The sequence below is a fragment of the Lytechinus variegatus genome, chromosome 6 (assembly GCF_018143015.1).
Source record: "Lytechinus variegatus isolate NC3 chromosome 6, Lvar_3.0, whole genome shotgun sequence".
Lineage (NCBI taxonomy): Eukaryota > Metazoa > Echinodermata > Echinoidea > Temnopleuroida > Toxopneustidae > Lytechinus > Lytechinus variegatus.
This window is the reverse complement of record NC_054745.1, coordinates 28,680,894-28,752,982: the sequence shown is the minus strand read 5'-3', so window position 1 is coordinate 28,752,982 and position 72,089 is coordinate 28,680,894. Positions and strand designations below refer to the sequence as shown.

At 36.7% G+C, this 72,089-nt stretch overlaps 2 protein-coding genes across 2 annotated transcripts; one reads left to right on the top strand and one right to left on the bottom strand.

The window, feature by feature from the left end:
- Positions 1-25,706: 25,706 nt before the first annotated feature.
- Positions 25,707-27,011, top strand: LOC121416587 (galactosylceramide sulfotransferase-like). Its single transcript, XM_041610080.1, has 2 exons — positions 25,707-25,860; positions 26,238-27,011. Exons 1-2 carry the CDS (start codon positions 25,774-25,776, stop codon positions 26,985-26,987), a joined length of 837 nt encoding a protein of 278 aa, XP_041466014.1. The 5' UTR covers positions 25,707-25,773; the 3' UTR covers positions 26,988-27,011.
- A 13,261-nt stretch (positions 27,012-40,272) lies between these two features.
- Positions 40,273-60,258, bottom strand: LOC121417687 (neurocan core protein-like). The gene is made up of 7 exons (XM_041611420.1): positions 60,220-60,258; positions 59,893-59,944; positions 50,382-50,564; positions 49,901-50,008; positions 48,754-48,861; positions 42,496-42,795; positions 40,273-41,280 (listed from the first exon to the last, which is right to left on the bottom strand). The coding sequence occupies exons 1-7, from the start codon at positions 60,256-60,258 to the stop codon at positions 41,147-41,149; spliced, it is 924 nt and encodes a 307-aa protein (XP_041467354.1). The 3' UTR covers positions 40,273-41,146.
- Between the last annotated feature and the right edge of the window lie 11,831 nt (positions 60,259-72,089).

Sequence of the window (72,089 nt, the reverse complement as noted above, 5' to 3'; positions counted from 1 at the left end):
ATGGTAGCTATACAAATTTATCAAAAAGAAAAAGGTTAGTTTGACACCACGTCTGAGGAAAACATCCGGGAAAAGATGTTAGATGAAAGGGGCGGTAATTTAATTCACATTGCCACGCCTTTGCGTTCGAGTTTTGCCTTTTCTGTGAGTCGTGTTCGTACCAGCGTGACAATGCTTATGTTCAAACCGCTAGCTATTGCTTTCTGAAAGCAAGAAAACGATTCAAGCATTAGCAAAGGAGTATATGCATATGAAATAAAGCAATTGCTGAAGTATGATCTTGTGCTTGGATACGTATTTATTTTGTTTGAAGCAATTGCTATTTTTATGCATCCGACCCAAAGGGTAAATTAAAGGATGCATATAAAATATTTGTCACAGGCTTACTAATTATAGGCAAATGTGCGTATAATGCGAGGTACAGGCGCTCCTTCAAGTCTGTTTTGTTGCTTTTATATTTTTCCATGGAACTAGGACATCGTTTTATTCAAATTGTCCTTTGATGGCATCAACTAATTTTACATCTAGGGTAACTTCGTCCAATACCTACTACTCTTAAACAGGGAAGTTAGTACCAAACATCTGGGTGTGTAATTCTGAGACGTGATATACGATTGTAATAATGATATTACTTTTCTGTATAAACACTATTCTCGCTGATGTGGTTTTCCGGTACACCATGTGAAGTGTTACAGAAACTACTCATCATCTCTATTCGCCGACTCAAGCCAGCATCTCCTCATCGGCTCTACTACTCAAGCTGTTCTTAACTCATCAATCTCTTCTGGTTTACAGTCCTATTCAGGACTACTTTTAAGAAAGACCACTTTACTCTAATCTCCACTTTCTCGCCTATACATTTCTTTTTCTTCTTCTATCCACTGTTTCTATAACACTCCACATGGTGTACCGTAAACCACATCAGCGATTGTACATGCCACCATGAAAAACTTCAAACAACATCAAACACCATTCTGTTCATTTTATTTCGATTTTACACGGCCAATAGTTTTTCATTTTGTTACTGCAAGGTCTTTTCCCTTTGAATAATCATCTATTTCATTTGTGGAGTCATCCATTTCTTATCATTATCATTTTATCCTTTGCTATAGGTAAGTACTCAATTGGCCCGTATTCTTTAGTCGGGTTTAACTTAAACTCAGGTTTAAAGTTGTGGTTTAAGTATGGACAGCCAATTGTTTCATAATCACTAACAGTAGATATCATACTTCAGCTCATTCGGCTCTCAAATCATTCATAATTCTGAAAGAACTATAAATAGATGATTGTCTTCACAATCTAGGAATCAGGAAAGAGGACAGTAAACATAAGAAATACAACTTAATAAAAATTTTGATACACTTGGCTTCCCATACTTAAACCACAACTTGAAACCTGAGTTTAAGTTAAACCCAATTTCAGAATATGGGCCATTCATTTTAGATTTAAAACAGAATAAGAAAACAATGATCACTTATCAGAAGAATCTAATGTCTGTAAACACGTCACTCCGGGAATTGTGTGAGACCGACTGACCGAATAATCGTATTCTGCTTTCAATGCAAATGGGACGAACAAATTCTATTTGCGAGGCCCCGCTTTTGTAGTATGAGATGGAAAGTGTTCTTTTTCATTCTGTCGTTAATTTGTAATGATTCACAGTTCACGCACCATCGGTTGACATTAAGCTGTAGTTCATTTGCACCCTCTCCCACACATCCCACCCCCCTCTCTCTCTCTCTATATATATATACAGATATATATATATATATATGTGTATCTACAGACAATCCTACTTAAGGCCCTTTAGGGTTAATAATCAACGGAAGGGCGAACTCGATCCAAAGGGGAATATTTGGATTCGCCCTTACGTTTTAAAGCTAAAATTCTCAATGACGGGGGTTCAACACAATGCTTAAAATCTATTCCAGCAGAGGGCAGTATTCCTTTTTACTTCCTACGAACTTTGGGCCAAATCTACCCAGCAGTACTCTGACATTACAATCATGCACAAAACTGTGTGTATATACCGTTTGGAGGAAAACTGGTTGTTAAGGCGAATTGATGTATATGCTGACAATCTTTGTAAAATGGGGTATATATCAACATTATCTATCAATGAAAATGTAACTCAATCCACCACCTACGTTATCCCAAAACTACACCACAATATATAAACTGTACAAAACATGAATGCTTTTAATCCTAATAGTGCCCCTCCTTTTTCGAAAATCTCTATATATTTTACTTTTATATCTTCTACGAAGATTTCGCTGTTACAATGATAAGCGTTTGCAACGTGAACATGTAGTGTGCACGAGAACAGCGAAAAGCACAAATTACCGCGCGCGCAGGCCTCGGCAGCGCCTAGCACGGCCTAGCACGGCCTAGCATATGGGCGCTGCACTAGGCGGCCGGCCTGGCCCGGCTGCCCCGGTGCGGCGCGGCCGGTGCAGGTGATGAGGTCCAGGAGCTGCGTCGCGCCTAAAACCAGTGCAGCCGACCGAACACGACGCCCGTGAGTGGAAACTTTCCTGAAAGTTTCCTGAAACTGTAAATAGTACGACAGATGGTGGACTGTACTCACTAAGAAGAAGAAGAAGAACTTTAAGTTTTTGATATATTTCTAGCAACTTAACGGTAAGTCAGTGACCACTGTGCATACCGGTAGGCCTAGGCTAACACAAAACTATTGTCGATCTGGACTCACGTTATCAGTCATGATTTGTAATATGAAGGGAGTGCCTAAGTCTGCGCACCTAAAATTTGATCTCGATTTTATTACAAAGTAAAATATTATTTTGAGAGTCATCAATGTCATTCCATTCTCTATATTCTAATGATCAAGGAAACAAAAAAATTCAAGAAATTATTTACAAGAACAATGTTTTTCTACGATTTTCAGACGGGCTTGTCACTTTGTGTAGCAAAATGATTGGTGCCCATGTCTGCGCACTATGCAGTGAAGTTTCGGACATTTCTTTTTTGACAATTATTGAAATTTTCAGGGTAGCAAATTGAAACTTGCTGATACTCATTTTTAATCAAATATTTTTGTAGTTTTTGGTATCAAAATGGATTGCTGCGGTCAAGATTGAAAATTGCTATCAGTTTGATGTTTTGTTCTATGAAAATTGCGCATTTACGTGAGTGCGCAGACATGGGCACTGCGCAGACTTGGGCACTCTTACCATACGATTTGTATTTCTGATTTTGTCTGCCTTATTTTTCCTCTTTTCTTTTAAAAGTTGAGCACACATTGAAATTTTCTTTGGCTAGCTAGCCTAAGCCTTCATTGCCGTGTTGAGTGCATGCTTTTCACAACTCCTCAGTCCTCTTTTCACAACTCCTCTCTCAGTTTTGTATTTGACTTAGATCTAGATCTACATGTTAAACGTACGAATGTCACTGTCTAAACGTAAACCCTGTTCTGTGTACTAGGCCTACCCCCATCTGATCCTGTCATCATGTAGAACAACTCCTCTGCACCATTTGCAGTTCTCCAGACTGGAGGAAACCAACCGAAGAAGAAGAAGCTGCCGAGACTTCTCTTCATTAGATCTAGTCCTAACAGTGAGGACTAACTGTTAGATCTGAAAATGAAATGTAGCTCCGCGGCCGTTATTGGTGCAAAAAATTCCTCCAAGCGGCAGGCCCTCCAAGCTATAAACTAGTTAGTTTTATAAGGCTTATTTCGAAAGGGTGGGTGCTGTCGCGTTAAGGTGCGTCAACGCGAACGCGAAGATTCGTCCAAAGCCCCCCCCCCGGCTTGGCCGAAAGGGTGCGTTGGGAGCGCCACGTCGCATCGCGTTTAGTCCACCTCCTGGACTGTTGTTATTTTGTACGACACGACTACCGAACACCCAGCACACTACAACCCCATAACAGTACACGCATACACACACCCTGAATAGTCATATGAAACAACAGTCCAGTGAATCTTGGCAAGTTCCCCGTCAGATTCAAGGGAACTGATATTCCGCCCACTGAGCCCAGTCTCCCTCGCTCTCGATTCCGATTGGTCGACAAACCCTGTCAATCAGAACGGCGTTCTCCTCGGTGCCATTACGTAACTACAAGTGACAGTTTTGGGGGACGGTGTTCCCAGTCTTATTTCAAGGATATTTTTTATTAATTAACTCACATTAATAAAATTTATAAATCTTTTTTACGAATATTCGTCACACAATCTCTGTAAAATATTCTTTAAAAATATTTATAAATATGAAAATTATTTTTGGTTGAGTATTTTTTGAACGATTTTATATGATAAAGAAATAAAATTATTGATACATCATGGAAAAAAATTACACCATGTGCACTCTATGTCCTATGTACACATGTACAACGCATGCTTGCATCGTTTGTTTTCGGATCGTTTACTTGTACTACTCAAGGTTATTCTTTAATATTTTGGCGTTATCTTCTGTTTATCAAGTCGATCTACTCATTGACCGTTTAGATACATGTAGTTGAATTTCTTAGCCATTTTCTGTTACAAGAATGATGGCTGACTACCGTGCTCGTGGAGATCGCCCCCCTAAACCTAAACACGTAATTTCCATATTCTGAAAATGCACCCCTTAAAGGGGAAGTTCACCCTGAAGAAAACTCTGTTGCAAAAATAGCAGAAAAAATAGTAAAAAATATTAGTGAAGGTTTGAGGAAAACCCGTTGAAGAGTAAGAAAGTTATTAGAGTTCAAAGTTTTGGATTTGTGACGTCATAAACGAGCAGCTGCCCCATGTGTTATGTAATATAAAATGCATGAATTTCAAATTTTGCATGGTTCCTGATGACTTAATTTTGTTTTCTATTCATGATCGGGTGTGAAATAATTTGTCCATTGATATACAAAAGGTAGAGTGAAAACCATTTTCAATTTTCTGAGAAAATGACATTTTATTGATTTTTTACCATTCGCTATGTAGGAATGCTGCTCGCATATGACGTCACAAATCAAATAATTGAAATTCTAATAACTTTTTAATTATTTGATGAATTTTTCTCAAACCTTCGGCAATATTTTTTATTATTTTTTCTGCTATTTTTACAATGAAGTTTTTGTCAGGGTGAACTTCCCCTTTAACAAGTATTGGCGTGTGAAACCCTACCCTTAATAAGTATTGGAAACAAAACGATACTCTTTATGGCAAATATTCCCTGAAATGAACCCCTAAACAAGTAAAGGAATTTTTTTATTGTTACGTTTCCTTCGGTCGTCGGCTTTACCTTATTTGGTTTAGTACGACCCCACCTTCTACACCTCGCGCAAATCGGACTCTAAACACGTAGTGTTGGGGCAAAAAGGACATCCTTTATATATCAGATTAATTTTGTTTTTTCATTTCCGCAAAATCGACCCTAAACACGTAATTTTCCTATCGAAATAGATACCCCTTTTTCATTATTTTTGTGTTTTTGACACCCTTATCACGTTACGTACGTAACGTGCCCTATTGTGAAAAAGACATCCTTTTTACGTGTTTTTTGGTCGCGCATGGTATTCATTCGTCAATGTAAGTGGCCACCCCCCCCCCAGGAGATCGCCATAACGAGTCAGAGAAAGTCGTGGGGAGAGCTATCGAAGAGACATCACGTCGTCTTGGTCTCCAATCCAAGAGTGAACAGGTCACAGCATTGTCGTCATTTTTGCGAGGACATGATTCCTTTATTAGTTTGCCAACTGGCTTTGGAAAAAGTGTGATTTTCCAAGCAGCACCGATCTGTAAATAAATACATACATAATATAAATACATAATGTATAGTCAATACATACACACTCCCATACATACGGTGGGGGGGGGGGGTGGAAATCATGTTAAATTAAAAGCACTGCACGAAAGATTTCTGTCTCATAATTAAATCAACAAATCAAACATCCAGACTCTGTTCATCATCCCGAGATCACTGTAGTATTAATTGACTTATTGTTAGGTTTAAAGGACAAGTCCACCTCAACAAAAACTTGATTTGAATAAAAAGAGAAAAATTCAACAAGAGATGATGACATCACTCACTCACTATTTCTTTTGTATTTTATTATATGAAATATTAAATATTTTGATTTTCTCATCATTGTCATGTAAAATGAAGTTTCATTCATCCCTAAACACGTGGAATTCCATTATTTTAACATTTTATGCTTCAGGCAAGGAGGTCCTAATTGTCAAATTCGTATAAATTGAAATATTGTATAATTCAAACAATAAAAACAAAAGAAATAGTGAGTGAATGACGTCATCGACTCTCTCATTTGGAGGTAACTGGCTCGTTCATATAACTATTTTGTTGAAAATAAGCAAAACTTTGAAATGTCATAACTTTCTTATTTTACATCCGATTTTGGTGAAATTTTCAGCATTGTGCTTGTCTGATTTTTCTCTATTGATTCAAATCAACATTTTTCTGAGGTGGACTTGACCTTTAATGCTACTCCCCGGGAAAATTGATGTAGATCTACATGTACTATTACACGTCAGAGAACTCTTATCAACCATCAACCATTTGGAAGAACAAAAACTGTTTTGAACTCATTTTGGAATTCCAAAATTGCCAATATGTCAAAAATCTTATTTCAGAGCTTGCAAAATGTCTTTAATTAATCTTTGTTTACTTTCTAGTTTATCATTGTAAATATATTTGTATTATTCTCGTTTTTTATGTTTGTTTTTATCATCAATATTTTTGCTATAATGTTTTTATCATTTTATACTTCATCTTATATTATTTTTGTTTTGTATATATGTTTGTTTATCATCATTACATCATTACGTTGCTATAAGATATCTTCCTTTAATTTATATTACTTTCATCAAATGGCCCTTTCACAAGCTCTTCTATTTGGGTCCCAAACCTTTTATGTTATATTCTCTTTGCCAAACTTTGTAGGCCTACTATATTTGTATCACTTGATTGGTTTGAATCACTCATCACTTATAACTTAATAAGATCAACATAACCCATAATTCATTACACTAGAGAAAATCTTTATTTTTGGTATATTTTACTGTCGTAATATTATTTGATTATTTTCAAAGGAAAGTGGAAGACAACTTTTCTAGACGTCTGTTTTTAAATTAAGGGCTTAAAGTCAGATTGGTCTAGAATCTAGTCCTAAACTTTGGGATTTTTAACTTCACTCAGACTCAGGCTATATCGACATGATCGATATAAAAACATATTTTTATTTTGACGAGTTACTAAGTACGAGACAGCATGGGCACATGAACTTGACTAACGTAGTTAGATCTACTCGTTGTACTTACTCGAGAAGTTGGAGTTCCTGGAGAAAAAGCAATTTTACGTTTGCTTCTTTCATTAGCTTCCCTTCCTACATTCAGCCTGTTGGGGATAGTCTTTAATGGTGTAGAAATGGAAGATGACAGGTTGTGACTATGATTACGTTTTGTTGACTCGTATCGATCCCTAAGTTCCTGGCAAAGTTCAATGGACTTCTGCACATTCCGTACTTTTGTCACGCATCTCAGTGTCGCAAATACAGTCGGAAGAATTGGACGAAATATCTCCGAAAATTTCTTGCAATTGTTCTTGAAATCCAGCTCTAGCAACTTTCACAGACTTTATCCTTACATAACTTTTACAAGTTACCAGTTGCGAGTCACAAACAATACACCATCTCAGGGGCGGATCCAGCCTTCGCCAATAGGGGGGGGGGCCGGAATTTTTTTCAGCCACATTTTCCCGATCGGCCACTCAAAGTTAATTTTTGTTTGTTTCTTTGAAGGGGTAGTCCTAATAGTCACTTAGTCACAAATATAATATCATAAGCATTATTTCAAGTGCGAGCGCGAAGCGCGAGCAGAAAATTTTGATATGTTTTGATTTGATAAAAAAAGGATCTGTTAACGGCAGCTTGTTAGCCATGAAGATGTTACATATTTCAACTATCAAATAATGCGAGCGCAAAGAGCGAGCTGAAATTTTGACATTTTTACCTGAAGAATGAAAAAGGATAAGTATATATCTAATTAATTGATGCGAGCACGAAGTGCGAGCAGAAGAATTCGAGATTTAAACCTAAAATTGAGACTCTCTTTTTATATTATTTTAATCATGAAAAGGATGAGTAATTGGAAATCATCCTATATTAATAATGCGAGCGCAAAGAGCGAGCACAAATTTGGACATTTCTATCTGAAGAATGAAAAAGGATAAGTATATATCTAATTAATTGATGCGAGCACGAAGTTCGAGCAGAAAAATATCGAGATTTAAACCTAAAAAATGAGACTCTCTATTCGTATTTTTTTAATCATGAAAAGGATGAGTAATTGAAAATCATCCTACATTAATAATGCGAGCGCAAAGAGCGAGCAGAATTTTTTTTTTTTTTTACTTATTTTTGATATACGTATTGATCTGATAAAAAGGATCTGTTAACGGCTGCTTGTAGGCCATGAAGACGTTACATATGTTAAGTGATGCGAGCGCGAAGCGCGAGCTGAAAACTTCGAGATTTAAACCCAAAAGTGGAATACTCTATTCATATTTTTTAAATCATGAAAAGGATGAGTAATTGGAAATCAACGTACATTAATAATGCGAGCGCGAAAATTTTTGACATTTCTAACTGAAGAATGGAAATTCTAAGCTTTTTTTGTAATCATGAAAAGGATAAGTATATAACTAAACAATTGATGCGAGCGTGAAGCGAGAGCAAATCGCCAGCAAACAATTATTGATATTGTGATCTGAAACTGGATAATGATTTACATGTAGATACAGAACCAGCTGCGCATCTGAAGAATGTGCACTCGCATGTTGTAGATTTCGATCGTGACCTAGAATTTGGTATTCTAAATATCTTTCTTATCATGAAAATCAGCAAAGCGAGCGCAAAGCGCGAGCTAAGAAACATGATATTCTGATCTGAAAAAGGGTCAATTTAAGCTCTGTATTTCAAGCACTTTGTGGGAAAATTGTGAGGTGGATATGGATCACAGTTAAAAAAAAGAGCTGATATGTTTCATTATTATTACTTTGAGTTTTGACATAGGACCGGGACATTCTATAAAGACATTATGTCATAATATGAAAATGATGACTATCTTCCTATTTCGCTTCCAAAGCATGAGAGCGCGAAACTATACCTGAAAAACTGGACATTTAAAGCAATTTGTAATTATGAATATGATGTATGAGTTAATATCTTTCAAAAATCAATGCGAGCAGAAATTTTTGATAAACTGTCATCAAATGGGGATTTTAAGTAGTTTGTTTTAGAATTGATATTGAGATATACATAACTCACCAATGAAACATGAAAATGCGAACGTGCAGCGCTAGCTGATACGTTTTGGCAATCAGACCTGAAAAGGGATATTTTGATAACTTTATGGAATACACGAAAATAAAAGGTACCTGACAAACAAATATTGCGAGCGTGCAGCGCAAGCAGAAATTGTTAATATTCAGACCACAGTAAAACATAAATTTTTACAGAGCACTTTCTGAAATTCAATTTGTAAATCAAACAAAATAAGGGAAAGGGAAAAGGGATATTTTGATAACTTTATGGAATACACGAAAATAAAAGCTACCTGACAAACAAATATTGCGAGCGTGCAGCGCAAGCAGAAATTGTTAATATTCAGACCACAGTAAAACATAAATTTTTACAGAGCACTTTCTTAAATTCAATTTGTAAATCAAACAAAATAATGAAAGTTCAATTTCCGACCTGAAATATGTTTGTGTATATTGACTTCAAAATTTGATATTCTAAGCTCAATATTTAGCTAAAAGGCAATGCGAGCGCGAAGCGAGAGCGAAAATTTTACATCCCCAACATGAAGGATTTTTAAAAATTATTTTCCAAGTCTTCCCCCATCTTATTTTATTCACTCGTCTTCCTCCTCTTACGTTTCCCCTTCTTTTTTTCCTCACTTTTCCCCTTTTTTTTCTTTTTTTTTCTTTCTTTCCCCTTTTTTCTTTCTTTTTGCTCCCCTCTGGCCCCCCCCCCCTGGATCCGCCTATGCCATCTTTTGGTAGCCATTATGCTTTTCTCCAATCCAAACTCACCATTGTTTATGTTCATTGTACCAATTGTACTGTATACTGTGCACACAGGACATGCCCTCGCCCTGCGAGGTCATTGATGCGCTAGTTTGCGTTCAAACATACTTGAATATTCATGTGCTCCTTGCGCAATATCTGCGAGGGGCGGTCGTAACCTCAGGGTCAGACAAAGGTCACAACTTCATTATCTTCCCTCTCTCTGCCGAGATGGCCTGGACGATTTTTTTTTCGGGGAAAGTGAATCAGTGGGTAAGGTGAATCACTGGGGGTAAGTGAGTCAGTGGAGGGCGCGGGCCCGGGCGTGTGTGTGTTGGTTATGGTTTGCCCAATCAGTAAAATTCGTCCAGGACGTGGACTACGTCGCGTTCACTGGAACGCACCCTTTCGTCCAAAGCCCCCCCCCCCCCCGGTTTGGACGAAAGGGTGTGTTTAATAATAATGAATAAATAAATACAAATATTTATAAGAAAGCTGAACAAACAAAAAAGACGAGTGATATGTGAAATTTGCATAGGAACATAAATCATCATATGGCACAAACATTCTTTTTAAGGTAAAAAAAAAACAATGAAGGCATGCTGCATGAGGATTTTTCGGTGGAAATGTTTTATGGTGTAATATTGATACATGTAAAAATTATGACTGATTTCAAGGTTCTTTCAAATAAAAAAAGTAACTTACCTTCAATTTTATACTTTGCAGGTGTGTATTTATTACAAAGGAAAACATTCGTATACCTGGAGATATTTGGTGTCCCCCAAATTATAAAACTTACGGCAGATGTGTGCTGGAAGGGCAAGGCCAAAATTGATGTTGGGTCAGCATTCACAACGTTTAACTCTTCAGACCCTACCTTACTATATTTTACACTTGAGACCCTGCCTCAGTATATTTTGTGAGATGCATCTGTTGTGTATGTGTGCGTGTTGTGTGTATAATAATAATAATAATAATACTTATAATAATAAAAATAATAACAATTATAATAATTATAATAATGATAATAATAATAATTTTCACCCCAAAGAGTGAATTTATGGAAATGAATTTGGAGTGAAAATTGGCGCCAAGTGGCTTATTGCAAGGGTGGGTATCTGATTTTATTATCATTATTATTATTATTATTATTATTATCATTATTATTATTGTTATTATTATCATTATTATTATTATTATTATCATTATTATTCTTAGTTGAACTTTTCTTTTTCTTTTCCTCAAATCGTCAATGCTTTAAATGATTGAAAATCCACTATTTTACGTGCAAATTGGCAATGTTTGACAAAACACCTTATATTCAGCTTTCTTATAAATATTTGTATTTATTTATTCATTATTATTAAACACACCCTTTCGTCCAAACCGGGGGGGCTTTGGACGAAAGGGCGCGTTTCAGTGAACGCGACGCGACGTGGCGCTCCCAACTCACCCTTTCGGCCAAACCGGGGGGCTTTGGACGAATCTTCGCGTTCGCGTTGACGCACCCTAACGCGACAGCACCCACCCTTTCGACATAAGCCGTTTTATAATATAGATTCTAGGTCTAAGTTAGATAGGCTAACTATAGGCCTAGATCTAGACTTTGTCTAGGGGCCTAGACTAGTCTTAGGATGGGGGGTTGGGTGTCCGGACACTTGTCTTAACAAAATTGAAGCCCTGTTTTTTGTCTTTGGATTAAGCCAAAATATATAGATCTAGGCCTACGTTGAATTGTGCTTTTCATCATCAATATTTGATCTCCACAATATTGTTTCCCATTTTGTGCTAAGAAACAACGAAGAATTTGATTGTAAACCTTTTCAAATGGCTGTTAAATGGAGTGTCCGGACACCCAACCCGTCCGGACACCCAATAACTGGACAAAAAGTTACTAGAGTCTAGATTTACTAGTATTAATCCGAGTGAATTACAATAGACCACACTGATAAACCTAAACTAAATAGTAAATTTTCTAAACAACAATTTTTAGAATAATAGAAGTCTAACGTAATACTAATAGGACAAAGAGGAATAAAAGATCTAACCAGTTGTTTATCAGTGTGATCTACTTTTAAACTGTTAGGCCCCTAGATCTAGTCTAGATGTTAGATCTATACCGGTAGTCAAATAACTTAATGTAGATCAATAATCTTAATGCTATTAAGTAATATCAATAGATTTACTTCTCATTTTTGCAGATGAAAAGAAGAAAGCCAGAGGAGGTAGCGAAGCACTACATTAGTTGTGGCCAGGACCCAGACTGGATCCAACAAAAATGGGTGAACAAGGAAAAAGGTTAGATTTTCTTTAGCTCTGTCATCAGCATTTTCCACAATAATATTTGTATGTTCCTTGCAGAGAAAAGTGCAAGAGCAATAATATTCAGGGGGCTTAAGTTAGGGAATTGTATGCCTTGGGTGCTACGTAACATAGATCTAGTCTAGCTACGGATAGCTCAATGTATGATGGGGTCACAATAATTTGTGCAGTTTTCACAATTGTGTTTAGATTCTGATGTTTGGAACAATAAATCTCTTGAAATACACAATTATTTGTTGAATCTATTTATATAAAACAAATAAATAGATTGTTGACTTCAAATCATCGAAAACAGAGCATTGATTTACGAATGGATTGCGGTACAGAGATCGCTATATCAAAATTCGAATGACGAAATGATCGCATCACTCCACAGAGCAAAATTGCAACAATTGTCGACAACGAGGGTCATATATTGTATAGCATAAGAAGATGGATGGTTTTCAATGTTCATATTTGTAGATCAATACAACCCTGGAAAAGATTATTAGACAAGGAAGTGTTGAGTTCATTGATAGAACTTTCAGACGATTTCTAATAGCTAACTCATGGTTAGAGGATGACTACTCTAAGGGAACAATTACCGTCTGCATTGCTCAGACAATTACACCAAGGGTAATTACCCCTAGGACAAATATCCCCAGGAAACCCCCCCCCCCCGAACGACAATTACACCCCAGAAGATAGATAATTTAGAATAAGTGACAAAACATAAATGTTCTAAAGGGTAATTGACCCAGGGATATTTTCACATTAAATTTGCATAGTTATCCAATTGAAACAAGTTACTTTTAAGCATAAAAGTAAAAAAACTTTAAAATGCCAAGACCTACGCTTGAGTAGACCTTGGACTTGGTCCTTGCTCATTTCTACAGAGTGAGCCATTCTCAGCCTCAAGCTAAACAACTGGAATACTGGAATTGGAAAAAAAGCAGAAGTAAAGTAAAATCAAAACCTTTTTGAATTGTGGTTGTTGGAACTCATGTTTATGTAAATTAGATCTAAGTCTATGCAATACACTTGAGGGATTCCAATTTCCAGCAAAAATATTTTGATAAATTTTCTGGAGCAATCTACATTGAAATTGGAAAAGCAATGAGTGGTAGGTAACTTCATATCTACTCAAGATACATTTGGGTCATTCCATCTGGATTCACCCAATGGGTTTTCCTTACCGTCTCAGAATTTGCTCAAATTTGGCTATTACATAAAATTGACATTTACTTAATCCCAAGAACCCCCCAAAAAATAATGTAAACGGTCCATTGGTTTTTGCACTATGGCCTGCCCTTTTTGTTTTGTTTTGGTAAAAATGGGTGTGACCTTCAACATTCAACGGCACATTGCGCCTGAACCGGTCGACCAATTTTTATGAAACTAGTACCATTCAATAGGAAATTCAAATTTCAAAGAGGAATTCAAAAATGGTATCAAAACTATTATTTGAGTAATTTAAAGTGGTATGGCCTGAATCTGAATCTGTGAAGTTCCTGGTCCTGATCCTCAAGTGGATATTGATGACCAATAAGAACGTTAGCGATCGAGAGAGCGCAATATTTTCAGTACATTTTGGAGTTGAGTTCCACCACTTTACAATTGGCTGGAGGGACTATAGTAATTATTCCTTTCATGACAGTATCCCACAGTTTATTTACGTGAGGTGAATGTGTACCTGATATGACCCCTCATTCTTCTCAAAAATCTAATGCACTAGACTTTCAAAGATATATTATACGTGAGGAAAAATGCCCGAGCGAGAACGTCCAATATAACCGAAGAACAACGGCAACAAATAAGAGAGTGGAACAGTGCCGATGTTTCTCTTTACAGTCATTTCAATAGGACGTTATGGAGAAAGATAGAGGAGGGAGGAGCAACTTTTAATAAAGATTTACGGACGTTCAGGAGAATGATGCGGGACTACGCTACGGGGTGCGGTATAGAGAACAGGGAAGCCGCGCGGAAGGGACAGAAAATGTTGCGCGTCGCCCACGTGACCAAGAACAACTCGCTTTTCTGCAAACGACTTGTGAGCGAAAACTACGAGATTTCGACATTGATCATGAAAAGACAAAGATTGGGAGCCCAATGCGATGTAAAGAGGAACAAGGTTTTATAAACATGCGTTGAGGATATACTGTTTTTTGAAGGATGAGGACATTGGCGGCGGAAGCCAAAAATTTTAGGAGGGGACAACCAAAAAAAATTGACAAGCAAAAAAAAAAAGAGGTTTTCAACCCAAAAATTTTAGGGGGGACGTATAAAAATAAATTGACAAGGGAAAAAAAAGAAAAAAAGTCATCAACAACAAATTTAGGGGGGACCATCCCCCTCCTCAAATTTAGGGGGGCACGTCTCCCCTGTCCCCCCCCCCGCTTCCGGCGCCTATGGGTGAGGGTTTTTTTAACAAAAACAAAAGAAATTGTTGGAAAAAAGCAGGCATTTTGAGAAAAAAAAATGTCAAAATTAAATGACCTTCAAAATATAAAGGATATTTTTTATGTGGACTCTTTTAAAAAGCGCTTGAACATTCCGCTTCATGATTTTGTACATTCAGTGCAATGATTGCGTCCCCTTCGGCCATGTTAAAATAATTTTAAAAACCGAAGAATCTAAATGACTTGTTAATGGTTCAGCTGAATGCAATTGTTATTTTAGCAATTTGAATATTTTCTAATCAAATAATATAGTTTATGTCAAATTTGACTAAGACAAAGTCTGACTATGAATAAAATATTCTTATCAAATGACTTTACGTGTCAGTTCCAGTCAGTCGACAAATATTCTTTAGTCATTTTAATTAGCCTGTTTTCGGAGAAAAGATATAAACAGAAGGGATTGGGGGTAAGTTAACACCCTGGATTCCCGGTTCCCATATCCCTTCAGAGTATATTCCAATGTGTTGCTCTCTGCATTCAATAATGAGTTTGCTACAATTTTCATTGTGGATTGTAATTGAAATAGATGGATCAAACAATTTGGGAATAGGGCTATATGCTAAGTAGTCTCAACCCGATGTTGTTTGAAGGTTTGCATGGTGGCATGTACAATTGCTGATGTGGTTTACGGTACACCATGTGGAGTGTTATAGAAGCAGTGGATAGAAGAAGAGAAGGAAGTGGATTGGCGAGAAAGTGGAGATTTGAGAATCATGAGAATAGAGTATTCTTTCTTGAGAATAGTCCTGAAGACGGACAGTCAACCTGTCCGAAACGTCGAGTCTCTCTACTACTCATAATCTCTACTCGCCGACGCAAGCCAGCATCTCCTCATCAGCTCTACTACTCAAGCTGTTCTCATTCAACATTCCTTCTGGTTTACAGTCCTTTTAAGGACTATTCTCAAGAAAGAATACTCTATTCTCAAATCTCCACTTTCTCGCATATCCACTTCCTTCTCTTCTTCTATCCACTGCTTCTATAACACTCCACATGGTGTTACGTAAACCACATCATCAATAGTCTCAACCCGTCTTTATTTTCTCTTTAATAAAACATAACATTAAGTTAAGTATAATAAGACCATGAAAAAGGAGCTGCATGGCTTGGATGTTATGAACTATTTAGGGTATTTTTTGGAGGGGGAAGCGTAGTCTCCTATGCAGACTCTGAATGGCTCGTGAGGTGGGATCTGCTACTGGTTTGAAAGGGCGAGCGACCTAGTCTGCTATACAGACTCGTTGAATCAGCTAAGGTACACACACTGCAGATATGGGTCTACATTTGTAGACTAGGGGAAGCGAGTGCGGTGAATGTTTTGAAACTGTTGATTTCGTAATGAATTCGTCTTGTATCAAGATGTCAAACATGGCTAATTTAAAGTGTGATGAAGAAAAATATTCAATATACAATAGTTTAACGAAAATGCCAATGATGGGAAAAATGGGACAACGGTCGACCACCGCTATACCTGCCAGGCTTGTGACATCACAGTGAATGTTCCATAAAGCCGTTTGCTATAATTTACGTACGTATGACTGGTGACCCTGTCTTTTGGGTAGTGATGTATCTCGTTGGGGCTGTCTTAGGACCGAAGAACATATCCCAGTCGTGTTTAAAGTCATGCGTAGCTTAAAGGGATGCTCCGGGCTGGAAATAATATGATTTTAACCGATAAAAAAATCAGACAAACAAAACAGTGAAAATTTGAAAATCTGACAACGAATAGCATTTTAAAGATTTTCATTATTCCGCTGAAATAGTTTCAGGCATGTCTTCATGAATATTAAATGAGCAGAGCAAATTGATGATGTCATATCCCAACTTGTTCTTTTGATTTTTATTATTTGAAATAGGTTTATTCATTTTTTTTTACCAAGATCAGAAAAATTTTGGAGTGACAACTGATTTAGTGCATTGCATATTCATTGCTGCAACTAATTTCGTTATAGAGGAGATACATTATTCACACATGTATGAAAAAATTAAACAATTATGATTTCATGTAAAAACATAAAGGAAAGTGGGGATGTGACTGTTGTGACATCATCAGCCCATCTAATGAGTATTATTCAAATGCAATAACTTCGCTATTTGTTATCAGATTTTGATGAAATTTTCAGGATTTTGCTTCGTGAATTTTACTCTATATATTTATTTAGATATAAATATTTTCAGCCTAGACCATCCCTTTAAGAGTGACTTTCACTTGTTGAGTGAATTACACATTTTTATGTAGTAAAATTTGTAACCCTACCATTCGAGAAAAGCGCCCTCTAAACTCTCGAAAGGGCGGTCCAGTTTAACCGACCCTCTGCGAGTTTGGCTCATAAAATCAGAAAACATCGGGTATGTTGGTCCCGACCCGAACATTTTCATATTTGACAAAGCGTTGGGTATGGACCGGACCCGACCTTAAGTTAATTAGCCGGCCTTTTTTCTCGAACTGTGTTACACGATCAGTGCCCGACTGAACGCGGGAACAAGATGTGACGGCACAAGTCCTCTCACCGTATACACCACCATAAGTCAATGACCTTATAGTAAACTATATCTAGTCGAAAATGTGTCTATAGGCCTGTGCATTTTAATGATTATTGTGGCACGCACTTAAAATATTGGGCAACATTGTGTTGGGTAATGTATGTTGGTAAAAAAATATACATATATATTCTGGGCAATCATGATCAAATTTAGCAAATCTATTACTCAATTATTAGTTTTTATTAACCAACTTGGGCAGATTTTAACCAATAGTTGTGAGGACAGTATGTTTTCCATGGTTGGTTAGAAGTTGGGCATTTTTGGCCCAACTATTTCAAGAGTGTATATATATTATCTATCTCATATTGAGATTTTTCATAAAAGCTTAAATAAACAAAACACCAGTCTCGAAATGTTTTTTTTTTCTGATTGTTATTAGTTACTAATACAGTCCATTAAGCTGAAGGGATTAAGTAACTGATGAAGTTTGCAATAATCTGAGCTGTTATAGGGCCCTATGTATGTGGTGAGGATGATGTTGTTGCTGTTGTTGTTGTTGGTGGTTGTGGTAGTAGAGGGGACTTTGGAAAATGAATCTAATATTTATACTGATGATAGTAATTTTGTTAATGATGATGATTATGATTCTGGCGTTAGGATGGTCATGATGGTGATTTTCATGACGAAGAAGGGGGGGGGGGGTGGTGATGCTGCTGATGATGACGATGATGATGACGATGATGGGGATGGTGATGAGGATGATGGTGGTGGTGATGGTGATGATGATGATGATGATGATGATGATGGTGGTGATGGTGATGATGATGATGATGATGATGATGATGATGATGGTGGTGATGATGATGGTGGTGATGATGATGATGATGGTGGTGATGGTGATGGTGAGGATGATGATGATGATGAGGATGATGATGATGGTGGTGATGGTGATGATGATGATGATGATGGTGGTGGTGATGGTGAGGATGATGAGGATGATGGGGCTGATGATGGTAGTGGTGGTAGTAGAGGGGACTTTTGGAAATTAATCTGGTATTTAGCCAATTTACTGATGATAGTGATTTTGATGATGATGATGATATAATGATGAATATGATCCTGGCCTTAATGATCGATGGTCATAATAGTGATTTTTATGACGAAGAGGAGGGTGGTAATGATGATAATGATGATGATAAGGATGAGGATGAGGAGAATAATGATGAGGAGGAGGAAAATGATGATGGTAGTGATGATTATGGTGATGAGGATGATGATGGTGGTGGTGGTGATGGTGATATTGATGGTGATGATGATGAGGATGATGATGGTGATGATAATGAGAATGATGATGATGCCTGATCTATATGATGATAATGATGATAATCATAAGTTTTCTAAAATAACCGTCTTGTCCGGCAAACAACATGTATGGATATATCCAGTGTGGATTATTTAAATTGTTTTCTCCCTCATTTTTTGGGGGGGGAGGTTGTACTGGCGTTTGCTCACTCCCTCATTTTCTACGCCAATATTCCAGGCTACCATCTCCCCTGCCCCCCCCCCCCCTCGGTGTTCCATTTATAAATCTCCAATGCTTAACGCGTACTTTGCAAAGAAAAGAGCACATGCCACACCCATCAACTGGCCACGCCCACACAGACAATTCTGGAGTACGAGTTCATTATAGCCTGCCTACCTACACATGCAAATGTGATGTATGCATGGACGTGGATATGCTGCACTGGGTGATCGGGTTGTTTTACGAAATTACGGGACGGTGCCCGACCTGTACCTGTGCTGTGGCTGTGCCTGGTGAATTCGAAAATGAAGAGGACCAAACTACATAGGGTGAGAAAGTAACCGTCCGTTACAGTCTGCTTTTTGTTAGTTTGCTCATTTAGAATTAAAGGGGCTAGAGAATTATTTTTATTTATTAGTTAGGGACCTAGTGACTAGTCCTAGATCACGTTTGATACCTTTTTGGTAACGCAGAGATGCCAAGTTCAAAGACCAGCTATGCGCGAGATTTTTCTGTGAATCTGAGTGAGATCACAGACATTGTGTACAATGTATATGGGGATAGGCTGTGATAGTTGCGTGAGACAGAGATTTGAGGGCATGAATATTTTATAAGAGTCCAAAATGCTTGAGTCTCACGCATAATGCGTGAGACTTGGTAGCTCTGGAGTCTGGTAACGTTGGTTAGAACGTCTAACGTCACTCAGAGTCAGAGTGATAATATTACTAGTACTAGGCCTATACTATAGGCTGATCTAGGCATGTAGGGCCCCTGTTAAAAGTTAGATCTAGATTCTAGGACGTAGTAGTAGTAACAGTAGGCCCTAAACGCCGTCAGTGACAATGGAAATGCACATGAATAGAGGGAACGTTATTCTAACCTTAAGCCTAGATTCTAGATATAGGCCTAGGGCCTACTAGTACTAGTTATAAATCTAACCGTTACTTAGGTCTAGTCTAGTTCTACTTCTAAGTTCTAACTTAGATCTCATTGTAACTTAGATCGACTAGAGTTAGATCTGGATGAAGATCTAGATCTAGACTCTGCTAGATCTAGACTAAGTTTATATCTAGATTGGACTAGTTCCCACCTCCATGACGCAATTTAAGCTAGATATAATGTTAGAATCTAGGCCTACCTTTTAAGAGATCAAACGTTAGATCTAGCCTAGGCCTAGTCCTATCGTTAGACGACTTCTACTAAGTCCTCGCCTGCCCCGGTGACGATGTAGACCTATAGTATACTAACACTACTGTTAGGCCTAGATTTCTAACGTTAGATCTTAATATTAGAAGACTAACTTTAACCTCTCTAGGCCTAGGCCCTAGCCTAGATCTAAATAAATTATAGGCCCCCTAAGATTTAAGTTTTAACAGGTCTATACTAGACTGTAGGGTCTAGATGTAGATCTACCGTTAGTAGACTAGATCTGGATCTAATGTTAGTGTAGGCCTACTGTAGATAGTACTAGGCCTAGATTTAGTAGTACTAGAGTGGGAAAAAAGCGGGTCTAGATCTAGGCCTAAGACAGAGTAGATCTAGCCTACATCTAACTTAACCTAGATCTAGTAATAGATCTAGGCTTAACTAGTTTTTCTATCCTGCTGCTACTAGCTGGCGGCTGCCCGAACACGATATATCGTCCCAATGCAAGTCCTAGGCATAGCATAGACCTAGAACTAGTCTAGAAGCAGCTAGGGCCTAGGCAGCCGAACTAGTACATAGAGAGGCCTGGATCATCGCTAGGCCACAGCCCCAACGTTTCTTAGACCCAAATCGAAATCCTAACCAGAGATAGATCTAGGCCTAAGCTGGATAATTAACATTCTTGGTACTCAATATGGTAGCGTCTAGATAAAGGCCTAGAATCTAAATGCAATGTCCACATTTTTACATCTTACTGTGGTGTCAAATGATACAAACCATACTGAGCATATTCTAGTGTAGTAAGTTAGGTTCTAACGTTAAATGTACATTATGAAGTTTAGACCTAGATTTTCTCGATATAGGCCTAACTGTTAGGCTAGAAATTCTAGTCCAAAATCACCCATTTTATATCAAAGATTTTTAGCCTTACATTCTAGGAAACTGAGGTCTTGGAGACTTGTTAAAACTGGATGAATAATTATTGACCACCCCCCTTTTGACATTCGACTTCGTAGTTTTCTTCTAATTTACACCCATTCATATTTATTAATAAAGGCGCCACTGGGCTAACTCTCGCCAGACTTTAAATATGGATTGACATGTCCAGTTTCGCGAATACAGTGTACTATAAGATCTAGATCTACAAAGAAGTAGATTATCATCAGTGTCTAGTTAATATTGTCAATGAAAATTCCCATACATGTATATTGTAGCAAAGATGCTACAAGGGAAAGATAAGTTTGGACAGACCGCGTAATGAAACGCTCGGGAAGAGCGCCCTACAGCGTTGAGTAAGTAACGACCTTTTTTTACTTTTGCATATCGCGAGAAGATGGTTGTGTACAAAACATATGAGAGAAATGGTGAAGGTTTGAAGGAATAAACGATTTCTACATTTAAAAAAAAAATCATTTTCCCCCTTTAATTTAAGATGAATGTATTTCGGAGGTCGCAGTGGCGTAGCTACGGGGGGGGGCACGTGCCCCCCCCCCCAGGTGCCCCCCCCCCCCCAGAAAAAATTGGCAGAGCAAAAAGAAAAAAGGGAGAAAGAAGAAAGAAAAAGAAGAAAGACAGAAGAAAAAAGAAGAGGAAAAAAAAGAGGAGGAAGACGAGTGAATGAAATAATGTGAGGGGAAGACTTGCAATTAAAAAAAAATATTTTCATGTTACTATATTAAATTTTTGCTGGCGCTTCGCGCCATAATTGCCTGTTCAATGGGATTCATATCTTGCTCAATAGGCTGATGTGGAGCAAGTTTTGAAGTCAATATGCAAAACATATTTTAGCTCGGACATCGAGCTTTCATTATTTTTTTTCATTTACAAATTTAAGTGCTCTGTAAAATGTCCGTTTTATGGTCTACATATCAGCATTTTAAGCTCACGCTGCGTGGTCACATTGTTTGATTTGCCAAGTTCATATTGTCTCCGTGTATTCCATAATGTTCCATTAAACAAATGTATTCAGAATGCCCAGATTTTAGGTCTAAATATGGAACATGCGCGATAGCCTGCATGTTCTTTATTTCAAATGTGCTTAAATTATCCAGTTTTACATCAGAAAATCAATAATTGTCTGCTCACGCTTCACGATAGCATTATTAAAGGTCAAGTCCACCTCAGAAAAATGTTGATTTGAATCAATAGAGAAAAATCAGACAAGCACAATGCTGAAAATTTCATCAAAATCGAATGTAAAATAAGAAAGTTATGACATTTCAAAGTTTCGCTTATTTTCAACAAAATAGTTATGAACGAGTCAGTTACATCCAAATGAGAGAGTCGATGATGTCACTCACTCACTATTTCTTTTGTTTTTTATTGTTGGAATTATACAATATTTCAATTTTTACAAATTTGACGATTAGGACCTCCTTGCCTGAAGCACAAAATGTTAAAATAATGGAATTCCACGTGTTCAGGGAGGAATGAAACTTCATTTCACATGACAATGACGAGAAAATAAAAATATTTCATATAATAAAATACAAAAGAAATAGTGAGTGAGTGATGTCATCAACTCTCTCATTTGGATGTAACTGGCTCGTTCATATAACTATTTTGTTGAAAATAAGCGAAACTTTAAAATGCCATAACTTTCTTATTTTACATCCGATTTTGATGAAATTTTCAGTGTTATGCTTGTTGAATTTTTCTCTTTTTATTCAAATCAAGTTTTTGTTGGGGTGGACTTGTCCTTTAATGATACCCAATTGACTATATCCTATTTATGACTTACAAAATATGAATAGAGTGTCCCGCTTTTAGGTCTAAAATCTCAATTTTCTTCCTCTTGCGCTTCGCGCTCGCATCAATTGTTTAGTTACATACCTATCCCATTAATTAATACAAAAAGTGCTTAGAATTAACTTTTTTTTTAGGTCGGAATGTCAAAAAATTTGCTCGCGCTTCGCGCCCGCATTATTGAAATATATACCGTCTTAGTGGGTAACTGTAAGCAGTCCTTAACAGGTCCCTTTTCCATAATGCTATCTAACAGTTGATAAAAATTTCTGTTCGCGCTTGGGGTACATACGAATCTTGTTCAGGATCACACATAACATTGCCCAGAAAATTAAATTTTCAGGAAAAATACATTAAAGTAAAAAAAAAATCGCTCGCGCTTCGCGCTCGCACTTTTTGTAAGGCTCATGAGATTATTTTATGTTTATGTTTTATAAGAATAAAACTAAGAAGTGACTGATATAGGTGAAGATAATTTCGGGCCCCGTCCCCTATTGGCGAAAGTATTCGACCTTGTGGACACATACACACACACCGGAAAAATGGCCGGTGCCCCCCCTGATAAAGCAAGGACCCCCCAGTGCCCCCCGGGAAAAAAATCCTAGCTACGCCACTGGGAGGTCGCCTGCATAGCAGAGCGAGACTATAGGCGCCGCTTTTCCGACGGCTACGGCGGCGGCGTCAACATCAAATCTTAACCTAAGGTTAAGTTTTTTAAATGACATAACTTAAAAAGTATATAGACCTAGTTCGTGAAACTGAGACATAAGATTATTCAGGTATTACTAAACATTCTGCCTGAGTTTCTAGCACATAACAAATGTCAAAGGTCACTTAGGGTCAATGAACTGAGACCATGTTGGGAGAATTATTTTCAAAATCTCAACCGAAGGTTAAGTTTTTGAAATGACATCATAACTTAGAAAGTATATAAACCTAGTTCATGAAACTTGGCCATAAGGTGAACCAAGTATTACTAAAGATCCTGCCTGAGTTTCATGTCACATGACCAAGGTCAAAGGTCATTTAGGGTCAATGAACTTAGACCATGTTGGGGGAATCAACATCAAAATCTTAACCTAAGGTTAAGTTTTTGAAATGTCATCATAAATTAGAAAATATATGGACCTAGTTCATGAAACTTGGACATAAGAGTAATAAAGTATCGTTAAACATCCTGTTCGTATTTCAGGTCACATGAACAAGGTCAAAGGTCAATGAGCTTTGGCCATAATGGGGGTATCTGTTGATTTACCATCATAACTTTGAAAGTTTATGGATCTGACTCATGAAACTTGGACATAAGAGTAATCAAGTATCACTGAACATCCTGTGCGAGTTTTAGGTCACATGTTCAAGGTCAAAGGTCATGTAAGGTAATTGAACTTTGGCCATGTTGGGGTATTTGTTGGGTTACCATCATATCTCTGTAAGTGTATTGGTCTAGTTCATAAAAACGTGTACATAAGTGTAACCAAGTATCACTGAACATCTTGTGCGAGTTGTAGTAGTTTTAAAAGTCAGCACTGCTGCTATATTGAATCGTGTGATGCAGGTGAGACGCCAGAGGCATTCCACTTGTTGATGAATAAATCTCATTGTTTTCATCAATTATTTATTGACTATCCATCATCCTTATAATTTCTTAACGCTAATTTTTAAATGTGTGTAGTGGTTGACCTGTTTTTATTCAATCTCTAATCATGCAGTTTTGTCAACCGTCATAAATAATAAAAAATTTCCCTTAAAAAAAAACAGTTGCATTTACAGCACATAAATGTCAGGTAAACACATACAATCTGTAGATCTACATTGTAATTAATTTTGTCTCGCCTGCAATGCAGAAGCGGGATATTAATATAGTCGCCGCTTTTCCGGCGTTGTCATCGACATCAATTTTCACCTTGGACATACTGGTAATCAAGTATCTCACTGATCATCTTTCAAGAATTTCAGGTCACGTGACAAAGGTTAAATGTCATTTAGCGTCAATTGACTTTGACCATGTTGTGGTAGAACATCAAAACTTATCATAGGTTATGATTGTCAAAAAAAAATGATAACCTTTCTTTAAATATTCCTGTTCGTTTGCATGTGACGCATATCAAGTATCAAGTTTTTTATCCCTCTGCTATTACATTCTTGCATTTACTTTACTTTAGGGAATGGGGAATACTTCGAAGAGACAAAGTGACTGTTGATAAGCTGTACTTTTTCTAATGTAAACTAATAATGTGTATGCTGCTTTTTTCTTTTCTTATTTTTTTTATTCTGTTATATTTTAAATTACTTGAATTAATTATATGTGATTTGTTATCCAAAATTATGAAAACACAATAAAAACTTTTTTTAAGTATCAAGTTTACTAGGCCAAGGTCAAAGATCCTTGGGGTCAATAAACTGGTAATAACCTACAAGGGTTTTGCGAATGGTTTGATTTTGAATTAGCAAGATATCTTAGAAATTATGAAACCTTATTCTACTGAACTTGAAGATCACGGTTATCAGGTGTTACATCAGTTACATGAATAGGTCTATAGCTCCGGGCTTTGGGGTAAAGTGCAAAGGTCATTTTGGTTCAATTAATTTTGACTGATTAATTTTCTTTATTTTTCAAGCTTTTTCTCCATTATCTGTATTATTGGGATTACAATCTAAAAATGTCTCCCTTTCTGTATTCCCCATCTCATTTCAGAATTATCTGATATTAGCCAGTGCGTCATGTGCGTGTATCCTTGTGCTCTTGGTCTTAACACTACAATGGATGCACCAGTCTCCTTCGTTCAGTGTCACACTGATGACATCATACAGATCAAGGGAAAGTCCCGCTCTGCCAATGACGTCACCATGGAAGCAGTCAAACGGCGGAAGTCTTCTCGAAGATGGCAAACGTTCAAGGTTGAACGAATCATGGACGCAAGCCTGTAAACCTCTGACAAATCTCGCCTTCGTGAAAACTCACAAGACCGGTAGCACCACACTAGCTACGATAATAAATCGTTTCGGATTCACCCGGAAGTTATCGTTTATGTATAACCGGAAGCACTCGCATGGTCATTTCACGGTGCAGAAGTTAGAAGTGGAAAGATTGTTGCCTCCAATGTGTGTCAGGGAGGGTGATTACGGGAACTACCGAAATTATAATTTGATGACGGCACACTTCAGGATGTTGCCAAATTTAGTTCAGGTGAGGTTTATTTTAAGTTCAAAGTAAATCCCTCCATGTTTGCAAGCATTGTCGCGGTCAAGGTTATTATTGCGAATTGCGTGAACAAATATGGTTAAGCAGGCGATTAAATTTAGGGATAACCAATAGTCTTTGTGAAACTATAGTAGCCTCTGATTAATTTATGGTCTCTTATTTTGATAAACTTTAGCTTTATGATAATAAGACCTAGGTCCCTTTCCATAAGGACCTGTCGTAATAACAAGTGATCAATTTCTTTAACAAGTTTACAGTTAGCCAATCAAATTGACCGATTTCAGTCGCTTTGAACTATCATTGTGACGTTTTTATAAAACGGGCCCCTGAATATATGTTCTATTTTGATTTGTTTTATATAGTTGATGAAGTTGATGGCTCCGAATTTCAAGATGATCACCATCATCCGAAAACCACGGTCTCAGTTTGAATCCGCCTTCTCTCACTTCAACGCTGGGGGCAGCATGGGACTCCGTCCTCTCGATAGAAACACCACGCTTACTGAAGATTTGACGCGCTTCCTAACAAATCCCGCATTCTATTGGAGTCGCGCATCGTGGTTTGCGCGCTGGTATACGCGAAACGGACAACTTTATGATCTGGCGGATACAGACAACTTCGGGAGTACCGAGGAAGTGAGTCGGATGATAAGACATCTCGATAGAATCATCGATTTAGTGCTGATCGCCGAATACTTTGACGAATCGCTGGTTATTTTCCGGAGATTAATGTGTTGGGACTTCAAAGACATCGTATACATAACGCAGAACGCGCGTGAGGAAAAATTCCGATCCGAGTTGACGGTAGAGCAGGAAGCGCGTCTGCGCAGTTGGAACTTGGCGGACTCGATCCTGTATGATTACTTCAACCAATCGCTCTGGGCGAAGATTGCTCGCTATGGTCCGGGGTTCCAGCGGGATCTTGCCCATTTTCGCAGGCTTCTTAAAGAATATCAACGAACTTGCACTAACGGAACTATAGTTCGTTCAAGAGGGAATCGCGTAAAGTTGGTAGCAGCGAATAATTCAACATTTTGTGAACAGGTTGTAGATGATAACTATCAAACAGAAAAACTGATAATTGAGAGACAAAATGGAGTAGGTTCGTGTTGACGAAAATCTGGCAAAAAAAATGTCAAAGTACTCATGTTTAAGTGAATAAATGTGAATGATAATAAATGGAGGAGGCAACTCGTAAATTTTCCTATCGGAAACTAGCACTGGCAAAGAAAAGCAGATGGTTTATTTCATGAATCATCATCTCAACAACTTCAGTTCTCCGGAGTCCGACAACCACGTTATGATACTAAATACATTTTTTTTTTTACTTATTTATTTATCTCTCCGGAAAGGGATATTCCAGGCTGAAAATAATATTAGAATGAAAAAGAGTAAAAAAAATTGATTAATATAATCAATATCTAATAAAAAATTAACGGAGATATATAATTGTTCTAAAATCTTTTGTGAAAAACAGCTACCTGCATTATGTCGATTTGCAAAATTTCCGATGATGTTCTCATGTCCCCACTAATTCTTGATATAATTACATTAATGATAATACATTTTATATTTTCATACATTTTTGTTATGTTTGTTTGTAGTAAGCTAGGTAAGAAGAGGCAATTATTGTTATCTCACACACTAAATCCGTATTCAATATATTTTTCGTTTATGGTAGACAACAAATAAATAAATATGATTAAAAAAAAAAAAAAATAAGTGGAGACATGACGTCATCAGCTTGCTTGTTATAACTTCATTGAGACATGACTATATGGAGCTGTTTCAACGAACCAACGGAAAACTTTGAATTGTCATCAATTTCTTATTCTCTTTAGTTTCGTGATGAACGCTTTTAGCGTAAACAAAGTTGTATAAAACAGCCAAGTTTGTCATCTTTAGCAAAGATACTACGAGGAAAAAATCAGACGCTTCGGCGATTTTTTTTAAACGCTCCCAAACGCCCTATGAATGCTCATGGGGGAAGGACACCCACTAGCGTTGGGTAAGTAAACCATCGCACATCGGCACGCAGCTGTGTATAAAACATATAGGGGGGGGACTGAGAGAAGGGACTTTGGAGAGGGCTCAAGAATGGTGCATGGGAATAATTCCACCTTTTGCATGTTTTGTTACCCAGCAACCTCTGGAATATATTCATCTTTAATCTAAGATAAAATAAATAAAATGTAAAAATCGTCTATTCAACCCTTTACCATTTCACGCATATGTTTTGTACACAACAATCTCTCGATACGCAAAGGTAAAAAAGGTCGTTACTTACTCAACGCTGTGGGGCGCTCTTCACGAGCGTTTCATTACGCGGTGTATGTACTGTCCGATCTTCCCCTTGTTTTTTCAAATATACAATATTTTTTTATGGTTTCTTGTCAATTCGAGGGTGCTGATTACGAATCTGAATGATGCCACTTGTGTAACCTTGAGCATTTTCCGCAAATTGGCAAAATCCAATATGGCCGCCAAAATATGCAAATTACCCATGAAAATCATAAAACTGCCAGCAGATTGGCTATAAAATGTATGTAAATGTGTTGCAGGAGTGAAATGCTCTCTGAAAAAAAAGCAAATTTTGAAAAACATTTATTTTTCTTGATATTCAAAATGGCCACCATAGACCGCTGTATTCGACATTATGTACAATATGAATGGGGAAAAATAATTTTCACAAAGGTGAGCACTAAATGCAAGTAATTGTGATTTTCTGTGAACTAATGGATGACAACTTGATTGCTAACAAAATGTTTCATTTGTTATGTCATGTATGTAATAAAAGTAACATTTTTATTCAAAAAGCCACCAAACGTCCTGACAGTGTTATGGATAATATTAATGGGGACAAAAGAAAATCACAAGAGTGAGTACTAAAATGCAATTATTAAGTTAAGCGAGTGGACTACTGTTTAAAAAACATGTTTAATGAAACATGATATTGAAGATGCAGTTTATGTGATAAATGCTGTATTTTGAATTCAAAATGGCTGCCATTGGCCCCATTTACATTATGTACAATGCGAATGGAGAAACGAATTTTTACAAGAATAAGAACATGAAATGCATGTAATTGTGATATACGAGTAAAATATTGTCTGAAAACATGGTTTCTAGCTTAACATATCATTTCTTTTGTCATGCATGAGATAAATGGCCCCTATAGACCCTAACTGTATTATCTACAATGTGAATGGGGACATGTAATTTTTGTAAGAATTTTGATTTACTTGACTATGAAATCCATATAATCCTTCTGTATGAGTAAAATATTATTTGAAAGCATGATTTTTATGAAATATAGCATTTCTTCTACCATGTAAGTGATAAATACTGTATTTTGACATTCAAAATAGCCGCTACAAGCCCTAATTAAATTATTTTACATGCGTTTAGGAAAACTTATTTTCAGTGGGAATCATAAAATATGCATATAACTGTGATGTACGAGTAAAAATATTGTCTTAAATATGATTTCTAAATATCATTATTATTATTTGAGGATACGAAAATTTCGCTCAATTGCGGATTAAGTTATCTCTAATGCAAAAAATCAATATTAAGAAGCAATGTGGGCTTTTACAGGAATTTCATTGCATTTTATTCATGAAAGTGTCGCATAAATGTTCTCGGCTCAATGTATTATCCTTTAAACTGTGATTCACACATCCCCAACACAATTTACAAATTATTTGGTATCATTTTAACAAGCAAGCATACATGTGCCATTTTACACAATGTTGGGTAAACTGTTTTAGAGTGTAGAAAATGTCAGCATACATTTGTAATTCCGAAGCTTCGTTATTCCGAAGGTTCGTATTTCCGAAGGTTCGTAATTCCGAAGGCTCGTAAGTCCGAAAACGAAATGAGGTTCGTTAATCCGAAAACGTAATGATTAACGAACCTTATTTCGTTTTCGGATTATCGAACCTTCGGAATAACGCCACAAATGTTCGGATTAACGAACATCGAGGTAGAGGCAATTTACGTGTTTCGTAATTACAAACCTTCGGAAATACGAAGTGTAACCGGAAATTTCGCTCCATTGCGGATTAAGTTAACTCTAATGCAAAAAATCAATATTAAGAAGCAATGTGGACTTTTACAGGAATTTCATTGCATTTTATTCATGAAAGTGTCGCATAAATGTTCTCAATGTATTATCCTTTAAACTGTGATTCACACAACCCAAACACAATTTACAAATTAATTTGGTATCATTTTAACAAGCAAGCATATACATGTGCCATTTTACACAATGTTGGGTTAACTGTTTTTAGAGTGTAGAAAATGTCCGCATACATTTGTAATTCCGAAGCTTCGTTATTCCGAAGGTTCGTATTTCCGAAGGTTCGTAATTCCGAAGGCTCGTAAGTCCGAAAACGAAATGAGGTTCGTTAATCCGAAAACGTAATGATTAACGAACCTTATTTCGTTTTCGGACTAACGAACCTCCGGAACATCGAACCTTATTTCGTTTTCGGATTATCGAACCATCGGAATAACGCCACAAATGTTCGGATTAACGAACCCTTTTACATTTTTGGATTAACGAACATCGGAACATGTCGACCGGAAAGAAGGGGGCCCTGTTCAAGCTTAAAAAAAAAGAATAGCGTGCGAAAACATTGAACATAACTCGCATGCCAACATCAGAAGAGAATTTAGGTTATATTTTCCATATCAATTGAGTATGCTCTCATATTTTCCTCTCTATTTCATATCTGACTGTCTGCCTACAATTCGTTTAGGATATTCCTCATTGGAATGGTCGCAACCGTGGTTGCCGTAGCAATCCTGATGGACGTGGTCAAGCTAATCCGTCGTCCAACCGACATCAAATACAAGCGAGTCCCAACTGCCTCCATGGAAGGGACTTAGAAGCAATCAATGGCCAGAGTGGAATTCATATTCGGAGTGACGTCACGTGGATTAGCGCGCTTCTTGACACCCTTGTGCGCAAGGTCAAAGGTCAAGCATTAACATTTCAAAAGTTCCTTCAATGAAATAGGAAATTATCAAGACTGTCTACCGCTCCTTAACAAAAATATAGAAAATAGCGATTGAAAAAAAATCCGCTGATGTCATTCTCCGTGTATACTTTATTAATAATATGATCTTTAAAAAGTCATATAGTAGCAAATATAATTCAACTATAAAGTGGATTTTGATTTATTTAAGTACTTCTTGTTAATTTACTGCTGGTGGAGGACTTAAAATTGTGTTTTTCATTCTTCTGTAATGCATACAAAAGTTTTGAAGACTAAAACTATTGTAAGAATTATTTGTAACACAGTCGTCCCATTTTATAGTCAGAAGTTTGCGTTCATGATTATCAAAACTATTTGATGCTCCTGAACAAAACAACAACGGGATATTATTATTTAAAAAAAATATATAAAAAACAAATAATACGCTCAAATCATTACTTTATATACCAGTCCAATCTGGGATCAACCGAAAGTTTGACTATCCTTATTTACAATTTGCTCTTAAAATAGCCGTAGAAGAGGAAATATAAAAAAAACTCAAATGATAATTGTGATTTATTTAAGTATGTCTTATTATTTTGATTGCTGGTGGAGGGCTCTTTTTTGGGGGGTGCATTATTTTCTAATGTAAGTTTGCGGAAGACGACATGAGTATAGTAAAATCATTTTAAGAATTAAAATGTAATCCTAACATTCTACATAGTGTCTCAGAAAAAAAATGTCTCATCTATTAATACATCGATATGTCCTACTGCGCTATAAAAAGTGTGGTGTTAAAACTTACACCAATTGGTGTTAATAAAGGACCACACCCTGAGGTGTTAAAATTACACCCTAGAGATTGAACATAACACCAAAGAGTGAACTAAAGGTGGTGTAATATAGGTGTAAAACTAACACCATCAATTTAACACCGGTGTAAAAGAACTGGTGTGGCCCTTTATGTACACCGGTTAACAATACAGTTTTTGTCTCACCTGCGAAGCAGAGTGAGACTATAGGCGCCGCTTTTCCGACGGCGGCGGCGGCGGCGTCAACATCAAATCTTAACCTGAGGTTAAGTTTTTGAAATGACATCATAACTTAGAAAGTATATGGTTCTAGTTCACGAAACTTGGCCATAAGGTTAATCAAGTATTACTGAACATCCTATTAAAGTTTCATGTCACATGACCAAGGTCAAAGGTCATTTAGGGTCAATGAACTTAGACCATGTTGGAGGAATCAACATCGAAATCTTAACCTGAGGTTAAGTTTTTGAAATGTCATCATAACTTAGAAAATATATGGACCTAGTTCATGAAACTTGGACATAAGGTTAATCAAGTATCACTGAACATCCTGCATGAGTTTCACGTCACATGACCAAGGTCAAAGGTCATTTAGGGTCAATGAACTTTGGCCGAATTGGGGATATCTGTTGAATTCCCATCATAACTTTGAACGTTTATGGTTCTGATTCATGAAACTTGGACATAATAGTAATCAAGCATCACTGAATATTTTGTGCAAGTTTCAGGTCTCATGATTAAGGTCAAAGGTCATTTAGGGTCAATGAACTTTGGCTGAATCGGGGATATCTGTTGAATTACCATCATAACTTTGAAAGTTTATTAGTCTAGTTCATTAAACTTGGACATATGAGTAATCAAATATCACTGAACATCCTGTGCGCGTTTCAGGTCACATGACCGAGGTCAAAGGTCAATGAACTTTGGCCGAATTGGGTGTATCTGTTGAATTACCATCAAAACTTTGAAAGTTTATGGATCTGATTCATGAAACTTGTACATAAGAGTAATCAAGTATCACTGAACATCCTGTGCGAGTTTCAGGTCACATGATCAAGGTCAAAGGTCATGTAAGGTCAATGAACTTTGGCCATGTTGGGGTTTTTTGTTGAATAACCATCATATCTCTGTAAGTTTATTGGTCTCGTTCATAAAAAGTGGACATAAGAGTAACCATGTATCACTGAACATCTTGTGCGAGTTAGAGTAGTATTCAAAGTCAGCACTGCTGCTATATTGAACCGCGTGATGCAGGTGAGACGGCCAGAGGCATTCCACTTGTTGCTGTGTAGAATCGTCTCCCTGTATATTCCGGTACCAATTTCATACGGATCTTTGCGCGTATGACTGAGTCAATCTCAAAAGGATGGTAAAATCTGAGTTGCGCCGGGTTGACGGCTGAAGAATTAAACAAAGTGTGAACAAATATTGTGTGCAGGCAGGAAGACACCTACCACACGCACATACACCCTTCCGCACATTCACAAACACACACGCACACACCCTCGTCTCCACATCCACACACATAACACATCACCTTCCCCCAACACGCATCGCCATCCACACACACACACACACAAACCCCCTTACACTTGTAAAGGGCTAAACATAACCTTTTTCAACTCAGGCAACCCATTTTGAAGGAGGTAGTACAATAATATGACAGTTGTCCATTATGATCAGCGACAAACTATACCAATGAGAAAAGGGAGATATGGGAATATGTAAACAGTGCTATATAAAGGGTCTATGAACTTGTGTGCGGAGTGGCTGGGTGTATCGGAGGATGTGTGATGTGTGCGTGATGCATTGTTCACACAGAGCCGAGTTGGGTTCACGAGTTTGTGCGAGTTGTGGCGAGTTGATTTTTTGGGCTACTCGCGGCAAGTTTTCATTCAACTCTTGATAACTCTCCGTTACTCGCAGCTACTCGGCACAGCTCTACAACTCTTGGCAAATCGACTGATGTCGCAGTAATATTGCCGGTGGTCCTCCAAACCGTCGTATCCACAAACGACGGTTGAAAACCCATTTCAGAGAAAATCGACTTCATAGTTTACTTTAATTTTTGCAATTAGTTCCATTGGCGGCGGAAGCCAATAAATTTAGGGGGTGTCCACCTGAAATTTTGGGATGGACACATGTAAAAAATAGGACAAGCGCCCCAAATTTTTGAGAAGCAAAAAAAAAAAAAAAAAAAAAAAAAGGTCATCAACCTAATTTTTAGGGGGGGACAACACACGTGTCAAGGGGGTCCACGTGGATTTAGGGGGGGACGCAGGAAAAAAAATTGACAAGCAAAAAAAAAAAAAAAAAAAAAAAAAAAAAAGGTTATCAAAACATAATTTAGGGGGGGAACGTCCCCCCCACCTAAAATTTAGGGGGGGATACGTCCCCCCGTCCCCCCCGCTTCCGCCGCCTATGATTAGTTCTACGGCCTTGCAACATATTCATTGCTAGAAAAATACATGGTTGGAAAGACCAAGAAAATTGCTTGACAATGGTATCCTTATTTTTACACAAAACCAAGGATTGTGGAAAATATTGCAAAAGAGCTCCGTGCTTGCAATTTCGGTTTGAGCGGTTTAGATTCACCCTGTACAAAAATGCCACGGGGAATACAACAACCCAGACCGCGATTTCAATGCGGCGTTCAGTCAAAACGTCGTATCGCTTTTGACGTGCAAAGTCATTTTGCAGTTGGCCGATACGACAGTTTGGTTGACCGCGCGCACTGAAATCGCGGTCAGTCAAAAAGTCGTATTGCTCTGCTTCAGTACATGTTCCCAATGGGATTTGCGCATTTTATCAAAAAAATGTATGTCATCGCCGTAAAAATCCCCTCATATCTCTGAAACTAAAATAAAATTGATGCCTTCATTTGTGAATAGAATAGGACTTGTATATTCATTTTCTGCAAAAATCTCAAAATCGATTTTTATTTATTTATTTTTTTATTTTTTTTTTGGGGGGGGAACAAAATTGACTGATACGACGGTTCGGATGAACGCCGATGATATGTTACGTGTATGGGGTATGTGCATAATGGTGATGGATGGGACCAAACCCTAACAATATCTGTGATAAAAATGTATCCTCATGATGCTTTTTTTTAAATAGGAGGACATTCTCAAAGTGTAAACTCTTGAGAGCTATGGTTGTTTCTGGTGGCTCAACGGGTCTGCAACGTGACAAACTGTGAGGGCGCTATGCTCGGGAGTAAGGTCACACTGGTGCGGTACTATATTGACGAGCCAAAGTAAACAACAATAGGGAGTATTCACAAAGAACGCTTTCAAGAACCTAGAATATGTATTGCCAAATGCCCTTCACAACAACAATAAAAAACATCAACAACCAAGAAGCCTTTGTCGAATTTGGTGAATCAATTAATTAAAGCATCACTTTCTGGAAAAATAACAAATTTCCACCACGAAACAGCTCTTCCGGTTTAACCAATGTTCGACAAAGACCTCCTAGCTGTTCATTGCCATTGACTCTATTCTTATATTCATTCTGCGTCGCAGTTGCGAAAAAAAATCACTAGTTTCTCCAACATAAGCGAGGCCAGACACAAAATGAATTTGGTATCTCCAAAATACTCTAGCAAAGGTGGCATGAATAACGCATGGAACCGAGATAGCATTAGGTGTAAAGTCTAACGTTAATTCCTGGCTGTCGCAATAGTGGGAGTTGATCTTGAACCTCGATCTAACCCTCGTTATCTTTTGTAAGTCTTCGTGATTGGCAGAGGATGTCATGGAAAGGTAATACCATGGTCACATTTGCTCTACGGTGGCCGTACGGCGAGTCGAAACAGCCGTTTTATTCATTTATTTTCAAACCACCTATAGTTAGCTGGCACAAAAATGTTAAAACGGCTGTTTTTGACTCGCCGTACGGCCGACGTAGAACAAATGTGAGCATGGTATAACGCGCATTATCTGATTATGGGCACACATGAGTATTACAGCCCCATTCACTCACGTGTTATATCATAGCTCATCAAAAAATCATTAAAAATCAATCCCTCGATAGATTTTCCTTTATTTCACTGACATTAGTCACATTTAACAGTACATTAAGACTTGATATGTTAATCAGGTACTTGCCCAGCTCAATCAAAATTAAATGGCCTGAAATAAGAACAAACATAATTTCGGCCAGTTCATTGCCAGAAAAACCAGAACTGCATTGTGGGTAATAATAATTAAAATGAAATACAAAAATGCAGTCTAGCCTCCCCAAACGCCTTAATTATGAAAAGTATGAACATAGAATTATCTTTATCGTTTTTCCTTTGATATACAAACATTTGATCTATTTTTAATGAATTATTTTAATCAATAAAGTCACGTGATCTTTACTTAAGCCTGTCCGGCATGCTTTGCGCGCAGATGAATTACTCTCCTGTGCACTGATCTCTCCCTTATCTGGATGGGAACAATAACGCTGATTGGCCTATTCCGTGTTGAAGCACCGGAAGTTGGTACCTCCGCACGCCGAGTTCCCCCAAGAGCCAAAATCGAAGTATAGTCTGGTTCACGACATTAGTATCAATCTTAATTATACTTACCAGATCAACTCTTATAACAGCACTTTTCAATGTGAATTTATACCTAATACATAGTTTAAGATGTCGTCCTGTGCCACGTATAATTGCACTTATCGTGACGACCGTGGAAACAGAGAAAAGGGGATTACTTTTCACAGATAAGACAAGCTGGTGAACTGCATAGTTGTAGACTTTATGTAGTCCCATGTGCTGAAATACATGTGTGGTAATTCTAAATTACCAGAGCATGTTTCCAAAACTTTAAAACTCCAGGGGGGGGGGGGTAATCGATTGTTGTGATTTCTCTGGAAGCGTGATGAATTTAAACTATGATTCAAATAAATATTCAGTTTATTGATATTCACAAATGTCACCAAGTTTTATGAGTTTATCAGTCATGGTTGGACAGAAGAATATCACGAGACACGAAAATACTGACCGTGTAGCCTGTATTCTGAAATTTGACTTAAGTAAAAACTGAAAATCTGCCGTTTCGGAGGAGTTAAAAAAAAATTCCGAAGCATAGATCCTGACCGAAATAGACTGATTTTTTGGACAAGGACGGGATCTACAGGTATTCTGAAAATTATTTTGTCTTTTATTTGTGAAAGGACAATAAAATTTACAAGCTAGAGGTACATGTACGGTAGGACTAGGACTTTAGGGGGTTATGTAACTTGTGGCATGTGAATTTGTGATATTTCTCTGTCAACAATAGATCGAATTATTTTTTCCAAGAACTCATTTTTTAAACAAAAGTATGTAAAAAAAAGTTATGAGATGCTGAATGTCTTCAAAGAAAAAAATGTCTCGGTGGAACAAAAAAAGGGGGGTTATCAACCAGAAATTTAGGGGGTGACGCAAGAAAAATAACCTGACAAGCAAAAAAAAGGTTATCAACCCAAAATTTAGGGAGCGGGATGCAAAACAAAAGAAATAATCTGACAAGCATCGAAAAAAGAATATTAACCAGAATTTTAGGACGGACCACAGTGATTTTAGGGGGGTCCACCTTAGGGGGGATGCAGGGAAAAAATGACAAGCAAAAAGAACAAAAAAAGTAAATTTTGGGGGTCTATCCCCCACCTAAAATATAGGGGACAGGACCCCCCCTCCCCCGCTTCCGCTGCCTATATGAACAAACTGGGTAGAGGATAATTGAAGAGGGTCGATCGATGTGACAGAAGGAGAGAGAGAAGGTCAAGTGCAACTCAGAAAAATATTGATTTGAATCAATAGAGAAAAATCAGACAAGCACAATGCTGAAAATTTCATTAAAATCGGATGTAAAATAAGAAAGTTATGACATTTCAAAGTTTCGCTTATTCAAAAAAAAATTGTGATATGAACAAGCCAGTTACATTCAAATTGAGAGAGTCGATGATATTACTCACTCACTATTTCTTTTGTTTTTAATAGTTTGAACTATACAATATTTCAATTTTACGAATTTGACGATTATAGGACCTCCTTGCCTGAAGCACAAAATGTTAATAATGGAATACCAACCGAGATGTGCATATAACTGAAATGAAGCGAAACTTTAAAATGCCATAACTTTCATATTACATCCGATTTTGATGAAATTTTCAGTGTTATGCTTGTATGCTTGTTGAATTTTTCTCTTTTATTCAAATCAAGTTTTTGTTGGGGTGGACTTGTCCTTTAAAGGGCGAGTCCACCTCACGGAAACGATTATTTGAATAGAGAGAAAAACCACACAATAATGCTCAAAATTTAATCAAAATCAGAAGTAAAATATGAAAGTTATATTTTTAAAGTTTTATTTAAGCGATGAGATTTTCGGTGTTACACTTGTTTGATTTTTTTTGGGGGGTGGACTTAAATTAAAGGGGGTTTCAAGCCCAGTGTTATAAGCCTGCATAACCTAGAAAATCGCCAAAATCGTCGCCCTATCGATCCTAAGAGGTTATTTGGCAAACCTCCAAAATACCCCTAGACAAGTCAAAGATTTCATCCATTCTTCCTTAGGTGAGAAAAACACCAACCCCTTCAAAATTATGTTTCCGAAATGTACTGGGAAAGTACCATGGTTTCAAGAAAATTGCGAATTCTGGCACCTTAAATATATATGAAGTTTTGTTTAAAAAGCAAGAGCTTCAGTGTGCAGACAGCTAGCGTATCGCTCACAATGCATATGCTAATGGAGCGATCGCGTTCTTTTTGGGGGAACTGGTATGGCGGACAATAGAACTCGCTGGCTTCAAACAAAGGACCCTCCCCGCATATCCAGTTAGGGGAGAGATCAGTGCTCCTGTGCCCTATAAAGCAGCTTGCCTGTTTCCCTCAAGAGGGCGACAAACACTTTACCTATACATTTTTGTATGATTGTCACCATCTGTTGGTAAGAGTGGTCATTTTTTTTTCATTCGGTTTTAGAAAAAGTGTGATATTGAATATCGCTTAGGGATAGCGACTGGTTGTTGATTTGAACGGGAATTAGTTGCACATAATAAAGAAAGCCATTTTTACAAAGGTTTTCAGTTCAACTTCAAGACCACAATCCATTTTTTATTTAGAAATTTTACATCTCTCATCTAGCAAAGTTTACATCACATATATACGTACTACTTACATTGGCGGCGGAGCAGAGGATTATCTCTTGAGTTTTTTTGGGGAACGCAACAATAGCTGCCCCCCCCCCCCAAACACAAAAGATAATCCTCTGCTCCGCCGCCAATGACTACTTACATGACATACTTATGAATAAAAAATACATTGATCAGTCATTCTTTACTTTACACTACAATTCCAGTGCAACGAACTGGGTCACATAGTTTGTGTTTTGATAGGTCACTATGGTCAATAATTTACATTGGTGTTGGGACAACACCAACACCAGCTACAACACCGTACTTGAAATCACGCTGGTGTTGGGATTGACCTCGGAAAATATGACGTTTTTCCTGCAGTTTGTGTTGAATGTCGTCTGCTCAACCGAGCATTACAGCTGGTGTTGACGATCTACGTGCAATTTCCCCATTCACCAACACCAACCCCCGGGATTGGGGAAATCGTGATTTCAAGTTCGGTGTTGGTGTTGGTGTTTATGAACTGTAGTTTACGAACAGGAGGCGAACACGATGAAACACCCCCGTAAAATTATCTATTACAGTTAATATGAGCGCAAATCATTAGAGTTTTACACATTTTAATAAATAATATTTGTTTTCTGATTATTGCAGTGATTTTAACCTGTGCATTCTGTACAACAACATTTTACTGCAATTTCTTCCCGATTTCACTTTCGTCGTCGAGAATTTCTCGCGTAAAGTTGAGATGATCAGCAGCGCAGAGGCGTGACGTCATAGGATATCGATAACGCGATCGGTATCGCTCCTCTGAACTCCAGTGGCGTAGCTAGGATTTTTTCCCGGGGGGCAATGGGGGGTCCTTGCTTTTTCAGGGGGGGGGGGCCACCGGCCATTTTTCCGGTGTGTGTGTATGTGTCACAAGAGCGGATCCGATTTTCGCCAATAGGGGACGGGGCCCGAAATTATCTTCACCTATATTTTCCCCGATCAGTCACTTCTTAGTTTTATTCTTATAAAACCACATAAACATGTAATAATCTCATAAGCCTTATAAAAAGTGCGAGCGCGAAGTATTTTTTCCTGAAAATTTAATTTTCTGGGCAATGTTGTGTGTGATCCTGAACAAGATTCGTATGTAACTAGATGGTTACTGCAGACGCCAATATATTTAGATAATGCGAGCGCGAAGCGCGAGAATTTTTTTTTGACATTCCGACCTAAAAATTGGTCATTCTAATTTTTGTATTAATAAATGGGATAGGTATGTAACTTAACAATTGATGCGAGCGCGAAGCGCGAGAAGAAGAAAATTGAGATTTTAGACCTAAAAGCGGGACACTCTATTAATATTTTGTAAATCATAAATAGGATTTAGTCAATTGGGTATAATTAATAATGCGATCGTGAATAGTGAGCAGACAATTATTGATATTCTGATGTGAAACTGGATAATTTAGGTACATTTTAAATAAAGAACATGCAGGCTATCGCACATGTTTTAGATTTAGACCTTAGAATCTGGGCATTCTGAATACATTTGTTTAATTGAAAAAACATTATGGAATACACGGAGACAATATGAACTTAGCTAATGTGATCAATGTGACCACGCAGCGCGAGCTTAAAATGCTGATATGTAGACCATAAAACGGACATTTTACAGATCACTTAAATTTGTAAATGAAAAAAAATGATAAAAGCTCGATGTCCGAGCTAAAATATGAGTTTGAGTTTTTAATTGCGCAAGGAGTGTGAAAACATCTTCCAGTTTATCACAGTATGATCGTGAACCATACTGCAGTGACTGACTCAGATTGTGTGTGCTTTAAGGTAGACAGATCTATGATATATAGTAATGAAAATATGATAACATACTCAATTGATATTGATAATATAACATAATTGACATAAGGGCAACCTGGCCATGCAAGGTGCCACATTAAAGCATTACAAGAAAATTTGAATTTCCTTAATCGCAACAATGTCACTATTTTAATCAAATTGGTAAAATATTGTTCTGATTTAAACAGTTATGATATGGGAATATAAAATACCTTGAGAACTCAGAAGTAATTCTTTAGTTTGAAAAAGAAACATTCCAAGCTTAAAAAATGATCGTGTCAAAATTGATCAAGAATACCCACAAATTAATGATTTAATTGAATGCAGAAGAAACATATAACTTCAAACATATGGGAAAACACAATGAGTGGAGGTTAGGGTTCACTGAAGCTTGAGATGTGCACGTGTTGTAATCTCAAAAATTAGCGAAAACTTGTGCCAAAGAAACTCTTGTATATTTTTTCACTCTCTTCTACTAAACATGCTAAAGAAGGGTATTTAGTGCATTTTATGTCGGTGTATTTATTTAGGCAAATACATTCACTTGACAAGCGGTTAAATCGTATGCATACGAACAGCTATATGTGAACCAATAGCCACTCCAAATGTTCACTTCCACGCAGTCGGTACTCTCGTATGAGCTTGAATCATTAGACCAATCTGAAAAAAAAGTGTAGACAAATAAAAACATAAAGTCTAATCGCCTTAACAGTTTAATCAAACTATGTTAATGTTGGTATTGTAAAATCGCATGAATGGACAGAACGCTAGCACGAAGTAATACTAAAACCAAAACAGACGAGACTGACGCAGTGGACGCTAAACGACGAGCAGTGATTGGCTGACAAGGTAAACAAATTAGGCTTAGGAAAAGAACACAAAATTAAAAAGAAATACTAAGCCTAACATGGACACCTGACAGCAAATCACAGCTAGTCATTAAGTGTCCATTGTCTCTGTCTGTTTTTATAATCATATTCGTTCCAAAGTTGTGTTTATAATACTATGATAATTGCATGTTGAAAAGCTAAGTATATCAGGTTTTGAGGATATTTTACGATTTTGTGGTTTCAAACAATTATATATAAGGTGAGAATGAAAATCCGAGCAATATTTTTCCCAAAAAAGAAAAATCATCGCCAAATGTATATGTTTTTGGTCCAAATTTTGCATGTATATTGATAACTCTCTGTTTTATCATAAACATAAACGACTAAATTCATATTATGAGCATTTGACATGAAAGAGGATATAAAGAAGCGAATATTCATTCATGACAGTGTCAATGTATTGATTTGATTAGATAAAGGGCAGATACTTCAAATGTATTAAACGATTATTGCGATAAAACGAGACGAAAAAGCAACCTCCGCGTCTTAGTTAAACTAATTATACTGACTACAATGCGACCGAATATTGCATAGCAGAAACACGCTTTTTCCTAAATTAGGGAACCAAAAATGGTGAATTTTTACAAGAAATAGGCCAAATAAGCAAAAGAAGTTGGTCAATTTCAGCAGCTCCTCGAGGGGGTAGGCTTCGATGTGCCAGGTACTTCATTATATGTATGTGATAGCGAACCCTACTACCTTGGGAGCTGCTGAAATTAAAGCTACATACCACTTGGAAAAGAAGTATGTTTTTCTCTATCAGCTACATAATTATACAGAAGGGCTAAGACATCGTCAGCTACCCTTTCAGGGGGTTCCGACATCACCCCACCCTTTTTCCCCTATCATTCCTATTCTCTTTAAAAATACAATTAAAGGACACCCATTAGGAAAAGGGGATATTTCTACTATACTCTCATTGTTTTGAAACCACAGGAGAAGATAGAATAGATTTTCTCTGTCAGTTGCATACAAAGAAGCTTACTTCGGTAGTCACTTGTGTTTCCGGCTCTGTCTGTGAAGCAAGTAATATCCATGTCAACAACCTGACAGTTCAACCAGAAAAAAAAGTAGTAGTACCAAAGGTCGGATATGCCGAGTTTGAGAAGATCATACTCTTCCTCGCTCTCTATGAGGAGTAGAGATGGTCCAACTCTGTTTCCGTTTCCGAGTACAACCTCGTCCAGACCGTTACAATAGTCACGCGCACTAGTCCAGTTGGATTCTCGGCCAGCCACTTCCAGAAGACACTTCGTTCCTCCATACACCCATCCGTCTGGACAAACTTAAATATAAGACAAGAAAGAAGATAAAGGCCGTAAATAGATTTCCATCATAATTTTTGTTTAATTAGAGTATCATTATTAAATTTATTATAAATGTAGTGTCAACATTGTTATTGGGCGGTTACGTAACAATACGACATGGATGGACCTAAACCTTAGGCCTATACTCCTAGCATAGGCCCTCATGGTTATTTAAACGTTACTGTCCGTTTCCTGTGTATGAAAAAAGCATGTGTCTCAAATTGCGAGTAAGTAAATCGTTTATGGAAGAATCTGAAAATCTTTGATCATTAGTAACAAAAACTGAAATATGCTGAAAAAGACAAAAATAACGTTTTCAAAGTTAGATAAAATAGCTGGAATGCGAATTCTAACAAGTGGAATGCCTCTGGCCGTCTCACCTGCATCACGCGGTTCAATATAGCAGCAGTGCTGACTTTGAATACTACTCTAACTCGCACAAGATGTTCAGTGATACATGGTTACTCTTATGTCCACTTTTTATGAACTAGACCAATAAACTTACAGAGATATCATGGTTATTCAACAAAAAAACCCAACATGGCCAAAGTTCATTGACCTTACATGACCTTTGACCTTGATCATGTGACCTGAAACTCGAACAGGATGTTCAGTGATACTTGATTACTCTTATGTACAAGTTTCATGAATCAGATCCATAAACTTTCAAAGTTAGGATGGTAATTCAACAGATATACCCAATTCGGCCAAAGTTCATTGACCTTTGACCTTGGTATGTGACCTGAAACGCGCACAGGATGTTCAGTGATACTTGATTACTCTAATGTCCAAGTTTAATGAACTAGACCAATAAACTTTCAAAGTTATGATGGTAATTCAACAGATACCCCCGATTCGGCCAAAGTTCATTGACCCTAAATGACCTTTGACCTTAATCGTGAGACCTGAAACTTGCACAAAATGTTCAGTGATGCTTGATTACTATTATGTCCAAGTTTCATGAATCAGATCCATAAACTTTCAAAGTTATGATGGGAATTCAACAGATATCCCCAATTCGGCCAAAGTTCATTGACCCTAAATGACCTTTGACCTTGGTCATGTGACGTGAAACTCATGCAGGATGTTCAGTGATACTTGATGAACCTTATGTCCAAGTTTCATGAACTAGGTCCATATATTTTCTAAGTTATGATGACATTTCAAAAACTTAACCTCAGGTTAAGATTTCGATGTTGATTCCTCCAACATGGTCTAAGTTCATTGACCCTAAATGACCTTTGACCTTGGTCATGTGACATGAAACTCTGATGGGATGTTTAGTAATACTTGATTAACCTTATGGCCAAGTTTCATGAACTAGGTCCATATACTTTCTAAGTTATGATGTCATTTCAAAAACTTAACCTCAGGTTAAGATTTGATGTTGACGCCGCCGCCGTCGGAAAAGCGGCGCCTATAGTCTCACTTTGCTTCGCAGGTGAGACAATAAAACTACTACCTACCATCCAAAAAAGTTCATTTGAATAAAAACAGAAAACAAACCAAACTTAAGTGTGGATTGAATTAGCGTAGTCAGTGTAAAACCCCTCTGAAATAAAGGTTAAAAAAATCGTCTTCTGCGTTCTTTCGGATACCCCAGTTCGTAGGATTTTCGGAGTAAGAAAATATTTGTAAATAAAGCCACCATTCACACGTCTGTTTTATCTTAAATAATCTTTGTTCATGTTCAACAGTAAGTAACAAAAACTAAAATATGTCAAAAATAGAAGTAACTTTTTCAAATTAAACAATTGGAAATGTAAATTTTAGTAAATGGTCTACATACCAGCCCAAAAAAGTTGATTTTACTAGAAACAAAAAATAAACTTAACTTTAGTGTGGATTTAATTAGCATATAGTCAGTGTAAAACCCCTCTTAATGATTTACCTTAAAATGAATGTAGTACGGGGTGTGTGTCAATGTTGGACAAATCAATTAACCTGAGAATCTCATTAAAATCAGTTGTCAAATAAGATTTTCTTTTCTTCTTTTTTACATCATTCACTTACCTGCCACTGCTACATATGTAACAACAGTATGGGTATTGATAATGTGCGTAAGACATGCATTGTATGTATCTAAGCGCTCACGGACTTATTATTACCCCGGCCATCGGATCGAACAGTCATTCCCGGGTATCCATTTAAGTTCTGAGTGGAGAGTAATGTGGATTGACGCCTTACCAACGGACATTAGCTCACAGTGTGATTCGAACACACGGCACTACCACAAACTGCTTAACTACTTCTACTTTTGAATTTCAATCATTCTGAGCTACACTGCAAAAACTGCGGTTTTGATTTAACACCAACCTGGAATCCATATATGTCCACACCAGAGAAATATTTAAATAATACCCGGGGGGAGCACTCGACCAAAAAAAAAGTGGTGGGGTGTGCCGCGGGCGAGACAAAAAACGGGGGCCTTGGAGCGGGCTTATTGTAAAAAGGAGGGTCCTCGGAACGGGCTTCGGAACTACAAGTGTTTGTGAAAACGGGGGTCCTTGGAACGGATCGCCAGCGTGTGAGTGCGTATGCATCCTTATGGAACGGTCATGCATGCATGATGCAGCCACTGATCTCTCCCCTACCTGGATGGGAACAATAACGCTGATTGGCCTATTCCGTGTTGAAGCACCGGAAGTTGGTACCTCCGCACGCCGAGTTCCCCCAAAAAGCCAAAATCGGAGTAGAGTCTGGTACACGGCAATAGTGTCAATTCTTAATTATACTTACCAAATCAACTCTTATAACAGCACTTTTCAATGTGAATTTATACCTGATACAAAGTTTAAGATGTCGTCCTGTGCCACGTATAATTGCACTTATCGTGATGACCGTGGAAACAGAGAAAATGGGATTACTTTTCACAGATAAGACAAGCTGGTGAACTGCATAGTTGTAGACTTTATGTAGTCCCATGTGCTCAAATACATGTGTGGTAATTCTAAATTACCAGAGCAAGTTTCCAAAACTTTAAAACTCCGGGGGGGGGGGGTTATCGATTGTTGTGATTTCTCTGGAAGCGTGATGAATTCAAACCATGATTCAAATGAATATTCAGTTTATTAATATTCACAAATGTCACCAAGTTTTATGAGTTTATCAATCATGTTTGGACAGAAGAATATCACGACTGAGACACGAAAATACTGACCGTGTATAGCATGTATGGTGAAACTTAAGTTAAGACTGAAAATCTGCCGTTTCGGAGGAGTTAAAAAAATATTTTTTGCAAGCATAGATCCTGACCGAAATAGACTGATTTTTGGGACAAGGACTGGATCTACAAGGTATTCTGAAAATTATTTATCTTTTATTTGTGAAAATTACAAGCTATAGGTACATGTACGGTATAGGACTAGGAATTTAGGGGGCTTACGTAACTTGTGGCGTGTGAATTTGTGATATTTCTCTGTCAACAATAGATCGAATTATTTTTTCCAAGAACTCTTTTTTTTTAAGTACGTAAAAAAGACATTAAGCTACAGAGACGGATTAACAGACTTCAGAAATTTCACAGAACTTATTTTGAGATGCCGAATGTCTTCAAAGAAAAAATGTCTCGGTGGAGCCAAAAAAAAGGGGGGGGGGTTATCAACCAGAAATTTAGGGGGTGACGCAATAAAAATAATCTGACAAGCAAAAAAAGGTTATCGACCCAAAATTTAGGAAGGGATGCAAAACAAAAGAAATAATCTGACAAGCATCAAAAAAGGGTTATCAACCAGAATTTCAGGGCGGACCACAACGATTTTAGGGGGGTCCACCTGAATTTAAAGGGGATGCAGGAAAAAATTGACAAGCAAAAAGAACAAAAAAAAGTTGTCAACATAAATTTTGGGGGGTCTGTCCCCCACCTAAAATTTAGGGGTACAGGACCCCCCCCCCCCGCTTCCGCTGCCTACAGTGTATATGAACAAACTGGGTAGAGGATAATTGAAGAGGGTCGATCGATGTGACAGAAGGAAAGAGAGAGAGAGAAGGTCAAGTCCACCTCAGAAAAATGTTGATTTGAATCAAAAGAGAAAAATCAGACAAGCACAATGCTGAAAATTTCATTAAAATCTGATGTAAAATAAAAAGTTATGACATTTCAAAGTTTCGCTTATTAAAAAAAAAATAGTGATATGAACGAGCCAGTTACATCCAAATGAGAGAGTCAATGATTTTACTCACTATTTCTTTTGTGTTTTATAGTTTGAATTATACAATATTTCAATTTTTACGAATTTGACGTTTAGGACCTCCTTGCCGGAAGCACAAAATGTTAAAATAATGGAATACCAACCGAGATGTGCATAAATTTGTGAAATGAAGCGAAACTTTAAACTGCCATAACTTTCATATTACATCCGATTTTGATGAAATTTTCAGGGTTATGCTTGTTGATTTTTTTTCTTTTTATTCAAATCAAGTTTTTGTTGGGTGTGGACTTGTTCTTTAAAGGGCGAGTCCACCTCATGAAAATGATTATTTGAATAGAGAGAAAAACACACAATAATGCTCAAAATTTAATCAAAATCAGAAATAAAATATGAAAACGATGAATTTTTCGGTGTTACACTTGTTTGAATTTTTTTTTTTTTTTGGGGGGGGTGGGTAGACTTAAATTAAAGGGGGGTTCAAGCCCAGTGTTATAAGCCTTCATAACCTAGAAAGTCCTCGCCATATCGATCCTAAGATGGTTATTTGGAAAACCTCCAAAATACCCCTATACAAGTCAAGGATTTCATCCATTCTTCCGTAGGTGAGAAAAACACCAACCCTTTCAAAATTATGTTTCCGAATTGTATACTGGGAAAGTACCATGGTTTCAAGAAAATTGCGAATTCTAGCACCTTAAATATATGAAGTTTTGTATAAAAAGCAATGAGTGCTTCAGTGTGCAGACAACTAGCGTATCGCTCACAATGCACATGCTAATGGAGCGATCGCGTTCCTTTTGGGGGAACTGGTATGGCGGACAATAGAACTCGCGGGCTTCAAACAAAGGACCCTCCCAGCATATCCAGTTAGGGGAGAGATCAGTGGATGCAGCTAGCGCTGCGCTCGCGCAGAGCTGAGGCAAATTGTCGAACAGCGCTCTGCGGCCGCTTTTTACCAAAATTGCAGCTCATTGTATCAGATGAATGCGATCGGAACGGCGTAGCGAAAAATATGCGAAGCTTTAGGGCGGATTTCTTTCTTCTTTTTTCTCTATAAGAAGAAAATGCTATTCTTTGGAGCGGATTTCTTTGTTTTTTTTTCTCAATACGACAAAAATGCTATGCCTTGGAACGGAAATTTGAGTGTAAAAATGGGGTCCCCTCCGCGGCACATACCCACTATGCATTATATACTGAGTGCCCCCCCCCCTCCCCCGGGAAACAACACCAGTTTGGGATCAAACCGATGCTGTTTTAATACTAATTGGTGTTGTATAAACACCAATCTGGTGTGTCAGACCAAAACGAAACTGGTACACTTCTCTGGTGTGGACATATCTAGATTCCGGACTGGTGTTAAAAATTAATCAACACTAGAGTTTTTTGCAGTCTACTGTTCTCGATGCAACCATCGGTTAATTTATTTCTACGGACCACTGAATATCCCTATAATTATACTGCAGGGTAGGATCCCGAATTCTGAAACAGAGGGTGCAAAATTAGAAAATCAGTAGAAAAAAAATCAGGGTGCACAGATTTGTCTTTCCTAGATTTTCCCGTACACTCCAAAAACTCTAGTGTTGATACTTCTTTGGTGTGGACATAATATTCCGGGCTGGTGTTAAATCAACACCGGATTTTTTGCAGTGTTAGCAATTATTTGGAATGAGTGATTCTTGAAATATTCCGAAGATGGAGCATGTGCCGCTTGCACACAGCCCGTATCCTCCACTGTTATACCGTTATTGCATTATCTTTTATCAAAAACACCCCCAAAAAACTCACTAGGCTTCTCACAGTGAATTCCCACATAGCCTCCATGACAGGAACAATTATAGCCATCAAGTTCCTCCACACATGCCCCTCCATGAAGACAAGGATTGGAGTCACATGCTGTAAATACACACACACAAAAGAGTTGTAAAAAACATGCATCGTGAATGTACAAAAAATATCAATCCTGCCATGACTGCGGTATGAACAAGGCGGCGCTAAATTACATTATCCCCGCCCACACTTAGGAAGCAGCTTATCGTTGAACAATTCCGTTATTGGTGTAGGTTAGACTTAATTTTTAAAATCTACTTTGCATGTTCTGGGGCCCGTTTCAAACTTATAATAACAAATTTGCAAAAAAAAAAGTTCAAAGTTATTGAAATTTTTAATTTTCATTGCTTGGTAACAAATTTGTCATAGATATTGCATTAAATAATTATGAATAATAAATTATAAATTATAGTTTATAAATAATTCTTTAGACACTGCAAAAACTCCGGTGTTGATTTAACACCAGTTCGGAATCTATATATGTCCACACCAGAGAAGTATTAAACAACACCAGTTTCGTTTTGGTCTAACACGAGAAAGTGCAACACCAAATTGTATTAAAACAGCATCGGTTTGATTCCAAACTGGTGTTGTTTCAACACTTCTCTGGCGGGTGTGGACATATATAGATTCCGGGCTGGTGTTAAATCAACATCGGAGTTTTTGCAGTGTAAAAACTGTGACCAATGTCCGCGCCATTATTTCAACGCGGTCTTGTCAACATGAAGAATGCTTAGCATTATCATACTAACATTGCCTTCGGTTTCGAAACATACCTATGTGGGAAGTATGTTGATATCAACAAAATATTGCAGACGCTTAATGTTTCATTCGGCATGCGCTGTTTAGTAGTCTAATCAAAGAGTGTAGGCCCTATATATTTTAATCACGTGAACAAAGGTTTTACTAATCTTTAAACTTCTCAATATTCATGAAAGGGATACACTGTCGAATTTCTCGAGATAGCGACTGGTCATTTCGTGATTAATATTTCGAAACTTATCATGTTGCTCACAATGAATTCCCCATTTTCCTTCATTATTTTTCTGAATACCCCTTTAATTCTGGCTACTCTTAAATCAGCTATTTTCAATCAAAAACGTACCATGTTGTTCACAATGAATTCCGGAATAGATCCCAGGACAGGAGCAACTGAACCCGTCAAGTTCTTCCCTGCAGGTTCCTCCATGAAGACACAGATCGGAGTAACAAGCTGTAAAAACAAATTGCGTTTCGTAAATACTGTTCATTGTCATGATTGTAAACCGACTTATCGTTACAATTTCAATTTTGTGTTATTTTGTGCAGATCATGCCCATGTCCATAGCGATCCCTCCCCCACTTTCGTGCACAGCTATTATATCAAAAGGGTTTTTCGAGATATCACGCACACCTACAACTGTATTTTTCACAATAATTCTATGGGAATGAAACAGTTGAATGTTTTTCCTTTCTTCTTCGCTAATTTGCCCTAAAAAGTTCAGAAAAAGGCTCATAATCTAGCCAGAAATTTTTGAAAGCTTGCAAGCATAATAGGTATTATTCTATATCTACCACGTTCGGAAACAAATTTCATAGATTTATACCTGGATGGGCGCAGTACAAGTTAACCTTGTCACGTGCTTCCGGTGGTGTTCTGACGTCGTACTCGGGGTGATCACGTGTTAGGTACTTGGGAACATATTTCACCCATTCACCGGTATACTCAGAAACTCCATAAGGACAGACATCCTGAGGAATATCGGCACATGTTCCGGCACCATAAACGTCTTGGTACAAATAGTTCAGAAAAAAAGGAAGTGGCATGTAATAGGTATATGGTACACTGCAAAAACTCTGGTGTGTTGATTTAACACCAGCCCGGAATCTATATATCTATATATTTTTGGTCTAACACCAGACAGGTGTTTGTTCAACACCAATTAGTATTAAAACAGCATCGGTTTGATTCCAAACTGGTGTTGTTTCAATACTTCTCTGGTGTGGAAATATATAGATTCCTGGCTGGTGTATCAACACGATTCAGCATGTACCTCAAAGGATGCCGAAGGCGCCAACACGGATCTCTCCCCATACCACCCCGGATCAGATCTGGGATGGTCCGGGGTCTATATGTGACTCCCGGGGGAGGGGCCACTTACATTGGCGAGTGGATACCATGCGCGACCAAAAAAACACGTAAAAAGGATGTCTTTTACACGATAGGGCACGTTAAGTACGTAACGTGATAAGGGTGTCAAAAGTACACAAAAAATGAAAAAGGGTATGTATTTCGCTAGGAAAATTACGTGTTTAGGGTCAAATTTGCGGGGATGATAAAGCAAAATTAAAATGTTTTATAAAGGATGTCCTTTTTGCCCCAACACTTCGTGTTTAGAATCCGATTTGCGAGAGGTGTAGAAGGTGGGGTCGTACTAAACCAAATAAGGTAAAGGAGACGACCGAAGGACCCGTAACATTAAAACATTCCTGTACTTGTTTAGGGGGTTCATTTCAGGGAATATTTGCAAGAGTATCGTTTTGTTTCCAATAACTATTAAGGGTAGGGTTTCACACACGCCAAGACTTGTTAAGGGGTGCATTTTCACATTTTCAGAATATGGAAATTACGTGCTTAGTGTGCTTTTCGAGACCCCATGGTCGCGCATGGTATCCACTCGTGAATGAAAGTGCCCCTGTTACACCCACAAATGTAATAATCGCCCACAAATGTAATAACGCCCACAAATGTAATAACATTTGCCCACAAATGTAATAACGCCCACAAATGTAATAACACTTTACCCACAAATGTAATAATTTCACCCACAAATGTAATAATGCACTTTACCCACAAATGTAATAATTTTTGATCGCCCACAAATGTAATAATGACTTTACCCAAAAATGTAATAAATTTGAAGGGATTTTTGGCGAATCCGTTCTAAGCTAAAATCGTATAGTAATGCGTTCATTTAGCACAAAAGTCCAAAGTCTTTATTCCAAACCCGTTTTTTTTTTTAATTATTATATAAATCCAAAGTCTTTATTCCAGACCCGGTTGTTTCAAAAATAATAATCTGAGCCCAAAGTCTTTATTCCAGACCCGGTTGTTTCAAAAATTATAATATAAATCCAAAGTCTTTATTCAAGACGCGGTTGTTTCGAAAATAATAATATGAGCTAAAAGTCTTTATTCCAGACCCGGTTGTTTCAAAAATAATAATATGAGCCCAAAGTCTTTATTCAAGACCCGGTTGTTTAGAAAATAATAATATAAATCCAAAGTCTTTATTCCAGACCCGGTTGTTTAGAAAATAATCATATGATTCAAAAGTCTTTATTCCAGACCCGATTGTTTCAAAAATGATAATATAAGTCCAAAGTCTTTTTCCAGACCCTGTTGTTACAAAATTATAATATAAATCAAAAGTCTTTATTCCAGGCCCGATTGTTTAGAAAACAATAATATAAGTCCAAAGTCTTTATTCCAGATCCGGTTGTTTAGAAAATAATCATATGATCCAAAAGTCTTTATTCCAGACCCGATTGTTTCAAAAATGAAAATATAAGTCCAAAGTCTTTTCTCCAGACCCCGTTGTTTCAAAAAATAATAATATAAATCCAAAGTCTTTATTCCAGACCCGGTTGTTTCAAAAATATTAATATGAGCCCAAAGTCTTTATTCCAGACCCGGTTGTTTAGAAAATAATAATGTAAGTCCAAAGTCTTTATTCCAGACCCGTTTGTTTAAAAAATAATCATATGATCCAAAAGTCTTTATTCCAGACCCGATTGTTTCAAACATGATAATATAAGTCCAAAGTCTTTTCTCCAGACCCGGTTGTTTCAAAAAATAATAATATAAATCCAAAGTCTTTATTCCAGACCCGGTTGTTTCAAAAATATTAATATAAATCAAAAGTCTTTATTCCAGATCCGGTCGTTTAAAAAATAATAACATAAGTCCAAAGTCTTTATTCCAGACCCGTTTGTTTAAAAAATAATCATATGATCCAAAAGTCTTTATTCCAGACCCGATTGTTTCAAACATGATAATATAAGTCCAAAGTCTTTATTCCAGACCCGGTTGTTTAAAAAATAATAATGCAAGTCCAAAGTCTTTTTCCAGACCCTGTTGTTTCAAAAATCATGATATGAATCCAAAATCTTTTTTCCAGACCCGGTTGTTTAAAAAAGTCATGATATAAATCCAAAATCTTTTTTCCAGACCCGGTTATTTAAAAGATTATAATTTTAGTCCCAAATGAGATACATTAATGATATTCCAGTGGAATAAAAATGAGAATCGAGCTTAGTCTTTTCTCCAGACGCTAATTGTAAATTGAAAATCAAGCATAGTCTTTGCTCCAGACCCGGTAACTAAAAGCTGGAACTTTATATTAATGTGTTTATATAGCACAAAAATGCGAATTTTTTTTCCAGACCCGGTTAATTAAAAAAATTATAAGTCCAAAGTGTTTTTTCCAGACCCATTTATTAAAAAAATTATAATTATAAAAAACAAAGACCCACGATCCTATTTATGTTGAATAACATGGAAATGTAGCGTAGTCTTTCTGTCAGACCCAGTTATAAAAGTCATTAAAACACAACAACAACAACAAAACAAAGACCCAGCAACCATTAAAGGTCAAGTCCTCTTCAGAAAAATGTTGATTTGAATCAATAGAGAAAAATCAGACAAGCACAATGCTGAAAATTTCATCAAAATCGGATGTAAAATTTATGACATTTCAAAGTTTCACTTATTTTTAACAAAATATTTATATGAACGAGCCAGCTACATCCAAATGAGAGAGTCGATGATGTCACTCACTCACTATTTCTTTTGGTTTTAATTGTTTGAATTATACATTATTTCAATTTTTACGAATTTGACGATTAGGACCTCCTTGCCTAAAGCACAAAATGTTAAAATAATAAATTTCCACGTGTTGCAGGGAGGAATGAAACTTCATTTCACATGACAATGACGAGAAAATAAAATTAATTCATATTTCATTTAAGGAAATACAAAAGAAATAGTGAGTGAGTGATGTCATCAGTTCCGCATTTGCATACCGACCGAGATGTGCATATAACTGTTTTGTGAAATGAAGCGAAACATTAAAATGCCATACTTTTCTTATTTTACATCCGATTTTGATGAAATTTTCAGTGTTATGCTTGTTGATTTTTCTCTTTTTATTCAAATCAAGTTTTTGTTGGGGTGGACTTGTCCTTTAAAAAAATAATTTTTTGTATATTCCTTCCTTTTTTCTATGAAAAAACCTAAATAACAAAACATTTAAATACATATGAAAAAAAACCTGAGAAATAAGATATCAGTAAACAATAGGGGGATTACTTCCCGAAAACGATAAAGTTGTTGATTGACGATCTATGATATATTATATAAAAGAAAAACATTCTAACAAGAGGGGATAACCATTCCATTCCATGTTTTTGTTTGGCAATAAGTCATGATTGACTATTTTTGCCACCCACTGTATGAGAAGTAGGGTAGCAATTTTTTTTAGTATTATTTTTATTACTTCTTTTTGTCTCACCTGTATAGCAGAGTGAGACTATAGGCGCCGCTTTTCTGACGGCGGCGGCGTCAATATCAAATCTTAACCTAAGGTTAAGTTTTTGAAATGACATCATAACTTAGAAAGTATATGAACCTAGTTCATGAAACTTAGCCATAAGGTTAATCAAGTACTACTTAACATCCTATTAGAGTTTCATGTCACATGACTAAGGTCAAAGGTCATTTAGGGTCAATGAACTTAGACCATTTTGGGGGAATCAACATCAAAATCTTAACCTGAGGTTAAGATTTTGAAATATCATAACTTAGAAAATATATAGACCTGGTTCATTAAACTTAGACATAAGGTTAATCAAGTAACTTAGACATAAGGTTAATCAAGTATCACTGAACATCCTCTGTGCATTTTAGGTCACATGACCAAGGTCAAAGGTCAATAAACTTTGGCCATAATGGGGGTATCTGTTGAATTACCATCATAACTTTGCAAGTTTATTGATCTGACTTTTGAAACTTGGACATAAGAGTAATAAAGTATCACTAAATATCCCGTTCAAGTTTCAGGTCACATGATCAAGGTCAAAGGTCATGTGAGGTCAATGAATTTTGGCCACATTATTTTTTTTTGTTGAATTACCATCCTATCTCTGTAAGTGTATTGATCTACTTCATAAAACATGGAAATAAGAGTAACCAAGTATCACTTAACATCTTGTGCGAGTTATAGTAGTTTTCAAAGTCAGCACTGCTGCTATGTTGAATCGCGTGATGCAGGTGAGATGGTCAGAGGCATTCCACTTGTTTATTATTATTATTTCTTGTATATTCATTCCTTTTTTTATGAAAAAAAAACACAAAACCTTTAAATACATATAAAACAAAAAACTGAGGAATAAGATATCAGCACACAATATGGGAATTACTTCCCGTAAACGATAAGGTTGTTGATCGACGATCTATGAGATATTATATTAAGAAAATCATTCTAACAAGAGGGGATAACGTTTTAACAAGTTCTTCGGTACTTTAAATTTCAGTGTCCCAAGCACCATTTGTAATATATTCAGCATTTTTTTTTTTATTACTTACAATTCCAATAATCTCAGTGGCCTAAGATATATTTTCTGGGGTTATAAGTAAAGAGAGAGAGAGAGAGAGAGAGAGAGAGGATTTATGTGATCAAGAAGTGATAAGAAAGGAAAAAAAAACTGATTTGAAATGACTGAGAGAGAGACAGGCAAAGAAAGAAGAGCCCCCCTCCCACACCCGTACTATAGTTACGGAGTTAGGCTGTCCCGTCGGTGGATTCAGGTCCATCAATATCTTCAGGTTTAATCTTTCCAGGGGGCAAACGTGTGTGTGTTTGAGTTTCGTCAGACGTGTCTCAATCAGATATGATTATTTACGTCTGGGACCGACCTTTAACGTCACCATCCGAAAGACGTGACCAGGGCTCGAACCTCGAACCTCTGCATCAGTTTGTAACTTCCCCACATAGCTTGGATTACAGGCGCACGCCACAACGCCCAGTCTTTAAATATGGTGTAGTCTTTGCTCTAGACCCATGCAGTTATTTCAAAATAACTTATTGGAAATTATTAGAAACGATAAAAACAGACAAACAATATTAACAAAGACGCCACAACATCATTGATGTAGAATAAGGTTGTTGTTGTTGTTATTTTGGGTTTTTAAGGCGCGTACCATTCAGATCTGAATATTGACGCCTTTTATTAATTTGACGTTTTTGTGGTATGCCTTATCACAGGGTTTTATATTTTGGGAGATGCTTGTGTCTAAGTTTTTAGATTAATCTTTTGCTTAATTTGTATTTTAAGAGAACTGGATGTGGGGGTAAAGACAACTCTCGAAACCCAAGCATTTTAACTGGGTTTAATTTTAAAGATTGGTCTTAGCTTTGATTTTTTTTTCAATATTTGTTTATCTTATAAATAGCTGGGTCTAGACGAAGGTCTAAGCATAATAATGTTATTTAACAGGAATAAGAATATGACAAAGTCTTTTGTTTTTAAGATTGTTTGAATTAATTTCTAAATGACTGGGTCTGGAATAGAGACAACGCTCTAAACATGTGCTTTTGTACTTGGTCTTAATTTGGAGGATTGTTGGTTCTTAGATTCGTTGTTGGGGGTTGGGTTTTATTGTTTTTTATTCTTGAAATAATTGTGTCTGCAGGAAAGTCTACAATCGATCTCCATGTTATTCCACAGTAGTTAGATTATTGGGTATTTGTTTTAGACAATTTTATTTTTAAATAATAACCAAGTCTGGAAAATGGACGTTTTCTTTGCAAATGAATAATTACAATGTTTTGTAGGGATCTTAGTATTGTTATACAAAAAAATGTGGGTGTGGGGTACAGACATATTGTTTACTGGGTGTAACTTTTGAAAACTGGTTTTAGATTTGATTTTCTTTTTTTAATTCATTTCTTAGATTACCTGGTCTGGAGGAAAGAGTACGATTTACAACTCATGTTATTCCAAGAGAATATGATAGGGTCTTATGTTAGAAGATTTTTTTTTCGTAATGATTAGGTCTGGAATAAAAACAACATTCTAAACCTCTTTTTAAAAACATGTTCTTAGGTTCAAGGATTGCTTGGTGTTAGATTTGGAGTTATTTATATTTTTACTCTTAGCCTTATTTTGAAAAACAAATGACTGGGTCTGGCTGAACGACTACGCTATATGTCCATGTTATCCAGAATTAATAAGATTATGGGGTCTTTTGTTGTTGTTGTTGTATTGTTATTTACAATTTTTGAATAACAGGGTTTGGAGAAAAGGCTAAGCTCGATCTTCTTTTTTTCCACCGGAATATCATTATGGTATCTTAGTTTGGACTTATATTATAATTTTTGAAATAACTGGGTCTGGAAAAAAAGACTTTGGACTTACATTATAATTTTTGAAACTACTGCGTCTGGAAAAAGACTTTGGTCTTTTGTGCTATATAAAGGAATTACTATAGGGTTTTAGTTTTTTATATGTATATATATATATATATATATATATATATATATATTTTATATGTATATTTACAATACGTTCAGTATCATTTAAAACAACAACAAAGACTTTGATTCCACCAGTTTTAATTAACTGGGTCTGGAGAGAAGACTAGGCTCGATTCTCATTTTTATTCCACCGGAACATCATTATCGTATCTTAGTTTGGACTTATATCATAATATTTGAAACAATCGCGTCTGGAATAAAGACTTTGGACTTATATTATAATTTTTGAAACAACAGGGTCTGGAAAAAGACTTTGGATTTATATTATAATTTTTGAAACAACCGGGTCTGGTGAAAAGACTGGACTTATATTATCATTTTTGAAACAATCGGGTCTGGAATAAAGACTTTAGGCTCATATGATTATTTTTTAAACAACCGGGTCTGGAATAAAGACTTTGTACTTATATCATATTTTTTTTAAACAACCGGGTCTGGAATAAAGACTTTGGTCTCATATTATTATTTTTTAAACAACCGGGTCTGGAATAAAGACTTTGGGCTCATGTTATTATTTTTGAAACAACCGGGTCTGGAATAAAGACTTTGGATTTATATTATTATTTTTGAAACAACCAAGTCTGGAAAAAGACTTTGGATTTATATTATAATTTTTGAAACAACCGGGTCTGGAGAAAAGACTTTGAACTTATATTATCATTTTTGAAACAATCGGGTCTGGAGAAAAGACTTTGGACTTATACTATCATTTTTGAAAGAACTGGGTCTGGAATAAAGACTTTGGATTTATATTATAATTTTTGAAACAACCGGGTCTGGAATAAAGACTTTTGATTTATATTATAATTTTTGAAACAACTGGGTCTGGAGAAAAGACTTTGGACTTATATTATCATTTTTGAAACAATCGGGTCTGGAATAAAGACTTTAGGCTCATATGATTATTTTCTAACGACCGGGTCTGGAATAAAGACTTTGTACTTATATCATAATTTTTTTAAACAACCGGGTCTGGAATAAAGACTTTGGTCTCATATTATTATTTTTTAAACAACCGGGTCTGGAATAAAGACTTTGGGCTCATGTTATTATTTTTGAAACAACCGGGTCTGGAATAAAGACTTTGGATTTATATTATAATTTTTGAAACAACCAAGTCTGGAAAAAGACTTTGGATTTATATTATAATTTTTGAAACAACCGGGTCTGGAGAAAAGACTTTGAACTTATATTATCATTTTTGAAACAATCGGGTCTGGAGAAAAGACTTTGGACTTATACTATCATTTTTGAAAGAACTGGGTCTGGAATAAAGACTTTGGATTTATATTATAATTTTTGAAACAACCGGGTCTGGAATAAAGACTTTTGATTTAAATTATAATTTTTGAAACAACTGGGTCTGGAGAAAAGACTTTGGACTTATATTATCATTTTTGAAACAATGGGGTCTGGAATAAAGACTTTAGGCTCATATGATTATTTTTTAAATAACCGGGTCTGGAATAAAGACTTTGTACTTGTATTATAATTTTTGAAACAACCGGGTCTGGAGTAAAGACTTTGGATTTATATTATAATTTTTGAAACAACCGGGTCTGGAATAAAGACTTTGGATTTATGTTATAATTTGTTAATTAACCGGGTCAGGAAAAGAGACTTTGCACTTGTGTGCTATATGAACGCATTACTATACGATTTTAGTTCAAAACGGATTTGCCAAAAATCCCTTCAAATTTATTACATTTGTGGGTAAAGTCATTATTACATTTGTGGGCGATCAAAAATTATTACATTTGTGGGTAAAGTGCATTATTACATTTGTGGGTGAAATTATTACATTTGTGGGTAAAGTGTTATTACATTTGTGGGCGTTATTACATTTGTGGGTAAAGTGTTATTACATTTGTGGGCGTTATTACATTTGTGGGTGTTATTACATTTGTGGGTGCAACAGCCCCCCCCCCCAGGATGTGACCGGGGCTAAATACTTCTACTGCTACTAATTCACTGATAAGAATCATATAAAAAAATCGTATACATTCGTAATTCCTCAGCATGATGAACATTTGTCCGTAATTCTTGCCATAATATTACCTACCTTGCTGTTGCCAATTTGTTTCAGGGATTTTATTGCTTGTCTGAATTCACCACTTTTTCTCTCTTTTTTTCTTTTTTAATTTCTCTCACACGCCATTCCAGGAATTCCGTTTTGACTACAAAAAAAATGAACTTCAGATATCATCAAAGTGACCAAACCAACCAACATGGACAAAATGGTTGAGCAAAATAATACAATTAAATTTTTCTTTAGATGTGACGTAATGATATTCATTAATGTATATTTTGGTGAATTAATTATCGGATGGCATATGTATCTTATGTAGTGACTTTTTTCGGCTTTAAACTGAGCTTCATCAATAAATGAATGGTTTATACCATGTATACCCTGGAGGATTTCTACGATTATTCCTTAATGGTAGTGTTAACAGATGTGTTTGTGCCCACTCCCCCAAATGGGATAAATTACTAAACGAAGACGGATTGAAATAAAACTTACCCTTGAATTGGTGGTTGAGTAGGATAAGTATCACGATGGCTCTCTCCGTAAACTGTTTGGATAAAGATGGACAGAGGTCACATATACTACTTAATAATCATATCTCTTGATGGAGGCGCGCGATAGCTCCGACCAATTGCAACTATGAAAAAAAAAATAGGTATGAATATATATCCATAAATTCATTGAATTTTTTGACAATTTGGTGTGTTCTCCTTTGTTGTTTTTTCTTTGCAAATTTCCTGTAGAAAAAATATGACACTGATGGATTTCCATAGAGTTACGATTGATTAAGACAGGGCCCTGGCCTCTCCATTTCTTTCTTACCTCTATCAACTTTCTTAGCCCTTCTAGGACCCCCCACATGGCTTACAGTAAACCACTCCCGCAATCATATACATTTCGCATTTTCGTTGTGTGTGCTGCTGGTTAAAACCCTCTATGGTTTCATACACCAGCCATTTTATCTGTAACTTTATCTTGCTTACCAAATCTACAGTAGCGTAGCTACGGGGGGGGGCACGTGCCCCCCCCCCCTGAAAAAAAATTGGCAGAGCAAAAAACAAAAAAGGGAGAAAACAGACAAGAAAAAAGGAAGAAGAAAGATAGAAGGAAAAAAGAAGAGGAAAATAAGAGGAAGACGAGTGAATGAAATAATGTGAGGGGGGGACTTGCAACAAAAACAAAATCTATCATGTTACTATATAAAATGTTTGCTTGCGCTTCGCGCCAGAATTGCCTGTTCAATGAGATTCATATGTTTGCTCAATAGGCTGATATGGAGCATTTTTTGAAGTCAATATACAAAACATATTTTAGCTCGGACATCGAGCTTTCATTATTTTTTTTTTATTTACAAATCTAGTGCTCTGTAAAATGTCCGTTTTACGCTCTACATTATCAGCATTAAGCTCACGCTGCGTGGTCACATTGTTTGATTTGCCAAGATCCTCTTGTCTACGTGTATTCAATAATGTTCCATTAAACAAATGTATTCAGAATGCCACGATTCTAGGTCTAAATCTAAAACATGCTCGATAGCCTGCATGTTCTTTATTTAAAAATGTACTTAAATTATCCAGTTTCACATCAGAATATCAATAATTGTCTGCTCACGCTTCACGATCGCATTATTATTGATTCTCAATAAACTATATCCTATTCATGATTTACAAAATATGAATAGAGTGTCCGCTTTTAAGTCTAAAATCTCAATTTTCTTCCTCTCGCGGTTCCTTCTCGCATCAATTGTTTAGTTACATACCTATCCCATTTATTAATACAAAAAGTGCTTGGAATTAACATTTTTAAGTCGGAATGTCAAAATAAAATTGCTCGCGCTTCGCGCTGGCATTATTGAAATATATACCGTCTTCGTGGGTAACTGTAAGCAGTCCTTAACAGGTCCCTTTTCGATAATTCTAGAACAGTTAATATAAATTTCTGCTCGCGCTTGGCGTTCGCAGTAACCATCTAGTAACATACGAATCTTCTTCAGGATCACACATAACATTGCCCAGAATGTTAAAGTTTTAGGATAAAGTACATTAGAGAAAATTTAGGTGAAGATAATTTCGGGCGCCATCCCCTACTGGCGAAAGTCGGATCCTCCCTTGTGACACATATACACGCACCGGAAAAATGGTGCCCATCCCCCCCCCCCGGAAAAAAATCCTAGCTACGCCACTGCAAATCTATAGATTTGGATGTGTCTCTTATTTTAACGAAATGTAATAAAATCAACTTGAATTCAATTAACTTATTACCGATGGTTCGTCAGCTTCATCAAGTTGCTTGAAATGAACCTAAAGTATACCTCGAGCAAGGTAATCCTTAGAACCGATAACCAAAAGGAATAAGAAGTATTTAAGTTTGGATTCTTACCATTAAGTTTGACAGATACTTACCATTTCCGAGAGTCAAACACTAACCCAGCTAGGCCTGTAGGACTAAGTAGATAAACCACACTGTAAAAAATATTGGGTAAAATTTTAACCAATTATTTGTCCAACCAATTTGGGCAATATTTTACCAAATGCGGGAAACACATTATCCTTTTGAATGGGCAACATTTTCATCAGACTGGTTTAATTGAAATGCCCAAAAGAAATTCCTAATGTTGATTAGAAACATAGATTACGGTCATGGAGGATTTTTACCCGATATTTTTTAGAGAGCAGCTCCTAAACCTCACTACACGAAGTCGATTGCGAATAGAGAAAAGTTATCAAACTGTTGTGACGTTTGCGAGACCCGGCGAAGTGTTGTGATGGATATGCCTAGGGATTTAGTTGCGAGGGAATTAAAATTGACGGCACAAAACTAGAGAAATAAGCCAGTTCGTAGTTCCACTCTGCGCATGATCAAAGGATTCTACGCATGATCAGAGGAAGGTCATTTGTACTAAAGTGACATGGTGGTTTAAAATCTAATGAGAGCAGCACCAACTTTGATGTCTTGATTGATTATTCATATATTCTTTTGAATTGTGGTTTTCATTTACATCCGCAAAAAAACAACAATGCGTCCACGAACGACTGGTATTTCACAGTTTGCCAAGCACATTGTGCAACATGCTATGATATGCATTCAAAGTAGGAATGCAACAAATACCTTCATTAAGTGTTCATTGGTGTGCTATTCTAGTCCCCTGGTCTATTCAATTTCTGAATCCTGCTAAGTAAGGCAAGTCTACGTAATATCTTGCTTTGAAATCTGCCTATCATAATGAAAGAAATGAAAGGTCATTTGACCAAAATTGTCCCTGAAGTAACCACGAACTGGTCTATTAATTTCTATCAACTGCCAAGGCGCGTACGGCGCTCATACAGATCAGATCACTTTTAAATTCACCACCCCTGCATCCTTTATAAGCATGCATTCACTTATTCACACTTTTAAAAATGCTTCATTCTTTATTGCAGGAAAACATGATTGGAATTTATCGTATATTTCGTTTGCATTAATGATACTCTATTGCATCTGTACCCTCACAATTTGTCTCGTTTTTTGTTAATATATATTTCTTCTGATTTGTATGTTGAAAATAGATAATTCAAGTTCACGTCAACCGAATAAGCCGCGGACATGGTATGAAACTGACGATGGCGAGGCCTCGAAGGGGTAGCGTGACAGCGCCGTGGAAGCGCCGTGGTGTTGAGGTTCTGACTCTCGCCTTGTAATTAGAGGGTCGTGTGTTCGGATCCCACCACTAGCATCCTTTGGCAAGGTATCAATCCACATTTTGCCACTCTCTCCCAGGTGCTAATTGGGTACCGGTAGGAAACAACCGTCATTGTTGTTGGTTTAGCAAGTGTGCGGCTAAAAATTATAGTTGGCAAACCCTGGCCACATAGTTCTCTTCTGTGTGATCATATTCCTGTTATGTGCACTCTTAACTCATACAAACCTCCACTGCCTTCTAAAGTAATTTCATTCCGTAGGCTTGGAGTAATTGACATTGATGCGATGAAGTTTGATATAGCCGGTAGTGATCTTTGCAAACATACACCTTGTGATCTTGAGGAAGTGGTCTCATTATATGATGTAACACTAAATAGTATCTTAGATAAACATGCACCTGTTGTAACTAAAAAAGTTGTTCTGCGAACTCAAGTACCTTGGTTCACTGATAATGTAAGGATTGCAAAAATACAGAAAAGGAAAGCTGAAAAGCGTTGGTTAAAATCTAGGACGATGAGCGATTGGAATAGGTATAAGTCACTACGCAATCACATGTTGCATGTGTTAAATGAAGCTCGCAGAATCCATCACAATGATTTGATTATGGAAAACAAAGGTGATCAAAAGCAGTTATTTCGTGTGGTGAAGTCTCTGTTGAATATTGCGAATAAACAACCTGTAATACCATGCATTATTGACAAACAGGGCTTTGTGGATGATTTAGGCAAGTTTTTTCAGAACAAAGTAATACAGATCCATGAAGATATTGAGTCAAGATTGAATGCAAGCAGCAATCCAAAGACAAATTATCTTCAGGTCTCCTCCCATGACGTACCTGACTTTATTAACTTCACTCTTCTGTCAGAACATGATGTTAAGAAACTTATAACTAAGTTCAGCAAAAAGTCTTGTGCATCTGACCCAATGCCCACAAAGATTCTTTTACAGTGTATGGACACACTGATTCCCACCATCACATCTCTAATTAATCTCTCATTGTCATCTGGTAATTTTCCTTCGCTGTGGAAAACCGCTATAGTTAAACCATTATTGAAAAAACCTGGCTTGGAAACAAAATTCTGTAATCTTCGGCCTGTAAGTAATCTGAAGTATGTATCAAAGCTAGTGGAAGGTGCTGCTTATACGCAAATAATGAATCACCTCGACTGCAACTCTCTTCTTCCAATTAATCAGTCAGCCTATAGACAGTATCACAGTACTGAAACCACACTGTTAAGAATTAAGAGTGATATTCTCATGGCTATGGATGATAAGAAAGTCACCTTATTACTTTTATTAGATCTTAGTAGTGCATTCGATACCATTGATCATACTAACCTATTGCATACACTAAACAGACACTTTGGTATTAAGGGTGTAGTACTTGACTGGATAGAATCATATCTAAGTGACAGATGTTCAGCGGATCCAAATTGATGAAACTGTGTCTGAAATTTTCTCAGTACCTTTCGGAGTCCCGCAAGGGTCCCGTCTCGGCCCTCTATTGTTCACTTTATACACAAGTCAACTCATTACAAATATACATAGTCTATTTCCTAAAGTATCTTGTCACTGCTACGCAGATGACACACAGGTCTATCTGTCTTTTACGCCAGACTTGCTTGCTCAGCAGCAGAGCATCTCTCTTCTAGAAGATTGTGTTGGTTACATACGTGAATGGATGCTGCATAACAAACTTATGCTAAATGACAGTAAAACAGAATTACTAGTTATCGGCACATCTAAACAACTGAATAAGCTAGATTTTGACGGGATATCAGTTGGCAGTTCAGTCATAGAATTAAACTCTAATGTAAGAAATCTTGGTGTATTTTTTGATTCGCAATTGAATATGGATGCACATATTACCAATGTGTGCAAATCTTCATTTCATATGATATACAACCTCAGACGTATACGAAAATACTTTGACAATGAAAGCATGAAAACAATTGTCCATGCATGCATTATTAGTAAGGTAGATTATTGTAACAGTTTGTTGTATGGGCTCCCCTCATCTCAAATTGGACGTCTTCAGCGAGTACAGAACGCATGTGCACGGCTGATTTGTAGTCAATCTAGATTTTCAAGGATTACCCCTGTATTAAAAGATCTGCACTGGCTTCCGGTTCGCCAACGAATATCTTTCAAGATTTTGTTAATTGTATACAAGGCACTAAGTGGTCAAGCCCCAGTTACATTTCTGAGCTTTTACAAAGAAAAGTTCACAGACACTCTCACAACCTGCGTAGTTCTAATGATAATCTGCTCCTTCACATCCCCGCTCGTAATACAAAGATAACTTTGGGAGATCGCGCTTTTGCCTGTGCAGCCCCAAGGTTATGGAATGGTTTGCCGTATGTTGTGAGATCATGTCCATCAATAGAAACGTTCAAACTTAAACTGAAAAGTTATCTGTTCAAATAACTACCATACATTTCTTTTACCCCTTTTTCTAATTTTATTTTTCAAGCATTTCACCAGCTCTAAATTGCAGCGCAGTAGAATATATGCACATAGTTTCTGCGCTATATAAATGAGTATATTATTATTATTAATGCTATGAATCCAGTGACCGGGTAGTTAGGACCTTTCGCAATTTTCACGGACGCTAATATTAGGGTCCCCTAACACAAAAGTTAACGCTTAACCATACACTTGATTTTTAAGATTGATTGTACATTATAGTCAAAAGAATCAAACGTAGAAAGCTGCTCTACAATCAATGCCAAGCTTTGTGTTACAGGGGGGGTTACAGGCCCTACAGATCCACTTTTCGTGTGCAAAATCCTTTCCCGCGACACCCGCACCATACATGCATGTATATTACGACTGATGGCTGGAGATATTCGAAATGCAGGATCTAAAATAGATTATGACTTGGATAAAAAAGTGGTTTTTCGAACAAATCGAGTACATATTGAGTGAGGAAAAACTTACTGAATGAAGGATTAGCTATAGATCATTACAGTCTATCGAATCGATATTGCATTTAATGTGGATTATTGGTGGATCACTGGCAATTGATTTCATGGGCCAGATCAACCTCTCCAGCCGAACCATGTCGCATGCGTTATATGTACACAACATAATATGCCATACGTTTGAACTTGCGGGTTTCTTTTGTTTCTTTTTTTTTTTTACTCCTACACAAACGATATGCCTCTAGCACACGATGTAATGGGCATTATGTTTTACCCTCCCCAGAAATGAGGGATTAGATTCAAATTCCGGGGGACCACTTCCATTGATGAGTGGATACCAGGCACGACCATGGGGTTTCGAAAAGTGCCCTAAACAAGGGAAGCAATTCTTTTCCAGATTATGAAAATGCATCTCTTAACAAGTATTTGGCGTGTGAAACCCTACAAGTATTATATCCCCTTTGTCAGCATTTTAAACATCGTTTTGTCACCCTTTTAACGTTACATAGGCCTATACGTAACGTACTTGCACACTCTGTCCCCTTTTACGCGTGGCCGCTCCTGGTATGCACTAATCAAAGGAATTTGGCCCCGGGCGGCCTCTCGAGCTCTGGGAGGCGGGAGCCAGATGTGGCTTTGGAAAGTCGTCCTCAATCGGATATATCGCTGTTACCATAGTAGCAACCAGAATTTTGCACACGAAACCCATATTGAATGTTTCCGTTGCAGATGCGAAACTAAACAAAATCTCATATCACACAATTTGCATTGCAGGACACAGTTTTACCACCATGATGATGGGCCCAAAAAGTCTCTTCCAAAATCAACTACCGTCTTAAATAAGCGTGCGCGTCCTCAAACGAAAGGTCGGGACTAATAATTGTGAAGCACTTTGAGCAGTAGTAGATTGATGAAGCGCTATATAAATGCTAATTATTATTATCATTACAATTATATAGAGCAACTGCATAGTCTGACTAACCTAATTGTCCAAGGTAATATGTAAGACGATGACAATGCAGTCAGACCGGCTAGTGCTAATGAGCAAAATAGGCAAGATACATCCAAATCCTCTCGTGGATAATTCTTTCTCCCTGCAAAATCTCGTGAATCGTGAGATTTTCTTTCTCGAAGAATTATACCCACTTTATCCTCATTGACAAGTCAAATAATACCAATGCACCACTGGGCAGAGTAAATATTTCTGTTTCATGTTGGCCAACCAAAAAAATACCTGGTAAAGAATATGTTGATAAATAAGTGGATTTTTGGGCCAGATCATGTGTCACAAACCTGAATTTGTTTACTCTGTTTTTTTTTTCAAATTGTGAAAAATATTTATATTGAGCCTCAATGATATCTTTATCACCACAAAGCTGGAATTCTTTGCTTTCTCACAATGTCACTTTTCTTTCGGGCACCTTTTATTCAGGACAAGATCATGCTTCTCCCATGCAAGGTGCAAGACGAGCTTCCTAAAATTTTTGAGTAGCGTCAACTTCAGAGTTCTCATTGGCTGGATAAAGTTTCAAAACAACAGGTGCGGGTGATTTGAAGAGATTACCACATGGGGAGTGTGAACCTGGAGGCCCCCGCATTGGAAGCGTTATAATTCGGGTGGGTGCGTGGTAACTTAGACCATGGACCTAATAGGTCCATGTTTTGACTAATCAGGGTTCAGTATTCCTGTTCTGAAGCTGCTTTTTTAACTTGGCCAATGAAAAGTGTAATCTTGACCCGATTAATCTCAATTCTTATTTTGAAACTTATGTCACTCGAAAAAAAAATGATATAAAATAATTGGGCTAAAACAAAAGTAAAGTTTTAAAAATCTACTTTTGCCAGATGAAAATAATTATTTTTGTAACATGTTTTATATCAAAAGTTTCATTACGTTACAGAATGAACCGAACACATGATGTGAAAGAATGATTCTTCTTAACAATGATACCAAAAAAATCTTGAATTTTTTTTTGTGCAGGAGTTTCTGCATTTATTGTAAAGTCAAAATAAATTTTACAATACATAAAACATAATCGTAATATGACATAAAGTACATTGTAATGTGACAGATTTATAGTAGTATCATAACAAAATTTAGACATGAATACAATAAGGATAAGACAAAGTAATGAAAAAAAACAAATGCAGTGGCACACTATATAAGCAAAAAAATGCTTGAGCAATAGCAGCCAAAGTGGGAAGAGTGCTACATGGAAACCTAATATATTATACTGGTCCGGGTCTGGAAGAAAATGTTACGTCACAAATCATTAGAAAAGTAGAAAGAAGAAAAAAGAAGAAATGAAGAGTGCGTGTGTGTGCAAGTGGGTGAACGTGCAGGTGTGATACTAAGAATACTTCGATAAAAGATATTTTTTCAATGAAGCTTTAAAAGAAAAGATAGATGCAGTGAGTTTTATATCATTGGGCAAATCATTCCAGATGTCTGGGCCGTGATGTCTGATCGTTTTATGTGCGAATATTGTTATCGGGTTTGTGAGTTGGATGTTGGATGAGTGGCGTGTGGGATATGAATGAATGTTGCTGTTGTAAACAAAAATATCTTGAAAGGGTGTAGGTATAGATTTAGTTGAAAACTTGTACATAAAAATGGCAGTTTGGAAAGTATGAATGTCATGAATTTTTAATGTTTTCAGGTTCCGAAAAATAGGATCAGTATGTGCTAAAACTTGCGAGTGGGAGCAAATGCGGAGTGCTTTCTTTTGGAGGCGTAGAATTGAGTCTATTTTGGTTTTGTTGCAATTACCCCACAATATGTTGCAATATGATATATGTGACAAAATAAAAGAATTGTAAAGCATAAATAGCGATCTTTGGGAAAGACAATATTTCAGTTTGAATAGTATGCCAATACCTCTGGCAACAAGTGTGCTAATAAAACGAATGTGGCTATTCCAAGTTAAATTAGAGTCAATTAATACACCTAAGAATTTCGTTTCTTCTTTTTCAGCAAGATGGATGTTATCAATGTTAATGGAGCCACGAAATATATGCTTAGAATTGATGCGTTTGAAGTACATGAAATTTGTTTTGTTAATGTTTAAGGAGAGTTTATTTGATTTAAACCACATGGACAATTTATTCAATTCATTATTGAGTACTGTTACAAGCGTTTCTTAGTTACTGTGTGAAAAAAATACATTGGTATCATCTGCGAAAAGAACATAAGTAAGTAGGGGTGAAGCATTGATTATATAATTCATATAAATTAAAAATAATAAAGGGCCTAAGATAGAACCCTGTGGTACTCCACACTTAACATTGCAAACTTCAGAAGATTTAGAGTTATAATAAACATATTGATATCGATTGTACAGATAATCTTGAAACCATGATAAAACAATCCCTCTGATTCCATATTTTTGTAATTTATTCAAAAGTATATGATGATCGATAGTATCGAATGATTTCGATAGATCCATGAAAACTCCGACAGTATGCTCTCTTTTTGAAAGGGAATCTGTTATTTTGTCGTATAATTGTAAAATTGCATAGTCAGTTGAATGTTTTGACCTGAATCCGTATTGATTGGGCATTGATAAGTTATTTGTGTCCAAAAAAGAATATAGTCGTTTTTTAAATTATTTTTTCAAGTATTTTAGAAATGCTTGGTAATAATGAAATAGGGCGGTAGTTGGCGATTTGGCAAGGGTCTTCTTTTTTGTATATTGGAATTATTTTTGCATTTTAAGTTGATCGGGGAAAATTCCATTTGTGAGAGATAAAATGAATATATGTGATAGTGGAGAAGCCATTTAATTGTTTAAGTTAATGTACACTGATACCGTCATGACCACTAGATTTAGTACATGTAGGTTTAAATGATCGAACTATTTCTAAAATTTCATAAATATTAGTGGGATTGAAAAATAAGGAATGTTCAGTATGGTTGTCTAAATATTTTGTAAAGTCGTTTGCATTACTTACTATTTTAGATGAAAGGTTAGGGCCAACATTGGTGAAAAAAGAATTGAATGCATTAGCAATTTCGGAAGGATCTTGCGTTTTATGCCCGTTTAGAAGGAAATCAACGTTATTAAGATCATGCGTTTTTTACCTAACATTTCATTTACTGTGTTCCACAATGTTTTGTTATTATCTTTGTTGTTTTCTATTTTGTTAGAAAAATACGATTTACGAGCTAGACGGATTATTGATGTTAATCTATTTCGATATTTTTTGTATTTTTGTATATGTTCTAGAGTGGGAGATTTAAGCAATATCTTATATAATCGATTACGAGTGAATATTGATTTAGTTATGCCTTGGGTGATCCATGGTTGTTTATTCTTCTTTTTACTTGGGTTGATTCTCGTCAGAGGTATATTTTTGTCATAGTATTGAAGAAGTTTATTTAGAAATATGTCATATGATCTGTTAACATTATCTTCTCAAAAAAAACGTCTTCCCATCCATCTGCACTCAAATCAGTTTTAAGAGCATCTATGCCATGTATGCCATGTCTAGTTTCTTTTCGCCGGGTGACTTTTCCTTTAATGAGTGGCTTATGTAAATGTTTATAATCTCGGCATATCGTAAAGATTGGTAGATGGCCAGAAATGTCGTAGCAAATTATTCCTTTGTTGTTATTATTACTATCTAATAAATTTGCATTGCAAAATATATTATCTATTATTGTGTGTGATGTACTTGTTATCCGCGTTGATTGATTTATCAGAGGACTAAAGGAAAATGATGAAAACAAATTAATTAACTGTTGGCCAAGAGGAGAGTAAGGCATTGATATGTCTATGTTGATATCTCTATATGTTGATATATCTATATAACTGGGCGTTGTGGCGTGCGCCTGTAATCCAAGCTGTGGGGAAGTTACAAATTGATGCAGAGGTTCGAGGTTCGAGCCCTGGTCACGTCTTTCGGATGGTGACGTTAAAGGTCGGTCCCAGACGTAAATAATCATATCTGATTGATACACATCTAACAAAATTCAAATACACTCTCTCCCATGAGATAAATATCCTTCTTTTCGTGTGATATTGTTTCAAGACAGGATTCCAATTTATCGAAAAAAAATGTTAGCGATGTTATTTGGTGGTCTATAGACTACACAGACTAATTTGTTTTTATTGTTATCATCAATAATTTCAATGAATAAGGATTCTATACCTTCAAGTTGAATGTCATGTCTTATCTTGAAATGTAAATCATTATGAATGTAAAAAGCGACACCCCCTCCCATTCTACGTTTACGATCACTATGTTTTAATGTATAATTGTCAATATTAAAAATGTTTGGTGAAGTTGAGTGTAACCAGGTTTCTGATATGGCGATTAAGGAAAAGGGAAATGTATTCAATATGGATAAAAATTCACTGAAAGTATCAACATTTTTTTGCAAGCTTCTGATATTTATGTGCATCAGGCTAAAGTCGGTTGGTTTATCGATTTTACCTGTGTTGAAAGCTGAATTAAATTCGTTTGCAGTGTAGTATTTACACTGGGGTGTAAAGACTTCATTATTCATGAATACGTCGTTTATGTTCATAAAAAGTTGAATAAACTTCGGTTTGAAATAAGGAGTAGTGAATTTGAGGTGAAAGGTGCGTGCATGTGAGAGGGAAAGTGAAGTATGTACATAATAATAATAAGGGTGTGTCAGATGTTTTGAGCGTACATGATCGTGTGACGAACAGACTCCGGGCTGCACAGTATAACAAACAAGAGAGGAAAAAAGAAGGGGGATCCTGCGGAATTTTGTTAACCTGTACAAATGCATGTCTTTGGTTGAAATAAATCTCGATTCATTAGTCTCAGAATAATAAAAAAAAAGGTGAAATCTACGTTGGCATGATACAATGAATACTAACAATGTTCTATTTAACCTCATGGATAGGATCGTCGCCGAAAAAAAAAATCAATTTACCTATCATTTAAGCGTATTATGGAATGTAAGAGCGAGGAAATCAAATTGTTTACAAAAGTGAAGTATGTTGACAATGAGGATATCCATTTACATATAAGAATCGTATCCAGGTCATTAATCTACAGTTTTAGGTCTATATTGTCGATTATGTAAAGATGCATGTAGCCTACATTGGAAAATCG

Coding starts and splice junctions, on each gene's coding strand:
- LOC121417687 (XM_041611420.1), bottom strand. CDS start 60,258: ATGTGGGGGGTCCTAGAAGGGCTAAGAAAGTTGATAGAG. Junction 50,565..59,892: donor ACTCAACCACCAATTCAAGG/GTAAGTTTTATT, acceptor ATTTGTACCAAG/ACGTTTATGGTGCCGGAACA. Junction 50,009..50,381: donor CTTGTACTGCGCCCATCCAG/GTATAAATCTAT, acceptor TTGTTTTTACAG/CTTGTTACTCCGATCTGTGT.
- LOC121416587 (XM_041610080.1), top strand. CDS start 25,774: ATGTGTGTCAGGGAGGGTGATTACGGGAACTACCGAAATTATAATTTG. Junction 25,861..26,237: donor TGTTGCCAAATTTAGTTCAG/GTGAGGTTTATT, acceptor TGTTTTATATAG/TTGATGAAGTTGATGGCTCC.